Here is a 72,089-nt window from a genome sequence, read left to right as displayed (position 1 = left end):
TGCACAGAAATCAGTGGCATTGCTATACACCAACAACAAGACAGAAGAGAGACAAATCAAGGAGTCGATCTCATTTACAATTGCACCCAAAACCATAAGATACCTAGGAATAAATTTAACCAAAGAGGCAAAGGATCTGTACTCAGAAAACTATAAAATACTCATGAAAGAAATTGAAGAAGACACAAAGAAATGGAAAAACGTTCCATGCTCATGGATTGGAAGAACAAACATTGTGAAGATGTCAATGCTACCTAGAGCAATCTACACATTCAATGCAATCCCCATCAAAATACCATCCACTTTTTTCAAAGAAATGGAACAAATAATCCTAAACTTTGTATGGAACCAGAAGAGACCCCGAATAGCCAGAGGAATCTTGAAAAAGAAAAGCAAAGCTGGTGGCATCACAATTCCGGACTTCCAGCTCTATTACAAAGCTGTCATCATCAAGACAGTATGGTACCAGCACAAAAACAGACACATAGATCAATGGAACAGAATTGAGAGCCCAGAAATGGACTCTCAACTCTATGGTCAACTCATCTTTGACAAAGCAGGAAAGAATGTCCAATGGTATAAAGACAGTCTCTTTATATATATAATGCAACATATTTTAAGAAAAAAGAAAAAGAAGAAGACAGCAGGAGGGGAAGAATGAAGGGGAGTAAGTCAGAGGGAGAGACAAACCATGAGAGACGATGGACTCTGAAAAACAAACTGAGGGTTCTAGAGGGGAGGATGGTGGGGGGATGGGTTAGCCTGGTGATGGGTATTAAAGAGGGCACATTCTGCGTGGAGCACTGGGTGTTATGCACAAACAATGAATCATGGAACACTACATCAAGAACTAATGATGTAATGTATGGTGATTAACATAACAATAAAAAATTAAAAAAAATAAAATACAAACTCCATGATCTTTTAAGCTTTTTAACTTCTGTTTCTCCTTTATTCCAAAGCTGATGGCGGAATTCCCAGGAAGATTAAACATTTAAATCAACACATTTCAAAGTGCCTGGTGCCTTAGTAATGGGCAGAGTAAGCCTGTACTCAACTATGTGCTCCAAGGATAAAACTGCGTCTCTCACGGATCAGAAGCCATCCCACCCGTGTCTGAGGAGCACATTCGCCCTACCCTGGCGCGAAGTGCCCACCCGCGGCTTCCTTGCCTCCAAGATGACAAGGAAGCCGGGAAGGTTTACGCTTTGAGGTTCCACAATATAAAATAAAAAGAGAATCTGATTATTTTATTTTTGCATAGCCATCGAGATACTTCTTTTTCTCCCCCTTGGATATCCAAAAAAGATTTCTGACATTTCAAGTCAGGGAAATAAAGATTGTTCTCTGAAGAATAATAAGCACAGGAGTGATTCTGTTTTCATACCAGGTCCCCGAACACCAGTGTCTGGTCTGGAGATGCCTGCAAGTGAGGAACTGGTGTGCGGGATATGAGACAACAGAGTAGCTGGGCGGTGGAGAAAGAAGCTATAATCAAGCTAAATGCCTCTAGTCTGGAGGAAAAGCATATAAATATTCCACTGAAAACTCCAGTAGAATTCATTTCATGGAACTCTATTTCTTTTGACTTTATTTTAAGTGCTTCAGGATAATCTTTTGTGAATCAATTCTTGTCTTATGGACCCTTCAGGATAATCTTTTGTGAATCAATTCTTGTCTTATGGATGCGTGCCATGGGACACATAAAGCAAGAAAGAAAATGTCATGCAGTTGTTCATATAACTAATTAGTTATAAATCAGATGAGAAAAAAAAAAAAGGCTTGTGAAATATAGGCCATAGCCAGAGCTCACCCACGTATTTGCTGACATGCGGCTTCATTCATAAAAGCAGAAGGGGCAGATTTGTCTATTCCACTCATTCTCTTTCATTCTCTCACCACATCATTCTCAGCCCTGGAAACTCGCTCCAGAGTGGAAGAGAACACAATGCAACATCGGAGCCACACAGAGCAAGGTCTCGGGATTAGGTGAATTGTGTCTGTCTCCTTACTGCATGATCTTCCAATCACTCAACAATCAACAGCTCACATACTGATGCAAGAGCTGGAGGGGACAAAGATATGAAGAGCAACACCTGTCTGTCTCTCTCCCACATTTTTTGACCAAGCCCTGGGTCATGAAGATCAGACTCAGAAGGGACTAGAACTCTGTATCAAGTTTACTGCTGTGAAATGTTCTTCAAGAAGGTTCATTTGCACTGATCATTATTATCTTTTAAGCAAATCTTTGAAATCCTTGATGTAAATGACAATACAATAATATTCCTCAATTCCTGCATTCACAGGACCATTTTTAATGAGATGCTATCTACATTATTCTATGCTGTAATGCTCTTAAAATAAAAGATGCAATTTTTCCCCATTGAGAATGATATTTGCTGTGGGTTCTTCATAGATGGCTTTTATGATACTGAGGTACGTACCCTCTATCCCTATACTCTGAAGAGTTTTGATCAAGAAAGGATGCTGTAAATTGTCAAGTGCTTTTTCTGCATCTATTGAGAGGATCACATGGTTCTTGTTCTTTCTTTTATTAAGGTATTGTATCACGTGGATGTTGAACCAATCTTGCAGTCCAGGGATAAATCCCACTTGGTCGTGGTGAATAATCCTTATAATATACTGTTAGATTCTATTGGCTAGTATTTAGGTGAGAATTTTTGCATCCATGTTCATCAAGGATATTGGTCTGTAATTGCCCTTTCCCCCTAAGGTCAGGAACGCGGCAGGGATGTCCACTCTGACCACTGCTATTCAACATAGTACTAGAAGTCCTAGCCACGGCAATCAGACAACAAAAAGAAATCAAAGGCATCCGAATCGGCAAAGAAGTCAAACTCACACTCTTCGCAGATGATATGATACTTTATGTGAAAACCCAAAAGACTCCACCCCAAAACTGCTAGAACTCATACAGGAATTCAGTCAAGTGGCAGGATATAAAATCAATGCACAGAAATCAGTGGCATTCCTATATACCAACAGCAAGACAGAAGAAAGAGAAATTAAGGAGTCGACCCCATTTACAATTACACCCAAAATCATAAGATACCTAGGAGTAAATCTAACCAAAGAGACAAAGAATCTGTACTCAGAAAACTATAAAATACTCATGAAAGAAATTGAGGAAGACACAAAGAAATGGAAAAACATTCCCTGCTCATGGACTGGAAAAACAAATATTGTGAAGATGTCAATGCTACCTAAAGCAATCTACACATTCAATGCAATCCCCATCAAAATACCAACCACTTTTTTCAAAGAAATGGAACAAATAATCCTAAAATTTGTATGGAACCAGAAAAGACCCCGAATAGCCAAAGGAATGTTGAAAAAGAAAAGCAAAGCTGGTATCATCACAATTCTGGACTTCAAGCTCTATTACAAAGCTGTCATCATCAAGACATCATGTTACTGGGACAAAAACAGACACATAGATCAATGGAGCAGAATAGAGAGCCCAGAAATGGACCCTCAACTCTATGGTGAACTCATCTTCGACAAAGCAGGAAAGAATGTCCAATGGAAAAAAGACAGTCTCTTCAACAAATGGTGTTGGGAAAATTGGACAGCCACATGCAGAAGAATGAAACTGGACCATTTCCTTACACCACACACAAAAATAGACTCCAAATGGTTGAAAGACCTAACTGCGTGACAGGAGTCTATCAAAATCCTAAAGGAGAACACAGGCAGCAACCTCTTCGACCTCAGCCGCAGCAACTTCTTCCTAGAAACCCCACCAAAGACAAGGGAAGCAAGGGCAAAAATGAATTATTGGGACCTCATCAAGATAAAAAGCTTTTGCACAGCAAAGGAAACAGTCCACAAAACCAAAAGACAACTGACAGAATGGGAGAAGGTATTTGCAAATGACATATCAGATAAAGGGCTAGTATCCAAAATCTATAAAGAACTTATCAAACTCAACACCCAAAGAACAAGTGATCCAATCAAGAAATGGGCAGAAGACATGAGCAGACATTTTTCCAAAGAAGACATCCAAATGGCCAAAAGACACATGAAAAAGTGCTCAACATCACTCGGCATCAGGGAATTCCAAATCAAAACCTCAATGAGATGCCACCTTACACCAGTCAGAATGGCTAAAATTAACAAGTCAGGAAATGACAGATGTTGGCAGGGATGTGGAGAAAGGGGAACCCACCTACACTGTTGGTGGGAATGCAAGCTGGTGCAGCCACTCTGGAAAACAGTATGGAGGTTCCTCAAAAAGTTGAAAATAGAGCTACCATATGATCCAGCAATTGCACTACTGGGTATTTACCCCAAAGATACAAAGGTAGGGATCCGAAGGGGTACGTGCACCCCGATGTTTATAGCAGCAATGTCCACAATAGCCAAACTGTGGAAAAATTCGAGATGTCCATCGACAGATGAATGGATAAAGAAGAAGTGGTATATATACACAGTGGAATATTATGTAGCCATCAAAGGAATGAAATCTTGCCATTTGCAACGATGTGGATGGAACAAAAGTGTATTATGCTGAGCAAAAAAAGTCAATCAGAGAAAGACATGTATCATATGATCTCACTGATATGAGGAATTCCTAATCTCAGGAAACAAACTGAGGGTTGCTGGAGTGGTGGGGGGGTGGGAGGGATGGGGTGGCTGGGTGATGGACATTGGGGAGGGTATGTGCTATGGTGAGCGCTGTGAATTTTGTAAGACTGTTGAATCACAGACCTGTACCTCTGAAACAAATAATAGATTATATGTTAAAAAAAATAAAGAAGATAGCAGGAAAGGAAAAATGAAGGGGGTGGAAATCAGAGAGGGAGACAAACCATGAGAGACTATGGACTCTGAGAAACAAACTGAGGGTTCTAGAGGGGAGGGGTTAGGGGGATGGGTTAGCCTGGTGATGGGTATTAAAGAGGGCACGTTCTGCATGGAGCACTGGGTGTTACACGCAAACAATGAATCATGGAACACTACATGAGAAACTAATGATGTAATGTATGGTGATTAACATAACATAATAAAATAAAAAATAAATAAAGGATTTAGACTAGGAATTGTTAGGCAAAAAAAAGAATCTTATTTGTATTTGCATTTCTTCAATTACTACTCATGGTATATTCAACATGCATTATTCCAAATATTTGATGCCTCTGCATTTGTGCAATCTACACTTTTAATGAATCTAACTACGAGATATTTGAGATCCAGAACTATTCCTTATTTGCTTTCAAATGTCCAGGGCTTAGCAAATACAGAGCATATATACATCAGATCCAACATCGTTTGCCAAATATTCTACATTGTCTTTTTAATTAAGTGGTAAAAATAAGAAACAGGACAGAATCCTTAGGAACCCCTAGAGAATATCTTCCGGGTGATGTAATCCATTAATCAGATCTTTATGAATACTGTCTTGCAACCAATTCCAAATTCATCATCTAGCATGTTAAAATTGTTAAAATCCAGGTCTGTCTGATTTCTCTGACCGAGACTTCTGCTTACCATGCCAAGGAAGAAACATATATTAAACCAATGACTTTAGCCTATTTTCTAAATTCTATGTGTTCATTTTAATAAGCTATACCCAGTGAATGCTCAGAACCAATAGCGCGTTACCAGTTTATAGGCTGTAAGTTCTATGGGTTTCCTGCATTTTTGAAATGAGAACTGCCATTTGTTCATAACCACTCATCTTACAATGACATCACGCAACTTGATGGCTAAGGATCACAGACTGGGTGTTGGTGACATCACCTAAAAGCACTCCATCTGTCCTATAAAATAACCAGAAACAGGAAGCATTCATTCATAAAGCCATTCACAGAACCACTCTTAAGCACATTCACCTCCAATAAGCAGTAAATAATAGTAGTAATAATTACAATAATGTTTGCTAAATACAACCTGCTGGGGTACGCTCGTGGCTGCTCAGAGCGCCTTTTTGTCCATGGGATTCATCTGGATTCTTCAGTTACCTGTCCTGTTGCAGTTTCTTCTTCTCTTTCCTTCAGAGACTTTTCTTGCAACCCCATAGCTTCCATCCATGCTGTGTGATGGTGGCCAGACCACCGGCAAGCCCCTGAATTCTGAGGGCTGAGGGCTGGCTTCATTGACCCTTCTCTTCCCTGGCCTTGCCCCTGACACGTCCCCCTTTGCTTGCTCACTTGCTTGGGTTCTGGGTTCCCTTCACAGGAGCTAGGCTCCCTCAGCAGATGTCACTCCCCTCACTTAGAAAATCTTTCTGTATTTCAACAACATCTATTGATGTGTTTGAACAGCACTGTGTGGTTACAGTTACAGAAAGATCGCTTCCAAATGCCTTTTGTCTTCCTTCAGATACAATTGAAGTTGGATTGAACCTGTATTGTGTACCGGGGTGGGGGGTGGGGCTTCCATGTGATTATCTTGTTTCAATCTCATGATGAGCCATTCAGGTAGAGAGGACTAGTGCCTATTTACAAATAAGAAAACTCAACTCAAGGAGACTTAGCCAGGGTAATTCTCTGAATTGCAGAGTCTGGTGTCAAACTGTGGTCTGATTGATCTGATGTTGGATTTTGCTTTTTATCAAATGTGTTATCTTCCTGCTTATTCAAATTTCATGACCAGGAGCAGCTTCATCGGGGCTGAAAGGCAGTATAAGGAAGTCTGAAAAACACTGACAAGAGCTTCGTTTTAAATTCACATTTTCCACCAATCTGCTGTATGACTGGGACAAACCACTCTTCATCACAAGGCCTTATTCTGTTCATCTTAAAGTCGGAGAGGTGATTTTAAAAAGCTTATTTATGTAAAGGGCACAGCTATACAGTCTATAATTCTATTTTTCTAGCCATGCATACAAATAGATGGGAAACACCTGTGTTCAGACTATGATTCACATCAGCAGGCCGCTATGCTAGTGTTTCTTCCCTTCTTTTCCACCTGCTCCTCCCCCGCCCCTCCCATCCTCTCCGTAGCTCAATACACAGACACACAGACACACAGACACACCCTCAAGGGGACAAGTACGTAGGCACACCCCCATCCCCAGGACTTGTTCTAAGTGCGACCCTAGGTCTCAGCAGGCTTGTAATGGACCTGGCTACTGGAGATAAAGGGGCTTTGGGAAGAGAGAGAAAGAGGGAGGGGACAAGGTGGGGGGAACAACAAGCAGAGCCAAGTGAACCTCTGGCTCTTTCTCCTGCAAGTGGCCCATCCTGACTCCTTGGCATCTGCCGCTAATGATTCTGCATCTCTAACACTAGGCTCCGAGGGCTGGCCAGAACTTACCTTGGCCCTGTGAGTGAAGGAATGAAACTTGGCAAACTCATTCATAAATGATGTTTGTACTTTTTAAAGGAACCAACATCAATGTAACAGTGCATGTCAGAGTTTGCAGGATAGCTATCATTAGTCTCTGACTCCACCTTAACTCTCAGGTGCTTAATTTAAAGGATATTCAACAGGGGAGGAAGGGACTGAAGAAAGTTGTCACAAAATCAGAGAATGTGAAGAACTGGAAGGTCCTCAGCAGTTCCACTGCCCTTAGAATGAAGTCACCATCCACATGATCATGTGACATGGCTCCTACCTGCACCCCTGTTCTCAAACTGAACATCTGTCAGCTCCTCGTGATGTGGGAGACAAAGGCAGAAGAAAAATCATTAAATTTCCTCACGACTTACAGCCCACTGACAAGTCCTTGAAACAGGCAGAGTGACATTCCTCTAGGAACTTAGCTGCCTCGATGTGGACACTTTGCTAAGGGCAGGAGACAATCCTAGGCTGACCCCCTGCATCCTATAAGTCTACTTTAACCTATAAAAATTCCTTTTGAAACTTCTTTCGTCTCTAAAGCCCCCACGATGCATGTTGGCAGTCATCCCCCAAGCATATGGCCCACCGATAGACATCTGAAGGATCTCATGACTCAGGTTTTATGAGACGGTAATGACTTTTCCCCAACAAAGCTAGACCCCTCCATGTCCTGGAAACCTTGCTTCCAAAATTCCTTAGAGACTTCCACTACCCCTAACCCCCTCCCAACTTGAAAGTATCTCATGGGCCACTGCTCATGACCCCAGTACAGCTCCTTCTGCCCACGGGTCCTGTCCTGGGGCTTTAATAAAACCATCTTTTTGCACCAAAGATGTCTCAAGAATTCCTCCTTGGCTGTCAGCTTTGAACCCTAAGGTCTTTCCTATATTGCATGGATAGTCACGCTGCTTCCTGCCCCAGGACACTGGTACAGGATGACTTCTCTGCTCAGAAATCTGTTCTTTCGGCTCCTTTCATGACTGTCTCCTTCAATTCTCTGCTGACACGCTGACCTCTCAGGAGCCCCCTCTGACCATCTCAGTACTGTAGCATACTCCACTAGCCTCAGGTCACTGATGTGTGCTTTTCCTGGCTGTTTGTTTGCGCCTTTCTTCTGTCCAAGAGGTCCAAGCTTCCTGGGTGCTGAAAACCATGTTTACCACCAGGGCTGAAACGGACCAGGCACTAAGGATATAATGGTTAAGGTCATGAACCATCCTCTTTTTTCCATCAGGTGACATCGTGAATGACAAGAGATCTGCCTAATCCTGCATGGCTAGAGGGGGGCAAAAGGGAGCCAGGCTTCCCATACAGATCTTCTGACTTTCAAACTGATGTTACTTCTACGATGCGCTGATGCTATGTCACAACATGCATGAGCTCAGAACTTCCCTGGCCCACCTTCTCTATAAATAGTAAGATTTATCTATCTTTGTCTGATTGTAATTAAATTATTTGATTGCCAAGTCTACTTCTGCGATATACTCTGATCCCTAGGCCTTACAAACACTGCTCCTTAAGACATATCAATTGATACTGGTGCCATGAAATTCTCAATTGAAATTTAAATGTGATTCATGCTGCAAATGATTTAAGTGAAGGGCAACAGGAAGGACTATAATAATTGACATGGGAGAGTGTTCGATTTCAAAAGGTATGAGCCTCACCCTCTTATAGACACTCAATGCTAAGGACCTCAGAGTGTGAGCAGACAGGCAGTGGGGATATTAACAAATCCAAAGTAACCCAAAGAGCATGGCATTTACCCCACACTGTTATGATAATGTATGGAAAAACAAAGGTTCTGAGGAATGTAGTCATTTGCTCAATATCATGCTGTTCCTCTATGGCGGAGCTGACACCAAAAACCTGGTCTCCTAACTCCCTGAAAAAATAGCAATTTCCAGAGGAGCAAGATGTAAAAGGAGGCATGAATCTGTGGGCTCCTTTCCTGCCTTAGCAAATGCATGCATTCCAGACTCCCAGCCTTCCACATTGCCCCACCCCCACAAGCGCAAGGACCAGACCATTCCCTCAACTTCCAACAGCCTCCTGCTAACACATCCTTCCAACATTGCATCCCATAACAGTCTTTCAGAATAGGTATCACTGTTATCATGCCCATTAAACAGATGAGGATCTGAATCACAGACAGGCCCAAAACTTGCCCACAGCTAAATAAATGTGTGTTTCAGTCTCAATGAGTCCTTAATCTAGGCTTTTTTAAAATTGCTTTTTATTGTGGGAATGTGAGAAAATCACTCCACATGACAACTATCATTTTAACATATTTTTAAGTGTATAATCCCATGTTGTGAATTTCAGGCACAATGTTGTATGCAGATCTCTGGAACTTACTTATCTGGCATAAATGAAACTTTATGCCCTGTTTCCCCCCTCCCCCTGGGGCCCCCAGTAACCACAATTCTCTCTGTTTCTATGAAGCTGGCTATTTTAGATATCTCATGTAAGTGAGATCATGCAGTACGTGTCCTATTGTGATATTTCACTTAGCTTCATGTCCTCCAGCTCCATCCAGGTCACCACAAATGACAGGATTTCCTTCCAAATGAAGGCTACATAATATTTCGTTATATAGAGATAATGTATTTTCTTTATCCGTTCATCCACAGATGGACATTTAGGTTGTTTTCACATCCTTGCTGGTGTAAATAATGCTGCAGTGAACGCAGGAGTGCGGATAGGTCTTTGAGGTCCTGATTGCTTTTGCTTCAGCTACACACCCAGAAATGGAACTGCTGGATCAGATGTTAATATATTTTTATTTTTTTGAGGAACTTCCATACCATATTCCATAGTGGCTGCCCCAACTTACATTCCTACCAACAGTTGCACAAGCGTTCTGATTTCTCCACATCTTCCCTGGGCACTTGCTGTCTTTCGTGTTTTCTGATAATGGCCCTTCTAACAGATGTGAGCTAGTAGCTCAAGCCTGGAGGAGTGAGGAACACACCTGCCTTTCATGCTTGGTTCTCCTGACTTACCACCCCCTCCTAATTTTGTCTCATCCTTTCGATGCGCACTGCCCTTTGCAGGTCCCAGCGTTGCCAGGGAGCGTTGCCAGGGAGTCTGTCCTGGAGCCTCATTCTGCATGCTCTGGACGCGCACCCCTGCTGCTGAGGCTGAGGTGCTGCAGCGCTAAGCACAGCCCAGTCACCTCCAAAAGTGTTCTCAGTGCCGGCTGGTTTCTTGCCTGGAGTCCACACCCATGCATATACAACTGCTGCCTTGAATCTTAATTCACCTTTCCACAGGAAACTCAAACTCCCATTTTTAAAACCTGAACTCCCACTTCTCAAATGCTCTGCTCCTCACTGTTTTCTCTATCAGCAAAGAGTCCCACTAACCACATAGTTGCTCAAGTCAGAAACCTGGCAATTATTCTTGAGTCCAGCATACCCAATAACCACCAACCCTAATGAATCTATCTCCTAAGTGCAACTCTATTGCATCTACTTTTTTTTTTTTAATTCCAATCGTCTCTCTTCTAGTTCAGACACAATAACTTTCTGCCAAATTGGTGCAATTTCTTCCTCACTGCAGTATCTCCCAGAGTTATAGCCCTGCCTCTATCCAAAAATTCTCCCCATACAACAGATTATTTCTGAAACAGATGTCCACATGTTCCCCTCCCTCCTTGAAAATCCTTCATGGTTTTCAAAAGTTCTCAAGACACAGCATAAAAAGAGCTACATATTTACCAGGCTTTTCATGATCTGTCCCCAATTCGTCTCCTCAAACTTTCTCAATATTTTTCTACTCACTCAACAGATTTTAATGTAAGACCTGCAACTGTAAAACTCTCAGAAGTAAACACAGAGGAAAAGCTTCCTGGCACTGGTCTTGGAGATGATCTTTTGGATAGAACACCAAAAGCTCAGGCAGCAAAAGCAAAAATAAGCAAGTGGGACTGGTGGGGGATGGAAGCAGAAGAAAGTTCACCGTTAGCCCAGAAGGCGGAACTGTAGCCTGCCCAGTTCTGATAGGGATCAAATACCTGCTGACGGTTCATTCTTATGGGGGCTCACGACTGCCCTCACATCTCACTCATAGTCAATATTAAACTGAACGATAAGCGCCAGAGAAATCTTGGGAAAGTAGTTTTGTGAGTGGAAATTCAAAGAAGACATTTATGATGTAATATTCCCTGCACACCCCACCCCTTTGAGCACTAAGCATATAACCACCAGCTTCATACAGCAAAAGTGGAGCTCATTCTGCCCATCGCTCCTGTCTCCATGCTACTTAAATAAACTTACTAAAGGTACACTGAAAATGTCTCAATTCTTTCTTGGCTGTTGTACTCAAGGACCCCACCTTAGGACTACATCAAACCAAACCTTTTCATAGCAAAGGAAACCATCAACAAAATGAAAAAGAAAAAGAAAAGGCAATCTACTGAATGGGAGAAAATATTTGCAAACCATATATCTGATATGGCGTTAATATCCAAAATATATAAGGAACTCCTATAACTCAATAGCAAAAAATACAAATAAACCAATTTTTAAAAAAATTAGCAAAGAAACTGAGTAAACATTTCTCTAAAGAAAACATATAAATGGCCAATGGGTACATGAAAAGGTATTCTATACCACTATCAGGGAAATGCAAATCCAAATGGCAATAGATATAACCTCACACCTGTTAGGATGCCTCTTGAAAAATAATGTTAATAATAACCATTGTGACAATGTGGAGAAAGGAAAACCCTGTACATTGTTGGTAAGAATGTAAAATGGTACAGCTACTATGGAAAACAATATAGAAGTTACTCAAAAAAATTAAAAATTGAACTGCTGTATTATCCAGCAATTCCACTTCTGGGTACATATCCAAAAGAACGGAAATCAAGATCTCAAAGAAATATCTGTACCCCCATGTTCATTGCGGCATTATTCTCAGTAGTCAAGACATAAAAACAACCTAAAATGGATGGATAAATGGATAAGTGGATTTTTTTTTAAATGTGGTATATGCATATAATAGAATATTACTTAGTCTTTAAAGAGAATGAAATTGTACCATTTATAACATATATCGACCTAGAAGGCATTATAATAAGTGAAATAAGTCAATCACAGAAGGAAAAATACTGCCTGAATCCTCTTAGGAGTCAAACTCATTGAAGCAGAAAATAGAATGATGGTCACCAGGGGGTAGAGGGGGGAAGGTATGGCAGTTGCTCAATGGGTAAGCAGGAATAATTATATAAGAAGAGTAAGTTCTAGAAATCTGCTGCACACATAGTGCCAGTACTTAACAATATGACATCATGCATAGTCTTATCCATTCAGGCTGCTGTAACAAATACCACAGATCAGGGAGCTCTAAATGGGGGATGTTATTTCTCACAGCTTGGAGGCTGAAAGCCTGAGATCAGGGTGCAGCGTGGTCAAGTGAGACCCCTTTTCCTGGTTGTAGACTTTTGTCCCCTCACATGGCAGAAGGGACAGAAAAGTTTTCACACCCAGCACAGAACCCCATGCGGGGCTTGATCTCATGACCCTGAGATCCTGACCTGAGCCTAAATCAAGAGTTGGATGTCTAACTGATTGAGCTACCCAGGAGCCCCAAGATTCATTCCCTTTAAAAGAGTCCCCAGAAAACTTTTCTTCTGCCCATGCCCCTTTTCCCAGGCTGTCCCCACCCCCACCATCCCCACCACCCCCTCTACCCCCCCTCCAGTCTTTCAGACTACTGCCCAGGAAATATTTCTTCCACTTTGATTCCTCAAGACTAGGGTGTGTTCCACAAATATACGCCACATGACACCTTGTATGCTCCTCATGCTAATATTTAAACACAGAAACAAGTAGCTACAAACACTGTGATGTTTCCCGTTCCATTTCCCATTCCCTTTCTTGTCTTTTAAGTGATAAAGTGAATACATTTCCATAATTTCCACTATTTTTGTACCTTTAATTTTCAAGGAACTCTGTTCCACAGAGTTCACTCTCTCATCTAATTTGCTTTTTAAAATTATACATCAGATATTTCTTAGCATAGTAATATACTTTTTAAAAAAGAGAGAGATAACATTCTATAGCAGTGAATTTTAGGTTTCAACTTTAACAAAAAACACATGGCTAGAAGAGAAAAATTATATTCAACATGCTATCGTATTCCTGAAGTGAACATATACAGCATGCAATATTGTCGAGTCTTTAACTCATTACCAATTTTTTCTGTTTAGGTTGAAATTTTTTTAATCAGAACTATTCTAGTCATGAAGATTTTTTTTTTCTGGTTAATGAACCAGATTCTGCAAAGATTTAAAGTTCTCTTTGGCTATAAATGATACAGCTTTAGGAACTATTTGGCATTGAAACTATCTGGTTCAATGTGCAATGACTCTTTTATCATGACTCTTCTGGAAGCTGCAAAGTATTATTTGGAACTGCTCTAAGCACAAAGTATCATTCATTTTTGTGTTGTTCTTCAAAGATGTCTGTTTGATGACAGTTTGATTCTTCAGACCCACTCAAGGGTAAGACTCTTATTTTTATTTTTATTTAAAAAGTAATTTTGTTATATTAGGTGGTTGGATTACTTTTTTCTGGCAAAGCTCAATATGTCAACCTTATTTTATTATTTCAATCTCTGACCTTATCATTTGCCTTTATTTCAAAGATATGGGAAACATCTTCTAAAGAAGAAAATGTGCTCAATAAAGTCATATCTCCAAAAAACATACTGACATAGATTTCAAGCTCATTCAAACTTAAAATTTCAAGTTTCCTATAGTGTATTAAATCCTCAATGGAGATGCTTCAATTAAAAAATGTATGTAGGGCCATAACTTTTGTGTTCAGTTAATTTTAATGTTTTTGTAAGAATAAAGGAGAGCAGTCACACTTTCCAATTCTAATGGATAACACTTCATTCTGAAAAAGAGAGGATGCAAGACTTTCACTACTCATGAAATGAATACATGATTCATATCAGCATTCCCACTGAGGAAAAGTTTTTTAAAAATGATAAAAACATCAAAGGGCTATAAAACAAGGTGAAATGATGAACATGAAGAACTAATGATGTAATGTATGGTGATTAACATAACAATAAAAAATTTTAAAAACATTTAAAAAAAAACAAGGTGAAATGATGAAACCAAATCTCAGAAAAACCAAAGCAAAACCAATAGTAGGGGCACCTGGGTGGCTCAGTCGGTTGAACTTCTGACTCTTGATTTTGGCTCAGGTCATGATCTCAGGGTCATGAGATCGAGCCCTGTCTCAGGCTCTGTGGTGGGCATGGAGCCTGCTTGAGATTCTCCCCTTTCCCCTCCCTGTTAGTGCTCTCACATGTGCTGTCTCTCTCAAACCCTCCCCCCAAAAACCAAAAACCCAAGAGTAAAGACCACCTCTCTTTTGCTCTGAAGACAAGCGCCTTCCCCCTCCACTCTGCAAAAAAAAAAAAAAAAAAAAAAAAAAAACAGCAAAAATTAGGAAGAAACTATTGACTTCATAGAGAGAAATTGAATTAATTGAACAAATCAGTGACACTGACCCCAATTAATCAATAACCTGGAAGGATTTACCTTCTGTTTTAAATGTGCTGAAACTGAGTTTGGGTTGCCTTCTGACAATCAGCATTCACTCCCCTTTCTATCTGTGTTCTTCTCTATATTACAGAGTCGGGAATCTGGGAAACTTCATTCCCAAGAATCTCTTTGAAGCAGGGCTCCATTTTGGATTCTGCCAAACCAACAGAAGAAATTACTGTGCCTCCAGAAGGTTCAGGATTTCCCAAAGCTTCAGGATTTCTCCCAGAAAGCACCTACATCTTGGCTGTGGGCATCTTAGGGCACTCACAGAAGCTTCCAGAGAGTCTGCAAACTTCCCAATTTCCACAGGGAACTCCCAGCTTTCCTGACATCACTGCCCTAGCCCTTCTGATGGTTTTATAAGGACTGATTTATCTTTAATAATCAGAATAGAGTTGGCTTCTCTGCCTCTTAACTGATACAGTGAGGAGAGTGAGAAGTAAATTTGCACTTGAGTGAACATGTACATAAATTGTGTCAGTGGAGTGTTCCAGAGAACTTAAAACCCTGCAGTCTCCCACACCTCTGCCCAACACCAGGGGGCAGAATAAAGTTGAAACCCACATCTCCAGCCTGAAATTATTGCCGAAAATTATTTTTCCAAATCAATGCATAGTTAACAAAGACATCAAAGCATGAGAAAACAAGACTTTATGATTTAGAATAATCAGAAACAGCAGACAAAAGAAATGCACAAAAAGATACTGGCTTATCAGTCAAGCATTATTAAAATATACTTGCTGTATTGATATAAGTAAAAGAAAAGCTTAAACTTATCTAAAAGAACAGCAATGACTTAACAGGTTAGAAAAACTAGAATAAAATTATTAGAGTAATTAGAATAAAATGACAGTAAAATAGAAAAAGTGAGAAAGTGAAAATGGACAGTATAGTCCAAAAAAAGACTGAAAACATGAGCTGAAAAGTACTTTAGATGTAGCTCAAGATAAAATTGATGAATTACAAGACATATTATAAAAAAAAATTAGCCAGAGAGCAAAACAAAGAGACAAGTTAAAAATAATATTTGAAGACAAAATGTCCATCTATTTACATAGGTTTTAAGACTGTATGTGTAGGTGTGCGTATCTTTATCTATCTACGTATCTAAAATACCTCACCACAATAAAACAAAAATCATGACAGTGATTAATAAAAATCTCCAGGAAGAAGGGAGATTAATTGATATTATAAGTTAATGAGTCACATTTACATGTTTTATTTAGAGAAAGCAGTAAAGATAAACATGGAGGATACATTTTTCAAAGTAACAGAGAAGAAAAGGTATGATAAAAAAATGATCATTTCAAAAGGGAGTAACAAAGAAGAAGGAGGGAAGATCAGAGAAGATAAAACTAGAATAAAGCACGTACCCCTAGCTCTCTGACTACCGTGACGGCAGCACTAGAGCTAATGGTATATTTAAACCCAAAATATGGGCATCACATTCAACAGAATAAAACTTTTAGCTAAGTAACAAAAAGTCAGACTAGATAAAAATGTTTCTACCTATATGCTGTTTACAAGAGACTCATTTAAGCAAATATATCCAGAATTGGAGAGTAATACAAGGGAAAAAGAAAAACATCTATACGTGAAAGAAACAACACTGTTGTATCTGTGGTAATAGCAGTCAAAATAGATTTTAAAGCAAGAAGAATACCAGTCATCTCTACTGTAAACACGTGTATTCCTAAAAGTAAAGGCACCGTGTAATATCTTGCACTTAAGAAAAGCAAACAAACAAGCAAAACAAAACATGGTGTATGACAAAACGGAGGTAGGAACAAACCTGTCATAAACTTGGTAAGTGAAATATACAATAGCACAAAAGTGGTACAATTTCACACATGTTATAAGGTTGAGAATTACAAATATACTACAGTGAGTATGAATTTGAAAAAGACACAAAGTTTGCTTGTGGAAACGAGAATTGGAAGGATTATAGTTTATGAATTACTAAGAAAAGGTGGAAGGAAGCTCATCTGGAATCAGGAGAAAGGAAGAAACCGGGAGGAAAAATATCAAAACACTGTGTGGTTAAGTAAACATGTGTCTGTGTGTGTGTGTAATGAAGAGAGAGACAGACTGTGTGTTTCACTATGTGGTTTAGCTCAGCTTGTTGCAATTTTACTCACTCAATGATTCTCAGGGACAAAATTACACATAAGTGAAAAGTGAAATTCGTGCATTCTTCACATTGTCCATCAATAGATCTATTATGTTTGAAAAAATTCAAATTTTCAAAACAAGCATTACAGCAGAATTATGCTAGTTATCTGAAGATCATTTCAAAATGGGGGGAAAAATTAGCCAGGAGAATATAAAAACTCTGTGTACATTTTGAGATACAGAAAGGTCTAGAAGGATAAACAGAAAACATCACAGTTATAAAGGAAGACTTTAACACAACCTCTCAAGTTACTTGCTTTTTAAAAAAACAAACAAAAAATAAATCAGTGTACAGAACATTGGATCAATATGATTAACATGCTATAATCAAAAGGTATAAAACACTGAAATAACAAAGATAAACATTTTGTACAAGGACACAGAGTACTTAGAAAGATTAACCATATACTGGGCTATAAAATGCCTCTCAGCAAATTTTTAAGAATAGAGATTATATGGGGTATCTTTTCTTATGACCATGGAATCATGCTATGGAATAGAGAACTACACAACACAATAATTAGAAAATCCTAATCTGCTTGAAAATTTAGAAATAAATTTCTTAGTAAGCCATGAGTTAAAGGAAAGATTTTTTTCTGATTCCTAATGAAAATATTCAGCACTTCTTCCATGCACCAAAAAAGTACTTAAAAGGTATATAAACTTAAATGTATATATTGGCAATGGGAAAACAGCCAAAAAATTAAGACAAAGCATCCATCTCAGAGTAAAAAAAAATAAGTAAATATAAGAATGGAAAACAATGAAACAGAAAACACTATACAAGGAATAAACCAAGGAGAAATATTTTTTAAACTGACAAATTTTAGATGGCACTGACAAAAAGTGGAGAGAGAGAAGGCAAAAATTAAATCAGGAATTGAATAATAGGACATACCTGGAGATCCTGTGGATATTAAAACAATAGTAAGATACTGTAAGCAACATTATTTCAAGAAATTTGAAATGCTAGAAGAACAAATTTCCTACAGATATCCAGTTCTTAGGCGCCTGGGTGGCTCAGATGGTTAAGCATCTGCCCCCAGCTCAGGTCATGATCCCTGGGTTCTGAAATGGAGCCCCATGTCAGGCTCTCTGCTCAGCGGGGAGTCTGCTTCTCCCTCTGCCTGCCACTCCCCCTGCTTGTGGGCTCTCTCTCTCTCTCTGTCAAATAAGTAAAAAAACTATTAAAAAAAAAAGAAATCCAATTCTTAAAAACTTACTAAAGAAGAAATGGAGACCGAATATTTCTAGAAACATTAGCAAAACTGAATCACTAACTCCCCCTCCCAAGCACACACATGCATACACATGCATTCGCGTGCACGCACACAAACATGCACACCCCTCAGACCAACCAAAGAGCTTCAGGCTCAGATACATGTGGTTTTGAGGTATGGAGAAAAGCTCAGAAGTGACTTTTAATGAGAAACCTGAAAAACTGAGTTTTATGCTCATGTTTTAACAAACAGAAAGACATCCCATTCATGGTGGGAAGACAAAATATATGATAACAAATCCCCTGAAATTAATTTATAAGTTTAATGTAACTAAAAATCTAGCTAACAACAAACTGTTTCTAAGCCAGAGTTGGTCAACTTGATTCTAATGCATGTATAGAAAAATAAGTACATAAAAATAGCTAGAAAAATTCCTGAAAAAGGAAATCTATGAAATGAGACTTACCTAGATATTAAAACATAGCACCAAGACTCTATAATTAAAGCAGTGTGGTGCGACCAAATAAACAGACACAGACCAATAGCATAGAAAAGAAAATCCAGAAAGAGATCAAAATTGACGTGAAATTCAGTACATGATAAAAGTGGCATCTCGAATTGAGACGTTTGGTGCAAGATAATGTTGAATTCATGACCCACACCATATACGAAATTAAGTTTCAAACAGATGAGCTTTAAAAATACAAAATATAAATCCAGGATTCCAAGGAGATGGTAATTTCAACAAAATAAGTTTTTTTTAAAGATTTTATTTATTTATTTATTTATTTGACAGAGAGAGACACAGCGAGAGAGGGAACACAAGCAGGGGGAGTGGGAGATGGAGAAGCAGGCTTCCCACAGAGCAGGGATCCCAACGCAGGGCTCGATCCCAGGACCCTGGGATCATGACCTGAGCCGAAGGCAGTCGCTTAACCAACTGAGCCACCCAGGTGCCCCAACAACAAGTTTTTGAAATGTTTTCAAACCCCAACCTAAAAACAGTTGGGCTGACTAGACTGCAAAACCAAATCAAGAACAATTACAAAAAAAAAAAAAAAAAAGCCCCTAACATTTACAATAAAATGAGATGACCTCGTATCTCCAAGAACCCCCAAAAACAAGCAAGTAAGGAGAAGCCACCAAGGGCTGGAAAAATCTGCACCACATAAGGCATTTGCACAGAAGCAGGGAGAGGGAATCAAGGGGTATCTGTTGGCTATGAAAACACGGGAAAGCCAAAAGAGCCAACTGATAGTAATGGAAGGTACATCAGCCCAGACGGTGAGGCAGGGATAAAACTAGGAAAGACTTTATCCACTGCAGAAATGCAAGCAAAGGGATAGCAGCCCAGCCCCGGTGGCTTCTCAAAACCAACCTGCTAGGAATTGTTTGCAGCACTGAAGTAGGAAACTATAAGGAGGAAGAGGAATGGAGAAGGGGAGCAGAGCCAGGAAATATACAAAAGTCAGTCACTACTTATTTTAGCACTACACACACACACACACACACACACACACACACACACACACACGAAGCTCTATGAAGCTAGAAACACAGCTGAAGGAAGAAGCCTTCTAAACTATAGGAAAATAAAATCCACATAAAATGAACAACAGGAAATTATCAAAGCCAGACCTTGTTAACCTTATAAGAGGAAAGAAGAAGAATATCCCTACAGACAAAGAAAGCATGAGAGAAAGACAAGCCAAATGCAAAACCAAGCAATACCATTAATACACTATTTCAAAATGAGACGTTTAACAGATGATGTGGGATGTGAAAACAGAACCACATAAATGAGAATTAGAAAAACTAAGACATGAGGACACAGACTTAAAAGAGAGTTAGACATAAAATAATTATAAAAATTAACATTAAATCAGAAAGAACATGAGCAAATCAACCCAATACTAATGTCTTAAAAATAGAAAGCAAAAGAGGAAAATTATAAAAATTTCAAAAGAAATTAAGAAAGGGATAAAAATAAGAGAAAATGTCAAATATTAAAGGCAGGCAAAGAAGACACAATACAAGAATAATGGGAGTCCCTGAAAAGTAAAAATAAGCAAGAAATTAGAACACATGCTAAAAAGTATGACATACACCCAAAATCCTGGGATATGAGATTTCAAAATACATATTGAAAGAACACATCATGCACTTAAGAAAATCAAATCAGAATGGCTAAAACCAGGACAGATTCAAGTAAAAGTACTGAACTTTAGAGACAGTCTTTGGGCTTCCAGGTAAATTATATGATCTTCAGACTTTTCAACAGCAACACCTGATTCCAGAAAGAAATGGAAGAACAGGTATAAGGTACTCAGGGAAAGAAACTGTGAACCAAGGATTTATAGCCAACAAAACTGATCTGCAGGTATAAAAAAAAAATTCAATTATGAGCTATTATCAACAAGCAAGAGCTCAAAGATTGTTTCTTTGAAATGTTTTCTAAGGAATGTGCTGGAGAACAAGCTTCACATAATCAGAATGATTATGAAAGAGAGAAACAGTGATTTGTGGTGAATATTAATGAACCTTAGCCAATTAGCCTGAAGAGCACCAGTGAATTTTGTGTTTCTTGAGCAGAAGACACATGGGGCTGCAGTGGATCTCATTGATAATTGGCTGATTTCAGACCTTCTCTTTCTAAGCTCAGTTGCTTGCATACCAGAGTCTAATGTCACCAGCTACTTGTGCCTATACTTAATTTTACCTATCCTCCTAATGCAATTTTTATGTTTCTCTTCTTTTCTATAACAGAATGGAGTCTTCTTACATAAGACAGAAAGCACATATGGGAGAGAAATAAACAATGGGGCAAAATCTTAATATTTGATGAAACTAGATGAAGGGTATACGGGGATTCATTCTACATATTTGTACAACTTTTGAGATTTTCCTGAATGAAAAGTTAAGGGATTGAGTCCTTAATTTCTCCTTCTGCTGCTTCATTACCAGTACATAGAACAAATTTCTGTTCATTAATTTTGTATCCTGAGACTTAGTGAATTCATGTGTCAGTTCTAGCAATTCTTTCGTGGGGTCTCCTGGGTTTTCTATGTATAGTACCATGTCACCTGCAAATGGTAAAAGTTTTAATTCTTTATTGCCAATTTGGATACCTTTATTTCTTTTTATTGTCTGATTGTTGTGGCTAGAACTTCCAGTATTATGTTGAATCAAACTTGTAAGAGTGGACATCCCTATCTTATTCTGACTAGAGGAAAAGCACTCAGTTTTCCCCATTGAGTATGATATTAGCTGTGGGTTTTTCATATATGGCCTTTACTATGTGGAGGTATGTTCCCTTTAAATCTACTTTGTTGAGATTTTATCATGAATGGATGTTATACTTTATCAAATGTTTTTTCTGCATCTACTGACATGGTCATATGGTTCTTAAACTTTTATTAATGTGGTGTATCACTTTGATTGATTTGGGAATATTGAGCCACCCTTGCAATCCAGGAATAAATCCCACTTTATTGTGGTAAAGATTTTTTTAAGGTATTGTTGGATTTGGTTTGCTACTATTTTATTGAGAATTTTACAACCATATGGCCTGTAGTTCTCTTTTTTGTGGTCTTTATCTAGTTCCGTTATCAGGATAGTGCTGGCTTCATTGAATGAATTTGCAAGTTTTCCTTCCTTTTCCATTTTTCGGAATAGTTTGAGAACAGGTATTACCTTTTCTTTAAATGTTTGGTAGAATTAACCTGCAAAGCCATCTGGCTCTGGACTTTTGTTCCTTGGGAGAGTTTTAATTATTGATTTAATTTTTTGCTGGTTGTCAGTCTATTCAAGTTTTCTATTTCTTCCTGTTTCAGTTTCGGTAGTTTATCTGTTTCTAGGAAATTTATCCATTTCCTCCAGGTTGTCCAATTTGTTGGCATATAATTTTTCATAAAATCCTCATAATTGTTTGTATTTCTGTGGTGTTGGTTATTTTTCCTCTCTCAATTGTGATTTTATTTGGTTCCTTTCTCTTTTGTTTTCAATAAGTCTGGCTAGAGATTTAATAATTTTATAATTTTTTCAAAGAAGCAGCTCCCTAGTTTCACTGATCTGTTCTACTGTTTTTTATAGTTTCTATATAATTTAGTTCTGCTCTAATCTTTATTATTTCCTTCCTTCTGCTGGCTTTAGGCCTCATTGTTCCTTTTCCATCTCCTTTAGGTGTAATGTGAGGTTATTTACTTGAGATTTTTCTTGCTTTTTGAGGTAGGCCTGTATTGCTATATTTTCCCTCACTCATAGAACCCTCTTTTGTTGCATGCCAAACAATTTGGAACATTGTGTTTACATTTTCACTTGTTTCCATGTATTTTTTTATTTCAACTTTGATTGCCATTCATTGTTTAGTAGCAATGTTGTTTAACCTCCATGTATTTGTGGTCTTTCCATATTTTTTCTTGCAGTTGACTTTGAGTTTCATAGCATTGTGGTCAGAAAAGATGCACGATATGATTTCAATATTTTTATGTTTGTTGGGGCCTGATTTGTGACCCAGTATCTGTTCTAGTCTGGAAAATGTTCCATGTACACTCGAAAAGAATGTGTATTCTGCTGTTTTAGGATGAAATGTTCTGATTATATCTGATAAGTCCATCTGCTCCAGTGTGTCATTAAAAGCCACTGTTTCCTTGTTAATTTTCTGCTTAGACGATCTGTCCATTGCTGTAAGTGGGGTGTTAAAGTCCCCTACTATTACTGTATTATTATCAATGAGTTTCTCTATGTTTATTAATTGTTTTATATATTTGGGTGCTCCCATGATGGTTGCATAAGTATTTACAATTGTTAAATCTTCCTAGATTGCCCTCTTTATTATGATATAATGCCCTTCTTTATCTCTTGTTACAGTCTCTGTTTCAAAGTCCAGTTTGTCTGGTATAAGTATCATTACTCTGGTTTTCTTTTGACATCCATTTGTGTGATAAATGTTTCTCCATCCCCTCACTTTCAATCTGCAGATATCTTTAGGTCTAAAATGAGTCTTCTGTAGGCAGCACATAGACAGATCTTGTTTTTTAATCCATTCTGACATCCTACATCTTCTGATTGAAGCATTCAGTCCATTTACAATCGAAGTAATTATTGATAGATATGCATTTATTCCCTTTTTATTACTAATTCAAAGGAATACATGCACCTTGATGTTTATAGTAGCATTATCTACAATAGCCGAACTATGGAAACAGCCCAAGTGCCAATTGACAGTTGAATGGATAAAGAAAATGTGGTGTGTATATATATATATATATATATATATATATATATATATGTGTGTGTGTGTGTGTGGGTGTGTGCATATATCACCCACATATATATATATAATGGAATATTACTCAGCCATAACAAAGAATGAAATCTTGCCATTTGCAATGACATTGATGGAGCTAGAGAGCATTATGCTAAGTGAAATAAGTCAGTCAGAGAAAGACAAATACCATATGATCTCACTCATATGTAGAATTTAAGAAACAAAACAAAGCAACAAAGGGAAAAGAGAGAGAGAGGCAAACCAAGAAACAGACTCTTAACTATAGAGAACAAGCTGATAGTTACCAGAGGGGAGGTGGGTGGGGGATGGAGGCAACAGGTGATGGGGATTCAGGAGCGCACTTGTCATGATGAGCACCAGGTGTCGTAGGAAGTGTTGAATCACTATACTGTACACCTCAAATTAATATTACACTGTATATTAAGTAACTAAAATGTAAATAAAATATTTTAAAAAAATAAAGAGTATAGAGAGCCCCAAATTCCCTTCTTGTTTCAGCTTGGTAGATGGCTGCAATTTCTATTCTCACTGCAAAAGTCTAGGGTTTTATTCTCTGGAGAGTTCTCTGAAATGCAGTATACCAGGTAAATACCCTAACTCTAACTTTAACCCTAAGCCCTAACCACATTGCTAATCCTAGCCCTCTGGAGAGGTCTCTGAACTGCAGGATCCCAGGCATATACCCTCACCCTAACCATCAACTAAACTCTAACCCTAATCCTAGATCTGAGAAAGGGGGTTCCTGAATACAGGATGAGAAAAGATGAGAAGCAGCCTACTTATTCTGGAGAAGACCCCAAACATTTAAGAATTGGTCATATTTCTGAAAATTGGTGTGAAGGGAGAGATAAAAACAGAAGGAACAATTAAATATCTATTTACAGATATTTAGAGCCCCAAATCCCCTCCTTGCCTCAGCTCCATAGATGGCTGCCACGTCTATTCTCATGTCAGATGTCTGGAGAGGTCTCTGAACTGTAGGACGCCAGGCACATACCCTAATCCTAACCCTTAACCCTGATCCTAAAACTAAGTCTAAAGCCATCCTCTGGAGAGATCTCTGAGCTGCAATATACCAGACACACACACACACACACACACACACACACACACACACACACACACACACAGAAATATTACTCAGCCATAAAAAGGGATGAAATCTTGCCATTTGCAACAACATGGATAGAGGTAGAGAGTATTATGCTAAGCAAAATAAGTCAGAGAAAGACAAATACCATACGATTTCACTCATGTGGAATTTAACAAAGGAGCAAATGGGAAAAAAAGAGAGAGATAGAGGCAAACCAAGAATCAGACTCTTAACTATAGAGAACACACTAATAGTTATCAAAGGGGAGGTGGGTGGGGGGATGGGAGAAACTGGTGATGGGGATCAAGGAGTGCACTTATTGTGATGAGCACCGGGTGATGTATGGAAGTGCTGAATCCCTATACTGTACAACTGAAACTAACTTTATGTTGCATGTTAACTAACTGGAATTTTAAATAAAAACTTAAAAAAAAAAGTTGGGGAAAAATAAAAATTTTAAGCACCTAAGACACAAAAGTGGAGAGAAAAGCATTTTAGACAGAAGAAACTGTACATATGAAAGTCCCCTCCCCACCAGAAAAGGAGAGCTTGGTTCTTTAGAGGAGCTGACGCAGTGACCAGTGTAACTGGACATAGTCACATGGGGGAGAGAGGCAGGAACCACACCAGAGAAGGAGGATCTGTGGCAACTGGTCATTGCAAGAGTCTTGGCAGAAGCTGGCCATAGCTGGGATTCTAGTGGTTGTGCTAGACATGGAAGAAGCCAGAGGACACAAGACATGCCCATACATGTCTTGTAATTCAAACTGACAGCATCAATGGAAGGTTTAGACTTGTATCGAGAGAAAGAGGTGATATTCCAGATGACACAAGCTTTGTAGCATTGGTGCTATCATCCACTGAGACTTGGTAGAAGATTAGATTTTGAGAAGATATCAACTGTTTACTATTTCACAGATATCAGTACTTATGATATGGTAGGTCCCCCTTATCCACGTGGGATATGTTCCAATGGATGGATATGTCCCCAGTGGATGCTTAAAACCACTGATGGTACCCTACACATACTACAGTTTATCCTATCCATACATGCCCATGATAAAGTTTCACTTATAAATCTGGCACAGTAAGACACTAACAATAATAAAATAGAACAGAACAGCACACTGTAATAGAAGCTATGTGAATGTGAGCCCTCTCTCCAAATATCTTATTGTTCTCTACTCACACTTCTTGTGCTGATGTGAGATGATAAAATGCCTACAAGATGAGCTGAAATGCGGTGAATGATGTAGGTGTCGTGACATCGCATGAGGTTACGACTGACCTTCCGAGGTGTGTCAAAAGAATTATCTCCTCTGGGCCGTGGCTGACCAGGGGTACCTGAGACCAAGGAAGGTGAAACCATGGAGAAGAGGGAGTTACTGTACATTTTTTTAATATTTAAGAACATATGACTAGGGGTGCCTGGGTGGCTCAGTCATTGTCTGCCTTTGGCTCAGGTCATGGTCCCAGGGTCCTGGAATCGAGCCCCACATTGGGGTCCCTGCTCGGCGGGGAGCCTGCTTCTCCCTCTCCCATTCCCCCTGCTTGTGTTCCTTCTCTCACTGTGTCTCCCTCTGTCAAATAAATAAATAAAATTAAAAAAAAAGAACATATGACTAGCCGAATGTTACACATGAGGTAAGTAAAATTCAGAATGAATCCAACATTATGAAAAGGTATGCATTTATACATTATATCTGTGTGATTTCTAATACCCTGGCCCTCCATTTTGATGTTATCCTGCCTCCCAACAAAATACTTGGAGCTTATCTGGGACAACAGTGCTTATGTTTTCCCCAACTTTTATGAAACTCAAAATCCCTAAACCCACTGATGTGCAACTAAAGGAATGCAAAAGTTCAGATAAAATGAGACTTCCCTTTACTACTTAGTATTCTCTGGACCCAAAGACGAACGGGAAAGTAGTGGAAGGGAGACCCAGTCCCTGCACTCCGAGGTTCCAAGCATCTTATTCGGATATCTCACAGAGAGAGAGAGAACAAAGAGGGCCAAGTGAGACAGGTGGTCAGGTAATAAAGCCCGCAGATGGAAGTAAACCCTAGCTGGGCACTCTTTACTGCCTCCAGATCCAATCATATCTATTTCAGATAAGCCTGTTTGGCAGCAGGAATTCACCCAGGTCGGTCTTCACAGGGCATTGCCCAGGGGGTACAATCATCCCACTGTGAAGGAATGCATTCTTATTCTCAGAAATGTAAGCCTCAATGTTTCATATGTGTCCTTTATGGTTTGAACAATGGATTCTTACTATCTACTTTAAGGTAACGCAAAACCTGTTGCTCTTCTTTACAAGGGCCATGTCCTGCCTTGGATTCCCTCTGCTGGGCTTACACAGACACCTCTAGCAGGGTCCGCCCACACAAGGAATTATAAAGCATTAGCCGTACTCACATAAACCTATTAGGATCATCCCCTAGCATCCAAACAAAAGTGTTTTACTAAACAATATCTCTGATTACCCTGCACAGTACAGAGATGGAATTACGCCATCTCTAAATGGAGTCTGAAGTTTTGATACTTAAGATCCTGATTATTTTCACACACAAGAAAAGCAACAAAACACATTTCACGTGAAACTGTGGAATATTTAAAACACCAATTTAAGACTGTTTACACCTAATGAGGAAACTGTCCAGCATCATGTACACAGTGCATATTAAAGTGCAAGACTATTGCAAATCCATCACTACAATTTCCAAAGTTGTGAATACACTTCGCAAAGAAAACAGAGGAACTTAAGCACTGATGGAGGGAGGAAAACCACTCAGTCCTGTTTGTTTCTTTAAGTCATATAAGTAAACCTGGGAATGAATACTGGTACCACAGCTATGAGAAAGTGTGGGTCAGAGAGAAACATTGTGTTCATGATACCTTTAGAACCCAGACAAATTAGACTTCACACCAAAGCAACAAATGAGCCCTTGCCAATTCATAAGAGAAACAGAGATTGGAAACCACAGAAGATCACAAAACATGAATTAGCATTTGTATCTGGTTCATTGGGAAGTTGATTAACCAAATCTGCAGTCATTTCTTTTCAGTACCTTAAAACGCAGAGAGAATGAGGTTTTAACACGAATGCCTTCAACTTGAAATAAGGCCACCAAGTTCAGGTGCTGACTCTGCAACATTCTTGCTCTATGACCCTGGAGAAATAATTTAACACTCACTAGTCTGCAGAAGGCAGTTTTAAATGCATTTGAAATCCTGAGATACTGAAGCCAGAAAGGGACCCTAGAGATCATCCAATCCCTACTTTTTTATAGAGCAGCCAAGTGAAGCCCCAAAGGGTTATGAGACCATTTAAATCAGGATTTTCCCCCCTGATCCTTATGTTTTCAACTTACCAGCAAGGATATAAGTGCAGTTAAAGAGGTTAGGAGAAAAGGAAAAATATATACGATTAATGTTATCATTGACTCCCCATAGACACAATAGTGACACTTCATATGCATTCTCACTATATCCATTTTATAGTTTTTCAGATTCAAAAAAAAAAAAAAAAAAGGAAACTGAAGATCAGAGAACTTATGTAACTTGGTTATGTTCATATGGCAGACAGGAAACTCACATTTTTCTGCCTTACTTGGCCGGCTATGCTAATCAAAAAGGCTCTCTGCAGCTTCCTCAGAATCAGGTTCGCAAATCAATGCAAGTCAATTATATAACTAGACTCGTTGATACTTTATAATGCATTTTATGGCTAACTTTAGGAAAGATCTTGATTTATAATTTTATCCCTGTGCAGTTGTGGAGTTTCCTAAAATAAGTTCAGGGGTAGGGAGATTATCATTATCTATTTTCTGAAGACTATGTGAATTTTTTGTCCTTCAGTATTTGCTCCAATGATCCAGTGGAACTTTCTGCAGCAGTGTTTCCCTTTGAGGATTTTGATTATGGATTCAATTGATTTCACAGAGATATGCCTATTCAACTTCTCTATTTCTTCCTGAGTCCATAAAAGTAATTTTTGAAAAAATTGGTCAATTCTATTAAGTTGTCCAAATTAAAATGTAGTATAGCAAGAAACAGAATACATAAAGATCAGGGGGAAAAAGACACAAAACTCTTTGTTCACAGATGACATAAATACATAGAAGAAAGGGAACCTAGAGCTAATGAGTGAATATGTGGGATTTATTTTGATTTATGCTGACAACTAATGATTAACATTACTTGCCATATTCCTTCATTATTTCTGAATGTCATATCTGCTGTGGTACCACTTCTGTAACTGGAATACTGATGTCTGATTTTTTTCTATCTCCCCTTGATCAATCATGCTAGATTTTTATCGATTTCATTAATCTTTTCACAGAATAAACCTTGAGGTGTGTTATTTTCCTCTATGCTTTATCTACTTTCTATTCTTTTCTGTTTGCTTCCTATATTTTCCATTTCTTTGGCTAATTATTTTGGTGTAACATTCTAAGTGCTTGGTTGTTCTTTCTTCCTCACTTCTTAAAGTAGCAATTTAACTACTTCCAAATAATGTGGCTTTTTAGAATATGAAATTTTCCAACTATAAATTTTCTGTCCTTTTAGACACTTCCCACATTTGTACTTCCATTACCCTTTAGTTCAAAGTATTTATAATTTCTTGTCATTTCATTTTGACCTATAGCTAATTTGTAAATGTGGTTTTAAGTGTACAAGCATTTGAAATCTTTTCTACAGATCTTATTTTTGTTCATTTCTAGTTCAGTTTTGTTAAAGAACATACACTATTAGAGGTAGGTGCTGGATCCAGCTTGTTCTGACTTGAGACAGTTTTTACATATCTGGGATTTCAACAAGTTTAAAGTTGGACATGCCATGGAAATCTGCAAACACTCAAATTAGGGCTTCTGTTTTTTATTTTTTTTTTGAAAAGCTGGCTTAATATAACAAAACTGAATATAATATTTCAGACTCTTAAATTTTTAGAGGCATTTTATGCCTCTAAAAAGTCATAGTGGTGATTACGGCACATGCGCCTGAAAAGAATGTGTAGTGTTCAATGTTACACACATGTATGGCATGCCAAATTGGTAAAAACCGTTTTCAGATCTCCCGTATATTTATAATTTCTTATGACCAAATGTTAAGAGTGTTAAAATTCCCAACTACTATCGTGGATTTCTCTGTCTTCCTCCAATTTTCTCATTGTGTCCATTTTTTTCTACTTACTCTTGTTTTGAGACCTAATTGGTCTGTTATTACAAAAGCCACAGTAACACTGTTGGCACAAAATATTTTCAATCCTTTCCCTTTATAACTCTTCATGTTTCTAAAGTATCTACTGTGGAAAGAATATATTGGGGACTTGCTTTTTGTACCTATTTTGAAAATTACAGCCTTCTAATGGGAATGTTACCTCCCTTTATAGTCAGTGTGGTTCCCACAGGGTGTGGTTTCAGTCTACCATCTTGCTATTTGTTTTCTAGCTTCGCCATGTGTCTTCAACCCTCTCTCTTTCCTCACTGTGTTTTGGATTAAGTGAGTTAATTTACTATCAATTTTCATTTCTTTGCAGTTTCTTAACTACTCAGTTTTACGAACTTTTTAAAATTTGTTCCAGTATGTCATACCTTATTAGAATACACTTTAAGTTAGGCATGATACTACTTAGGTAAAATGCAATATCCTCAAAACTCTAAAATCCAACTCTCCTAATATTTCATGCTATTATTATTATAAATTTCACCTCCAAATATTAATAAACTCCCAATACAAGGTTATTTTCTCATATTGGTCAGCTGTCTTTCAAAGAAAAAAAAATCTTCTATACCCAACCACTTATCATTTTTTAGCAGTTACTCCAGCATACATAAGCTCACAGTGAATCGTCTGAAGTTTTCTTTCTAATGTGAATATGTATCTATTTCCCCTAACTTTTGAAGAAAATTTCATTGGATAAAAGAAAAATGGTAAATTTCAGGAGTTTGGGTTTTTTTTTTTCCTTTCAGCACCTTAGATGTGTCTTTTGACATCCATGGTTCTTGATGGGAAGTCATCCATCATCTAAATCATTTTCCTTCATATGACATGTGTCAAGTGTCCCTGGTTGCTTTCATCACTTTATCTTTTATTTCCAACCACATGACTATGATATGTGCAGGTTGATTATTTTTGTATTTTGTATTTATATTGGTTTTTATATTTATATATAAATACAAATTTTATATAAATAAAAATATATGTAGTTATATTTTATATTTATTATGGTGCAGCTTTTTCATTTCATAAACTGACTTTTCAAAATTTAATATAAACCACCCATGATTATTCAAAGTATTTTTTCTGACTCACTCTATTTGTCCTTCTCTTTTGCTCTGGACCTACAATTGCATACGTGCTAAATAAATCTTGTGAGAGTGTCCCACTGGTTTGTAAGTCTCTGTTTTTTTCCCATTATTTTTCTTCTGTTTTCTTTGGGGGGGGTGGGGAGGGGTGAATTATTTACCTGTTTTCATGTTCAGGAACAATTTACTCAGGGATATCCAATCTGATGTTATGTTCACTCATTATAATTTGTATTTCAAATAGTACATGGGTAACTGTGGAACTTCTATTTGCTTGCTTTTACACTTTGCATTTATCTGCTATGATTCCCAATCTCCCTTCTAATTATGGATATCTTCTGCCTTAAGTCTTTGAAATACTTATAAAATATAGTTCAAGTAGAGGTCAGAAATGTGCTTGCTGCCATCATTGGTGTTATCTTTGGATCTCTCTATTCCTTCTTTAAAAATTGATACATTTTAATTTAAATTTAGTTGATAACATTCTCCTGCTTCTTTGTAGGATTAGTACTTTTTAACAATGTGCTCTAGGGACACTGGCTACTTTGGAGAGTTTTTCAGGCAGTCAGATGCATCACTGGTGAGCCCTTCGTTCCTATCTTGTTTGATTTTGCTTTTTACTGCAGTGGACCCATTTGGGACTTGATCTTAGTCCTAGCGTAGGACTGCTATGCAGGGGGTAGTCACGGCCCCCAGGATCTCCCACGAATCTCGGACATAATGAGAGAGCTGTCCCAGTCTGAACGCACTCAAGGCTCTAAGCGCTCTATAGACTTGGCTATATCACACGTCAAATCTGGGGATTTGTACTAAAAGCCAGAGTCTCACTCTGCACATGTAAGCATAATCCTCACCCAAAGACCAGCCATGAGTTGCCATGCCCCACAAATCCCAGCTGGCTTGGTAGCTGGTTCTCATATCTATGCCTGTTTAATGAGACCACCGTGCTGCCTGGCATCAAACAGACTATGCTTACCTATCACAGGAGAGGGTGCGTGAAGTAGAACGCTGGGCGGCCATGACCTTCACCTCTTATGTTTCTCTTCTTTCAAGGCCTAGGCCCTACAGCACCTGCTGATCAGTGTGTGAAAGCTGTTCCATGTGTTTGGTCCAGCTTTAGAGTCATATTGGTGGGAGCACTGCTCATCCCAGTTAACCTATCACGGCTAGAAAGGGAAGTCCCTGGATAGGTTTCTTTTATGTGAATGTTTTGCTCTAAAAGCACCAGATTTTTTAACTTAAGTATAATAGGAAATTCAAATTAGCACACACAGGCCTTTTCGCTTCATAGTCAAAAAAATCTAAAGTCATGTGATGTTAAGCTGCTGGTAGGGCTCCAAAACTACTCATTATTTCTAAATAGGAAATGCACATTTTGTTCATTAGTGATGGGATTATCCTCCCTGAATAAATGTTTTATCTTTAATTGCAACTTTTTTTAAAGATTTTATTTATTTATTTGCGAGAGAGAGAGCACACAAGCAGACGGGAGGGGCAGAGGGAGAAGCAGACCCCCCACTGAACAGGGAGCCTGACTCAGGGTTCAATGCCAGGACTCCGAGATCATGACCTGAGCCAAAGGCAGAGGTTTAACCGACTGAGCCACTCAGGCGCCCCTTCAATTGCAACTTCTCTGGCATGATACATAACAAATTCAGTTTTTCCCACTTATACTCTGTTGTATAATATGACAGATGCTTATTGAACTAATAATCACATTATTATTGAAGTGAAGACATTCTGTAAGGCAGATTTATGGAAAAGGCCCAACAATTTCTGTTGTATTTTTATGCACAGGTACCATGGATTTCCCCAGGGGCACTATCTACAAAATAGTACTTGCAAAAATATCTATTAAAAAATCAGAATTAGTATAATTAAATATTAATATAGTCTCAATCCATTACCACTTTCTATTAGTTTCCTAGAGCCGCCATGACAAAGTTTCATAAGCTGGGTGGCTTAAAACAACATAAATTTACTCTCTCAAACTTCTGGAGGCTAGAAACCCAAAATCAAGGTGTCGGTAGGCTCGGACCACACCCAGAGGCTCTAGAAAGAATCTTTTCTTGATTCTTGGATCCCTTCTGGTGGTGGCTGACATCCCTTGGCATTCCTTGGCTTGTGGATATACCACTCCAATCTCTGTCCTCACCGTCATATGACCTTCTTCCTTGTGTTTCCTCTCTGTGTTTCTGCATCCAAATTTCTCTCTTATAGGGACACTAGACGTTGGAAGTAGAGCCCCACTAATCCAATATGTATGCCCCATCCTGTTTCATGTCCTATCACATTGTCAAAAGCTTCCTGCACAAGGTTAAATGGTAATGGTATATTTTCATTGTCTTTTGATTAATATGGAAAAACCTCTAACTGTTTCATTCATAAGCATGAATTTGTTAGTCTAAGGCAAACTTTTTCACATGTACAGAAAGTATATTTCTATAAATGACAATGGATATTGTAGTGACCACTCAACTTCCAACCCACCACATTTTCCTGCTTTTAAGGGATGCAAAGGCAGAGCCCCATCTCCTGTCATGGAAGATAAATAGCAATACCTCATCACTCCCAGGAGTATAAACCCATGACAAAAAATTAGTTGATCAGATGTTCTTATCCTTGGTATTAAATCTTGGATAAGTATTTGTGCCAGAAGATTCCAGAGTATGGACATGATATTGGAGCATAAAGAAAATAAACCTTTGTACTTCTAGCTATCACTCAAGGCAGTGGGAGACTCATATCACCAACAGACACTGCAGTAGGACAGCTCAGAAGAAATCATCCCTAGTTCCACTGGGAGACTAGATAAAAAACTTCATAGAGGAAGAGTATTGAAGAAAGAGAATTTTGATAAAGAAAAAAATATTTTAGCCTATTTCTTTAACAGATCTTCAATTTTTTTTTTTCCGTTAGGAAAAACTGCTAGGATATTAAAATTATCCCAGCTAGCCACCTATGAAACCTGATGATTTAAGTATATCAACTTTTGATAATGAGTACCATACAGTTTGTCTTTTTTCTTAATACATTTATTGAGGATTTTGCATTATACTCTGCCTGTTATTCAGAGAGAAAACAAATACAGAAAACCAAGAACACAGAATTCTTCAGATAATCGTTTTCTATTAACTTGAGCATCCTCAGTGACATATTAAGCCTGATCCATTAGCTCTGTCCGAGGGCTCCAGGAACGTTTCACCACATTGTCATTTTCAAAGGCATGAATGCCTTAATCATTCCTGTATCTCCTCTGGGATTAGTATCTTGCCTTTCCCAGAGTAAGTACCAATAAACAAGTTCAGGACGAGTGGGTTCTGAAACTCCATGTCTATCACTGGGAAGAATACAGACACAAAGTCCAAAACATCATTGATTCTCTCTTTTCCTAACTGAAACTAAGTTCAGAGCGCCAGATAGAATGGCTGCTCTTGAATTTCAATCAGTCTCCTTCACTTTAGGTATTAGAGGCTTGTTGTTAACAGCAACTGTCAAGTCATAGCATCTGTTTATTTTGTATTGGGGTAGTGATCCCAATTTAAAATGTAATGCTTTCCTGCTGGTTATGCATTGCCATAAGCCATCCATCCAAAAAAATTTATCAAAATCATTATTATTTATCATTTATTGTCAAGTATACCATCACTCACTGCACGGAAGATCTATTCCAGATGAATAATTCAAACTATATAACCCACATTTTGCATAGCTTATAACTGACTACAGTTTTATTTGTTCCTGTACAAATCATAGTGCAGGCACATTCGCCTTAGGAATTTTGTAAAACCAAAGAGGTCTACAAAATCCTATTGTGTATGACAAAAAGCCTATTGGGATAAATAAAGAATCAAAATTAAGGCTTACAGTTTGTTCAAGGACAGCAAATAAGAAAGGGGAAGATAAAGGATACTCCAGCATCTCATGACCATACACCCCAATCCAAATGCGGACACTGTGCTGCTTCATGTTACTTTGCACCCCAATGTAGCAGAGAACTGGAAAGCATGGGGCAGCAGATGATTAATCAGAGGCACCAAAGCAGCGCAAGAGGGCAACAGTGAAGGAAAGCCAAGATAAGAAAGGAACCCCAATGACAGCATTAACTAGAAAATGGCACCAAGACTTCTCAGGAAACACTTCATGTCCTTTTGAACTGACAGAAGCATCAAGATCTTGGGCTTAAATTGTAGGAACCATCCAGGTAAAATGTTTAGGAGAAAGGGAGGGAGGAAGTAGTTAGTATATCAGGACATGGAGTAGCTCAGTAAGTGTGAAAGGTCCTCATTCTCAAGATTATATGCATCTGCTATTTCTTACACCGCATGTCTACCCTCTGTTCAATAGGGAAAGCAATCTCTAGTTTATCCTAATGTCACAAAACAGCTGACAATTTAATAAAAATTCATTAAGTCACAGTCAACTTCCCATTAACTATGTATCTTAACATTACTAATGAACCATCTTTGTGGACTTTCACAGGTAACTGTTGTTGACTCATATTCTGGTTGATGCCTCCACCTGCCACTCATGGTGACTATTTACCTCTTATTTGCCTAGCACTGATATATCCTTGAAAGATGACCTTCCTCTCAGAAGGTGCATCTCCTTCAACCCAACCTCATGGTTTTAGCAAAGGCCATCATAGGTATGGGAGTGAGCGCCTAACCCACACAGGGCCCCTCAGGGGACTTCCCCTGATAGGAATTAGGTTGTCAGTTGACCTCTGGAAGTAAAGATGGAATGAGAGTTTGGGAAGCTTCTAGGATGTTTGCTACAAGTCTTGTGCAGGAAGCTGATTTGTTGTGGGCAAAGAATGATGCTGATGTGCAAAGGGAAGCAGGGATGAGAAATGGCGGTGCAATGATGACAATCAAGTCTCTGGTGGCACTCTACCTAATGTCCACCGGTACACCTGTATCTTCATTTTCTGATGTTTTGTTGCTTCATATCCTTTTCTCCTAGACTATGAGTCAATAAATGCTTCTTTAATCTAAGTTTCTATCTTTTGTAACCAATAGTCCTGCCTAACTGACCTTGTTTTCAGCATCTCTTGCCTTAACCAACACTATTAATTCAAGCCCACATTATTTCTCTTCAGCAACAGCAATGGACCTCTAACTCAGCTCCCTGCCTAAAGCAAACTCTCACTCCCACCCATAATCTATAAGATAACTAGAGAGAATTTTCAAAATGCAAATCCTATCATGTTGCACCTTGCACAGTATTTTTTAGTGATTTCTAGGTGATTTGTCATCATTTTGAGTGCCTATCATCAAACTTCCTTTCTATCTAAGAGAAATCTCCTAACATGCAGAACTTCAAGAGACCAAAGGCACAGCCTAAGGAAGCTACAGGGAGCAGTGTCTGACACTTTTCTCCCCAAACCCCCTGGACTTCAGGACAAGGTTTAGCTGATTGACTACCCCACCTGGGAACATCAAACATGTGACTCAGAGAAGGTGGTTGATTGGAATCCATCTGTATCAGTGTTCAGCAATATTGTGCAAAATGACTGTAACAGTGATACTAGTGGGGGGATTCTAACCAGCTCACTCCTGTGGCTCAACTTTGGCTGTGGTTTTCCCATCTGGCCCCCACTTAGGTCCCTGACCTTGTTCTGTGCCTAGTTCTCTGGCACTTCCCATCAATTACACAAGGTATTTGAGCAAATTGAGCTACTTTATCCCCAAGTATTGACATGTCCTGTAGTCAGTGAATGGGTAAGTAAACTGTGGTCCAGCCAGACAATGGACTATTATTCACGGCTAAGATGAAATGAGCTATCAAGTCAAGAAAAAACATGGAGGAAACTTAAAGGCATATTACTAAGTGACCAAAGCCAATCTGAAAAGGCTAGATACTGGAAGATTCCAACTACATGGCATTCTGGAAAAGGCAACACTGTGGAGACACAAAAAGCAACAGGCAGTGGTTGAAGGTATGGGGGAAGGATGAATAGGGTGAAGCCCAGAGGAAATTTTAGGGCAGTAAACATACTTTGTATGACACCATAATGATGGATACATGTCATCATCCACTTGCTGAAACCCACAGAATGTATAGTACCAAGAGTGATGCCTAATGTGCTGATGCAAACTACGGGCTTTAGGTAATAATGATGTGCCAAAGTAAGTTCATCGATTGTAAGGAATGTGGCACTCTGTAGGGATGTTGATCATGGGAGCCTCTGCATATGAGGGGGAACATGGCAACTTTGGACTTTCCCCTCAGTTTTTGCCTAAAACTGCTTTTTTTTTTAAAGGACTGGCTTATAAATTATGACATAAAATACAATGTTAAACCTCATAGACGAAGATATGTTTTTCAGGTTCCCCTTCCTAAAGTTAAGACTAGACATGATTTTCATGACACCTTCTTCAAAACTCTCCTGCCAGACTTCGCTCGACTGAAAAATAGGTGAATTCAATTCTTACCAGTCAGTATTTAACTCCCTTTGAATTTTAAAGCCCTCTTATATTTCTCTTACCTCCTATCCTGGTACTTTTCCATGCTTTCTGCATCACTAGAAATAAACTGTTTAAGTATCTTCATATGACTTTCGGGTCAAATAAAGCTAAAAGAATCTCTTTATTTCAGAGTCTTACATTTACTTATCTATTTTTTATGCCTCAGGAACCTTTTTTTCCCTCTAAAATTCCCCTAAGAAATCAAGAAAATTCACTCTTGGTTCCTTTCTCCCTATCAGTAGTAATGAACAGTGAGAATGTTTTCTGCCTTCTACCTCTTTGGAGTATTTTATAATAGGGTTAATATAGAAACATATTTATTTTACTGGAGTTCAGCTATTTTTCCAGTTTAAATTAGAAAAGCCTTCTGATACTATCTGCAAAAGAGAAGAAAATAAGATTTTATAATATGTTAAATAAAATAGTTAATATGTATGAAGATCACAATTCTTCAATACCAGAAAGAAAATGATACTGACATTAAGAAATATTTTATCTATTGAGGCATATGAATAAAATATCATATCAGAAGGATACTGCAATACAGAAATATTACTAAGAATCTAGATAGGAGGTAATTTAGGGAGGCCATCTAAATATATGCAGCTCGGTGGGCCAACTCTTTATATACATTTTTAGCAGATGACCTTAACCCTAGGCAGAATGCCCTCTTTTCTGCTTTCCTTTCATTTTGGGTGGTCTTTGCTTCCTTGAAATGTCTACATTTCACTCACATAGTTTTCCCTACTGGATCCTTGATGGTGCTCTTCTCACAAGCCAGCAAGGACCTGTTTTCTAGGGACTTGGTCTTGGCATGCACCGCCCCCCCCCCCAAAGATTTCACCACATATTTCATAGACCTGGACAGAAAGGGAGGCAGACTTCCCAATCCTTGACAGGGAGGAATATTTGTCCTTTCCTGGCTGGCTGTTGTAACATTAACACAAAATTCTGCCTCCCACATTCCTGAGTGTAACCCTTGTCCCCAGGCTTGCTGAGGAGAAACTCCCCTCCTTGAAAATTTTCTTATCTAGTTCTCTCTGTGGTTTCCAAACAGTCACATCTGGAGGAGTTATTTCAACAAAAGCTCTTAATATTTACCTCAAGGAAATCCTTTTTCATGAAAGGAAACTGAAACCAGTTTCTTAACGTTTTCTGTGTAAGCCATAAAGGGCTCCTGAAAACCTAAAACAGAATCTACAACTACTTTCTTCATGTACAGAAAATTTCTTCAAATTCTATTAGAACTCATTTTTACCTTGAAGCCTTTCCCAAATATTCCAGAAACTATTTATATTTCTTTCAATGTACCATTTATTATCTGAACACTTCATTGGTTCTAGTCACAGGCTAAGTTGTATTATGTGGCCATTTTTATATGGATGTCTACTTGTTGTTACTTCCTAGGGTAGTTATCTGTAGAACTATATCCAATATCTAACCAAGTAATAAATGTTGGTTAAGTATCAACTAGTTGATCATTCTTTCTACTAAATGGCATATAGAAAAAGACAGATTTTTCAATTGTGCAGAGACATTGTACATTTAAAAACACATATATATATATGTAAAACATAGAGCAGATAAAACATTGCTCATAAACAAAAGGACAGATTTTCTCAGAAGAAAACTGTAATAGGAAGTTAACAACAATCACAGGCTTAGTTACAAACCTAAGACACATGAATTTATAAACCCAACCTTTGCAGGACGATTTAAGATCTTGATATCTTAGTACTTTTACATATCGAGAGCCTTCTGACACTTTTATTGATAAATTCATCTCCAGAGTTCATCTCTGCTCAAACGCACCCACATTTCTGGTTCTGCTAAGAAAATGCCAGGGTGGACTTTTATGTGGTTGAGTAATAATAAGGGTGATTCCTTCCTACCGGACATCAGAAAAATGAAAATTGCAGTAGTACCGACTCAAGAAGAAACAGAATGTTTGAACAAGTCTATATCCACTGCCAAAACTGAACCAGTAAGTATAAAACTTCCCGCAAAAATCTCTGATAGCTTTGTAGATTAATTCAATGAAGCACCAAAAGAAACGGATAGCTCCAAACTTACACAGAATTAAAAGAATTATCCCCCACCCTTCTAATAAGGAAGTTTAGCTACTGCTTGGAAATACTGAGAGTTTTTTTAAAAAATACACTGAGAGTTTTTTGTGATCAGTTTTGTAAATAAGTAATGGACATTTGAACCCAAGATATACTGGTACATTTTGATGTGTTGTTTCTGTCTCCTGATTCTTGATCTCTCCTGAGATGAAGGGTACAACAATGTCTCTTACAGTTATTGTGTATTTATTTCTATTTGTGTAAACTGTAGCTTGTTCTTTCTGAAGATTTTTTTAAAGACTTTATTTATTTATTTTAGAGAGAGATAGAAGGTGGTGGGGAGAGAAGGGGCAGGAACAGGAGAGGGACAAGTAGACTCGGCGCTGAGCACAGAGCCCGTGGCAGGGCTCTATCCCACAACCCTAAGATCATGAGCTGAGCTGAAATCAAGAGTCCCACACTTAACCCACTGAGCTATGCAGGTGCCCCACTTTTTGAAGATTTTATACTATGAGAGTTTGTGCTTAGGAACCACAATTATTATATTTTGATTGTAAATTGTGTTCTTTAACATTGTAGGTGCTTACTTTTTTTAAACAGTGGTCTTTAGCCTAAATATGACATTGTCTGATTATCAGATAATGATTTCTACTAGGCTACTGTATTACCTCACTAGCTAGCTTCTATCCACCTACCTCGTGCTATTTATTTACTTGCAGTTGCCTGGTTCATGTTCTATACCACTGTTCTCATTATTTTTTAGCTTCTCAAGTACAAAGTATCTCATATGAGTTCACAAACAGGGTTTCTGATCTCCCTTTGTTTGCATTTATATGTTGGTATTACAACTGTTATATGATGATTTTAAGCTTTGTGATTTATAGACTTAAAAAATAGTCATGCAGACTGTTTCCTTGGAGTCTTATGTTTATGTGTCTATGTCTGTTTGCACACAGATAGATATGTAGATCTATCTACATGTTTTTCTTATATGTATAAGAACTTGATCCTACAAGGAAGTCTCCTTTCTGTGTATCTGGTGATATATGCTTTCTCTATCTTTTTTCTAATAATGCCTATATTGCTTTTATTTCTGATTTTTTTCTATTTCTTTTCTGATCTCTGCTGCCTAAAGTTTTATTTCTTTCCACAATCTTGCCATCTCTTCCCTGAAATCTTACATCCTTGTGTTCTTACTTCACACATGCAGAAATTTAATTTATTAGCATTTTTTAAAGTCTCTTCTGACACACTTAGGCACAATTTATAATTTCTGATTTTTGGGGGGAGGTGAGAGTTTTTTCTTGGTCATTTTATAGTTTCCCACACAACCACCAATACCCCACTGGCATATAGACTTGAGTGAATTTTTCATGTGTACACCAGGAAACATCTACAAGATCATGCATGACATCCATGTGTGCTCCAGAAAAACATGAGTATCAATGCCTAGTGTCAGAAGAACAGGAATGAAAGCACTTTTAGGAAGAAAGACTCCTACCCTCCATGGAGAATTACTGAGTCCAGGTCTGAGACCTGGGAGGGCAGAGAACTTACTACTGCAAAAACATAAGGGATTTGAGAATGTGTAGAGCAAGAGGTAGCAGTCCATGGTAGTCACAAACCCTAAGTGACTTGGAACAGGAGGTCATCCTTGGAGACACGGCAAACTTGAAGAAGGTAACAACAGCCAATAGGACCCTTCTGACACAAAAGAGAAAAAAAAACTGAACCAATATTAGAATCCAAAATCTTCACCCACACCTGGTTCATGAGTATATAAAACTAAACAAAAATTGCAAATGACAAAACAATCAAAAAAGACTGGCTTCCATGTAAAGCTATTAAAAGAAGTCACTAGCAGAGGCTGATGCTGATTAAAAAAAAAAAAAAAATCTTTCCAAAAATGTCAAACAGGAAACAAAAGAACACATTTATAAATTACCCCAACCACAATTAGTCATCCTTAAACAACTCTTCATAGATATGAAACACTTTCAATCAGAAATTTAAAACTTTAGGCAGAAATGGACCAAATAGTAAGATATGAACTAAGACTCACGTGAACACAGGAAAGAAACTGAGAGAGAAAAAACATGGCATCTTTAAATAAAGATTAAGTTAGAAAGTCCCTGAAAAAAAAGAAAAGCAAACAGACAATAAAAGAAACAGGACATAAAGAAATATACTTAAAGTTTCAAAGAGGAAGTTAATATGAAAGCGACGATACAACAAAATTATAATTAGAGTCCTCAAAGAGTGAAAAACCAAAACAATGTAGCAGACTGTTTACAACTATTATCTACCAAAACATTTCAAAAAGTGAATACGTGGGTCTTCATTTGGGAGGGCCCACCAGGTATCTAGAAAAGGGACTTAGAATGGTCAATTCCAAGCTATAACCTAAATATGTCTCTTTGACTTTAAAGTCAAGAAACATTTTCCAGGCTTCCAGGCAAAATTGCTAAGTCACTTACAAAGGAAATAAGATCAAGTCGACATCAGAGTTACTGAAAGCAACATAGAAAGGAAGACACAAGTAAAGAACATTTTAAATACATTCAATAAAAGAGTTAGGCAGCTATTCTATTTAGTTGACTAATCCTTGAAGTATGAATCTATGGAAAGGTTTTTAAAAATGTAAGAATGCAAGGAATACTGCAGACAAGATCTCTTCTTGGGGAATACGCTAGAGAATGAGCTTCATCATTCATCATCAATCAAGACAATACACTGAGACCCTCAGCAAAGACCAGTACTGAGCACCGGACATTTTTAATGTAGATCTCAGAGTAACTCAAAGGTGGGGTAAAACTGGAGGCATGATGTGACAAAATCAAAATAAGGAGCTAAAACAAAGGGTTTTAGTGCATAGCAGATTTTTGAGTTAGCAAAAAAGCACTCAGGTCATTATATAAAGTGTTACAAAAATAACCACTAGAACAAAAATGCAGTAAGTAATACAAATAAGAGTTTAGAGAGAAAGAAACACAATAAATACAATAAGTATATTCAGTAAATAACAAAAATATAAAATTTATAAATGTAAATGAGCCTAACTTCACTATTAAAAAATACTCTTAGGGTAGTCTGCATAGAGAAGTCTAACTCTGGGGGTGCCTGGGTGGCTCAGTCATTAAGCATCTGCCTTCAGCTCGGGTCATGATCCCAGCGTCCTGGGATCGAGCCCCGCATCAGACTCTCTGCTCCACGGGAAGCCTGCTTCTCCCTCTCCCACACCCCCTGCTTGTGTTCCCTCTCTCACTGTGTCTCTCTCTGTCAAATAAATAAATAAAATCTTAAAAAAAAAAAAAAGAAAAGTCTCGGGAGCCTGGGTGGCTCAGTTGGTTAAGCAACTGCTTTCGGCCCAGGTCATGATCCTGGAGTCCCGGGATCGAGTCCCACATCAGGCTCCCTGCTCGGCGGGGAGTCTGCTTCTCCCTCTGACCCTCTTCCCTCTCATGCTCTCTATCTCTCATTCTCTCTCTCTCAAATAAATAAATAAAAATCTTTAAAAAAAAAAAAAGAAAAGAAAAGAAAAGTCTAACTCTACACTGCGGAGAAGAGACACACATAAAAGCAAAGTGAACTGGAGAAAACAAAATCAAGGGATGTGCATAGATATCACAGAGCAAATGTAAACATTACGGACGTGTGGTTGCAAGAGATGAGGTAGAATTCAGGCTAGAAAGCTTTAAATGAGTGAAAAAAGAAAGGATACTTAAAGTCCCAATTCACAGTAAAGATACAATACTGATAAAAATCCATGCATCAAATAACACAAAAACCACCACAACCGAGTACAAGGCAAAGTAGATGCACAAAGAAAGAGATGGAAGAACCCATTGGAAGGGGACGGACATACCGTTCTCTGTCCCAGACCCATCAGGACTCAAGTCAGTCAGAACACAGAAGCACGCGTCCTCCAACTGCTGGAGCAGACTTCACACCCAGACACCCTACTTTATCCTCAGCTCATAGAGAATATACCTTCTCAAATACACATGGAACATCTACCCTCCACCCCCAAAAAATACCACCATCAATTAGAACAAAAGAAAGCCTCAGTATCTTCCACACAGTTGAAGAGGAAATGAAATTTCTGTGCTGTCAGGCTCATGTATGGTACATGGTGTGGGTGCCAGAGAACAATGTCCACAGGGGCAGGAGCCGTACAGATCTCATGACCATGTGTGACAGGGAACACAGTCCTGAGGTCTTGGGGACAGTCACAGAAAATGACGTTTCTTCAGTCTTCCAGGTAAACACAACCTTCTATTACACCTTACCCTCATTTTGTGCACTATTTCTGGTGTTTTCCGAAGCTCTGCCATTACTCCCAAATCCCAGGACCAGCCTTCCCACCCTCCCTACTGGGCTGAGGCCAAACCTGGAATCTTACTTCTTTCCATGATGTTCACACACTGTCCTAGAAATTCCCAGGTCTGGTCAGATCTCAGAGGCTTTAATGCCCTGTATCATATCCACCGTCTGTGGTAATTCAGGGTCCCAGAAATGGTTATTTCTGCTCACCCTAGAACTCAGCTCCCACAAGCCAATATGGACATGGTCTCCTTTATGCTTTTCTCCATAATTCAAATTACATTCATATATTTAGTTATTCCTTGAGAGAATCCCTTTCAATAAGACACAGAGTGCTTAGAAGTTTTGCTTGTCATGTAACTACTCTGCTGATTTTTCCAATTTTGTACCAAGTCAGGGCCTGCATAAACAACAATGTCTTCTGGGAGTTCAACTATGGGTCATTGAAGAAGAGACAGTACCCTGTTGTGGTTTTATTGAAAGGCCATTGGCTAAGTAAATCTTTGAATGCTTTTCCATTCCCCCCTGTAATGGCAAGAAGAAACTAGAAAGGTAGGTTCCCATTTGAAATTATCCTTGGACTGAAATATTTCAAAACATACTGGGACTTCGTTCAATTGGCTCAATTATTTCAACCCTATTCTCACCAGAGTAATTCATTTTTCTCTTTTGAAGTCCTGTGGTACCTGCTCTGTCTGCCCCTTTTCCCAACTATTTCTAGCCAAGCACACAAACATTCTGAATCACTTCCTTACACTTTTTAAAAAAAAATTTTTTTTACTGAGTTTTCAGTATTATTACTCAAGCCTTTAATTGGCTGTTTTCCATTCCCTAAGGTGATTCTTTCAAACCTTTGCCCATGTCTTCCAGAAGCCGATTTCTCCCCACTGCCAGCCAGCTTTCATCATTCCCTGGCCTCAGACTTCAGCAGGAACATAGAAGCTGGATGGATGCTCATTCTCTTCTCCCTTCCAGGCCTCTCTCCACTCCTACAGCAGAACACTCCCGTCCATGGTCTTTCCCCCGTCTCTGAAGTTTTCAGAACCTTGTTCTACACAGCAAGGTAGTTAGCAAAGATTTCTGCTCTATAACCAGCCCTGAATAGGTGCTGGGAACATAAAATGAGTAATATATTCTTACCCCCCCTCCTTACCAGAAGACCTGACAGTTTAATGGAGACACAGACTAGAAAACATAATTTCACATTACAATGAACTTCATGCTCTGATGGAGAACTGGATAGTGTGCTTCTCTTGAAACGTCAACAGTATGCATTGTCAAGAAAGGGATGTCAAAGAAGGAGCTACTGGAGAGGAGTCTGGAAGACTCAAATGCAAGGGGTTCAGGTGAGGCCCCTGGGATGTATTCTGCAGGGCAAAGGGGAACATGGAGAGAAGTCCAGATAGTTCCGTTCCTGTCTGTCTTGTTTCCAGACTGCTGGGTGGCCTCTCACTGCAGCTCTGCTAGAATTTTCATTGTCGAGGACACTGTCATGTCTCAGCCAGTGTCCTTTTGGGCTTGCCTGAGACTGAAGAGAGTTCCCTGTAAGAGACAGGGAGACCTTCCTGCCTCTGTCACACAGGATTGCTGCTCCTCTCACCCAAAGCCGCCCCCTTCATTTCTGTATGCCTGTGATACAGTATGCTCCCCACTATCTCAGAGCAGGTAGCTGGGAGTCTAACTGGAGGACTTTGCACAATTCAGGGAAGGAAGAGATCCATGAAAGTTGGTGTTGTGGAAGAGCTGGGATTTACAGCATGAGAAGTAGGAAAAAGAAATCACAAGTATAGAAAAACAAATGTAGGACACTCATCTCTGCATTTATTTATCCATCCAACTATTTTACAAGGGGATGACTTTTTTTCTAAATAAATCATTTTAATTCTAAGATAGTGACACTGGATGCTTGCCTCTTGAGTGATGGGCTTCTGTGGTTCTTATGTTGGACCTGGACATGCTCCAGAGAAAGGTTTTCTCCCCTCATCTTTCCAAGTGTCTGGGCCTGCTCAGCCTTGTAGACAGAAAATCCCATGGGGGGGCGGAGCAAGATGGCGGAGGAGTAGGAGACCTAGATTTCGTCCGGTCTCAGGAATTCAGCTGAATAGGGATCAAACCATTCTGAACACCTACGAACTCAACAGGAGATCGAACAGGAGAGTAGCAACAACTCTCTGAACAGAGAAGCGACCACTTACTGGAAGGTAGGGCGTGCGGAGAAGTGAATCCGAGGCGATATTAGGGAGGATAGACGCCAGGGGAGGGGCCTCCGACGGCCGCTTCTGGCAAGTGCTAGAGCCGCGGAGCACAAAATCGGAACTTTTAGAAATTGGCTCGGCGGAGGGACGTCGCTGCAGTGGCTAAGCGGGGGGTGGAATCCTCCCGGGACAGTGTGGTCTCAGGACCCTTGGGGTCACAGAGAGACCGGGGGTGCCTGAGTGCGGCAGAGCTCCCAGGTATCAGAGCGGGGAAGCCGGCTGCAGAGACGGAGCAGAGTCGCGGGCTCTCAGCTCAGGGTTGCCATAAACTGTGATCTGCGGCCCAGTCGGGCCACTGCTCCTCCAGCAGGGACCCAGCAGGCGGCAGATCCGGGGAGACTCCCCTTCCTTCCCGGGGAGGAGCGGCGCGGGAACGCACTACAGGGATCTGCTGGGTTTGGAGACTCCGCGCGGGGTCGGGTGCCAGAGATAGCAACGCTCGATCACAGGCCGGGTGAGCACGAGTGCGGCCGGAGACCGGGGAGACGGGAGTGATTGCTTTTCTCTGGGGGCGCACTGAGGAGCAGGGACCGGAGTTCTCAGCTCCTCCGGGTGGAGATTGGGAGGCCACCATTTCTGCCCTGGTCCTCCAAAGCTGTACCGAGAGCTTGCAGGGAACAAAAGCTCCTGAAAGCAAACCGGAGCAGCTTCCTTAGCCCGGACCGACAAGGGCGGGGCAATTCCGCCTCCGGCAAAGACATTTGGAAACCACAGCAACAGGCCCCTCCCCCAGAAGATCAGCACAAACAGCCAGCAAGCCAAGACCAAGTTGATCGATCAAGGAGAATGGGAGAACTCCAGCGCTAGGGGAATACTGCACACAGATTCATGGCTTTTTTTTTTTTTTTTTTACCATGATTCATTATTTCATCAAAGTTAATTTTTGTTGACTGTTTTTTTTTTTTATTTTTCTTTTTCCCTTTTTCAACCAACATCTTATCAATCCCTTTTTTTAAAAAAAACATTTTTTTATTTTTCATTTTTAGAGTCATATTTTATCCCTTCATAGTAGTTACCCTTATTTTTGGCATATATATATAAGTTGTTCTCTCTTTAAAATTTTGAGGTACAGTTTCTTCTAACAGATCAAAATATACCCTAAATCACTAGTGTATGGCTCTGTTCTAGTCTCCTGCCTGATCACATTCTCTCCCTTTTTCCTTTTTTTTTTTTTTTAAATCTTCTTTCTTTTTTCAAACAACTTCTCTTACCAAGTCCTTTTATAAAATCTTTTATAATTTTCATCTTTACAGTCATCTTCCATCCCTTCATTGTATCAACCCTTATTTTGTACATATATGTCTTTCTTCCTTTAAAATTTTAGGAGGCACTTTTTTCTAACAGACCAAAATACGCCCAAAATCTAGTGTGTGGCACTGATCTGTGCACTAGTCTGATCATATTTGATCATATTCTGCTTTTTTTGTATTGTTTTGTTTTTGTTTTTATCTTTTTTTTTCTCTCTTTCTTTTTTCTTTCTTTCCCTTTCTTTTCCCCTGGTTTCAGGTCTTTTCTGATTTGTATACAGTATATTTGCTGGGGACGTTGTAAACCTGTTAGCATTTTGTTCTCTCATTCATCTATTCTCCTCTGGACAAAATGACAAGACGAAAGAAATCACCTCAGCAAAAAGAAAAAGAGGTAGTACCGTCAGCCAGGGACCTACTCAATACGGACATTAGTACGATGTCGGACCTAGAGTTCAGAATCATGACTTTAAAGATACTAGCTGGGCTTGAAAAAAGCGTGGAAGTTATTAGAGAAACCTTTCTGGAGAAATAAAAGAACTAAAATCTAACCAAATCGAAATCAAAAAGGCTATTGATGAGGTGCAATCAAAAATGGGGGCACTAAATGCTAGGATAAATGAGGCAGAAGAGAGAATCAGCGATATAGAAGACCAAATGATGGAAAATAAAGAGGCTAAGAAAAAGAGAGAGAAACAACTACAGGATCACGAGGGCAGAATTCGAGAGATAAGTGATACGATAAGACGAAACAACATTAGAATAATTGGGATCCCAGAAGAAGAAGAGAGAGAGAGAGGGGCAGAAGGTATATTGGAGCAAATTATAGCAGAGAACTTCCCTAATGTGGGGAAGGAAACAGGCATTAAAATCCAGGAGGCACAGAGAACCCCTCTCAAAATCAATAATAATAGGCCAACACCCCGACATCTAATAGTAAAACTTACGAGTCTCAGAGACAAAGAGAAAATCCTGAAAGCAGCTCGGGAGAAGAGATATGTAACCTACAATGGTAGAAACATTAGATTGGCAACAGACCTATCCACAGAGACCTGGCAGGCCAGAAAGGACTGGCAAGATATCTTCAGAGCACTAAACGAGAAAAATATGCAGCCAAGAATACTATATCCAGCTAGGCTATCATTGAAAATAGAAGGAGAGATAAAAAGCTTCCAGAACAAACAAAAACTAAAGGAATTTGCAAACACGAAACAAGCCCTCCAAGAAATATTGAAAGGGGTCCTCTAAGCAAAGAGAGAACCTAAAAGCAGCAAAGAGCAGAAACGAACACAGACAACAGACAGTTAACAGTCACCTTACAGGTAATACAATGGCACTAAATTCATACCTTTCAATAGTTACCCTGAATGTAAATGGGCTAAAAGCCCCAATCAAAAGACACAGGCTATCAGATTGGATTAAAAAACAAGACCCATCAATATGCTGTCTGCAAGAGACTCATTTTAGACCCAAAGACACCCCCAGATTGAAAGTGAGAGGGTGGAAAACCATTTACCATACTAATGGACACCAAAAGAAAGCTGGGGTGGCAATCCTTATATCAGACAAACTAAATTTTAAAACAAAGACTGTAATAAGAGATGAGGAAGGACACTATATCCTACTGAAAGGGTCTATCCAACAAGAAGATCTAACAATTGTAAACATCTAGGCCCCGAACATGGGAGCAGCCAATTATATAAGGCAATTAATAACAAAAGCAAAGAAACACATTGACAACAATAAAATAATAGTGGGGGACTTTAACACCCCCCTGACTGAAATGGACAGATCATCTAAGCAAAAGATCAACAAGGAAATAAAGACTTTAAATGACACACTGGACCAAATGGACTTCACAGACATATTCAGAACATTCCATCCCAAAGCAACGGAATATACATTCTTCTCTAGTGCCCATGGAACATTCTCCAGAATTGATCACATCCTAGGTCACCAATCAGGTTTCAACCAGTACCAAAAGATTGGGATCATTCCCTGCATATTTTCAGACCACAATGCTTTGAAACTAGAACTCAACCACAAGCGGAAAGTCGGAAAGAACTCAAATACATGGAGGCTAAAGAGCATCCTACTAAAGAATGAATGGGTCAACCAGGAAATTAAAGAAGAATTAAAAAAATTCATGGAAACCAATGAAAATGAAAACACAACTGTTCAAAATCTTTGGGATACAGCAAAGGCAGTCCTGAGAGGAAAGTATATAGCAATACAAGCCTTTCTCAAGAAACAAGAAAGGTCTCAAATACACAACCTAACCCTACACCTAAAGGAGCTGGAGAAAGAACAGCAAATAAAGCCTAAACCCAGCAGGAGAAGAGAAATCATAAAGATCAGAGCAGAAATCAATGAACTAGAAACCAAAAGAACAGTAGAACAGATCAACGAAACTAGGAGCTGGTTCTTTGAAAGAATTAACAAGATTGATAAACCCCTGGCCAGACTGATCAAAAAGAAAAGAGAAATGACCCAAATCAACAAAATCATGAATGAAAGAGGAGAGATCACAACCAACACCTAAGAAATACAAACAATTCTAAGAACATATTATGAGCAACTCTATGCCAGTAAATTAGATAACCTGGAAGAAATGGGTGCATTCCTAGAGATGTATCAACTACCAAAATTGAACCAGAAAGAAATAGAAAACCTGAACAGACCTATAACCACTAAGGAAATTGAAGCAGTCATCCAAAATCTCCCAAGAAACAAAAGCCCAGGGCCAGATGGCTTCCCAGGGGAATTCTATCAGACATTTCAAGAAGAATGAATACCTATTCTCCTGAAACTGTTCCAAAAAATAGAAATGGAAGGAAAACTTCCAAACTCGTTTTATGAGGCCACCATTACCTTGATCCCAAAACCAGACAAAGACCCCATCAAAAAAGAGGATTACAGACCAATATCCTTGATGAACATGGATGCAAAAATTCTCACCAAAATACTAGCCAATAGGATCCAACAGTACATTAAAAGGATTATTCACCATGAACAAGTGGGAATTATTCCTGGGCAGCAAGGCTGGTTCAACATCCGCAAATCAATCAACGTGATACAATACATTAACAAAAGAAAGAACAAGAATCATATGATCCTCTCAATAGATGCAGAAAAAGCATTTGACAAAGTACAACATCCTTTCTTGATCAAAACTCTTCAGAGTATAAGGATAGAGGGTACATACCTCAATATCATAAAAGCCATCTATGAAAAACCTACAGCGAATATCATTCTCAATGGGGAAAGGCTGAGAGCCTTTCCCCTAAGGTCAGGAACGCGGCAGGGATGTCCACTCTCACCACTGCTATTCAACATAGTATTAGAAGTCCTAGCCACAGCAATCAGACAACAAAAAGAAATCAAAGGCATCCAAATCAGCAAAGAGGAAGTCAAACTCTCACTCTTTGCAGATGATATGATATTGTATGTGGAAAACCCAAAAGTCTCCACCCCAAAACTGCTAGAACTCATACAGGAATTCAGTAAAGTAGCAGGATATAAAATCAATGCACAGAAATCAGTGGCCTTTCTATACACCAACAACAAGACAGAAGAGAGACAAATCAAGGAGTCTATCCCATTTACAATTGCACCCAAAACCATTAGATACCTAGGAATAAATCTAACCAAAGAGGCAAAGGATCTGTACTCAGAAAACTATAAAATACTCATGAAAGAAATTGAAGAAGACACAAAGAAATGGAAAAACGTTCCATGCTCATGGATTGGGAGAATCAACATTGTGAAGATGTCAATGCTACCTAGAGCAATCTACACATTCAATGCAATCCCCATCAAAATACCATCCACTTTTTTCAAAGAAATGGAACAAATAATCCTAAAATTTGTATGGAACCAGAAGAGACCCAGAATAGCCAGAGGAATCTTGAAAAAGAAAAGCAAAGCTGGCGGCATCACAATTCCGGACTTCCAGCTCTATTACAAAGCTGTCATCATCAAGACAGTATGGTACTGGCACAAAAACAGACACATCGATCAATGGAACAGAATCGAGAGCCCAGAAATGGACCCTCAACTCTATGGTCAACTTATCTTTGACAAAGCAGGAAAGAATGTCCAATGGAAAAGAGACAGTCTCTTCAACAAATGGTGTTGGGAAAATTGGACAGCCACATGCAGAAGAATGAAACTGGACCATTTCCTTACACCACACACAAAAATAGACTCCAAATGGTTGAAAGACCTAAACGTGAGACAGGAGTCCATCCAAATCCTAAAGGAGAACACAGGTAGCAACCTTTTCAACCTTAGCCGCAGCAACTTCTTCCTAGAAACATCGCCAAAGGCACGGGAAGCCAGGGCAAAAATGAACTATTGGGATTTCATCAAGATAAAAAGCTTTTGCACAGCAAAAGAAACAGTCCACAAAACCAAAAGACAACCGACAGAATGGGAGAAAATATTTGCAAATGACATATCAGATAAAGGGCTAGTATCCAAAATCTCTAAAGAACTTCTCAAACTCAACACCCAAAGAACAAATAATCCAATCAAGAAATGGGCAGAAGACATGAACAGACATTTCTCCAAAGAAGACATCCAAATGGCCAACAGGCACATGAAAAAGTGCTCAACATCGCTTGGCATCAGGGACATCCAAATCAAAACCTCCATGAGATACCACCTCACACCCGTCAGAATGGCTAAAATTAACAAGTCAGGGAACGACAGATGTTGGCGGGGATGTGGAGAAAGGGGAACCCTCCTACACTGTTCGTGGGAATGCAAGCTGGTGCAACCCCTCTGGAAAACAGTATGGAGGTTCCTCAAACAGTTGAAATTAGAGCTACCATTCGATCCAGCAATTGCACTACTGGGTATTTACCCCAAAGATACAAATGTAGGGATCCGAAGGGGTACGTGTACCCCAATGTTTGTAGCAGCAATGTCCACAATAGCCAAACTGTGGAAAGAGCCAAGATGCCCATCGACAGATGAATGGATAAAGAAGAAGTGGTATATATACACAATGGAATATTATGCAGCCATCAAAAGGAATGAGATCTTGCCATTTGCAACGACGTGGATGGAACTGGAGGGTGTTATGCTGAGTGAAATAAATCAATCAGAGAAAGACATGTATCACATGACCTCACTGATATGAGGAATTCTTAATCTCAGGAAACAAACTGAGTGTTACTGGAGTCGTTGGGGGTGGGAGGGATGGGGTGGCTGGGTGATAGACATTGGGGAGGGTATGTGCTACAGTGAGCGCTGTGAATTGTGGAAGACTGTTGAATCATAGATCTGTACTTCTGAAACAAATAACGCAACATATTTTAAGAAAAAAGAAAAAGAAGATAACAGGAGAGGAAGAAAAGGGGAGTATGTCAGAGGGGGAGACGAACCATGAGAGATGATGGACTCTGAAAAACAAACTGAGGGTTCTAGAGGGGAGGGGCGTGGGGGGATGGGTTAGCCTGGTGATGGGTATTGAGGAGGGCACATTCTGCATGGAGCACTGGGTGTTATGAACAAACAATGAATCATGGAACACTGCATCAAAAACTAATGATGTAATATATGGTGATTAACATAAAAATAAAAAAATTAAAAAAAAAAAAGAGAAAATCCCAAAGACGTCTGAACAGCCCCAGAACTCCAGGGATCTGAATTCTAAAAACCCTGATCTAGTGTCCAGAAACTGAGTTGCTGATGTACTTTAAGTATCTGTTCCATTATTAACTTCCAGGGTTGCAAGGTTTAACAAGATTGGAGCAAAGAGAATTGGTTAGTTAATTCAGTATAATTTGGAGAAGGTTCAGTTTTGATTTTAGGGAACTTTTAAACCATGCTTTTGAGACAGTGCCAAGAATTGTGAGCTATTTTAATAACAGAGGGATGAGATTAGCATGGGTTTCTTTAGGGTCTGTGCTCCCTAGCATTCCTGAAAGGTCTCAGGATGAAAAGTCTGCTTTTGCTGAACCTCACCCATTAGAAGATCTGTCATTTCCATACAGCCTGGAATGACAGGCTGACAATCCACAGCTGGGAAGAAGCACATGGATGCGGTCCAAGAGGCAAGTGGCAGAAACTGCTGGCCAAACTGAGCCGTCTCTACACATGAATGGTTCTTCGGTTGAATATATGTTGCAGTTTGGGGGGAGTAAATATCTAGGGGTGGAATAACTCATCATAAGGTAAGTGTTTAACTTTATTAGCATAACAAATATCAGTTTCCATTATATTTGTAACAAAACTTGCTTAATATGAGACTTCCTGTTGCTCTAAGTCTTTGACAAAATGTAATATTTTTATTTCTCATAGGTATAAGATTGTATTGCTTTGTGCTTTTAGTTTGCTTTTCCCTAATGAAAAATGATGTTGAGCATCTTTTTATCTGCTTATTAAACATTTGTATATTCACATTTTTAAGTGCCCAAGATTTTTGCCAAATTTTGCAGTTCTTTTGTCTTTTTTCATTGATTTGTAGATGTTCTTTATATACTCTGGATATGAATCTTTGTTATAGATACATATTGCATATATTGTCTCCCAGACTGTAGTTTGCCTATTTATTTTCTAAATGTGGACTCTTGAAGAGAATGAATTTTAAATATTTAAGAAATACACTTTAAACAATTCTAAAACTTGTATGGAACCACAAAAGGCCTTGAATAGCCAAAGCAATACTGAGAGAGAAGAATAAATCTGGAGGCATCATGCTTCCTGATTTTAAACATATTAGAAAGCCAGTAATCAAAACAGGATGGTATTAGCATAAAAACAGACATATAGATTAAAACAACAGAACAGAGAGCCCAGGAATAAACTCACACCTATATGGTCAATTAATTCACAACAATGAGCCAAAAGTATACAATTGGGAAAGGATAGTCTCTTCAATTCATAGTGCTGAGAAAACTGGTCACATGTGAAAAAAAAAATGAAACTGGACCACTATCTTACACCACACACAAAAATTAACTCAAAGTTGATTAAAGACTTGAAAATAAGACCTGAAACCTTATAACTCTAGAAGAAACTATAGACAGTAAACTCCTTGACATCAGTCTTGGGGATGATTTTTTAGATTTAACACCAAAAGCAAAGGCAACAAAAGCAAAACTATACAAATGGGACTACATCCAACTACAAAGCTTTTGCACAGCAAAGGAAACCATCAACAAAATGAAATGGCAGCCTAAAGAATGGGAGAAAATATTTGCAAAATATACATCTCATAAGAAGTTAAGATCCAAAATATATGAAGAACTCATTACAACTTAATAAAAATAATTTAAAAAAACACTCGTATTAAATAATGGGCAGAGATTCTGAACTGACATTTTTCTGAAGAGTACAGATGGCCAACAGGTACATGAAAGGGTTCTCAATCACTCATCATTAGGGACATGCACATCAAACCCAAAATGAGAGATCACCTCACACCTGTCATAATGGCTAGTTTCAAAAAAAAAAACAAGAAATAAGAAGTGTCAGCAGGAATGTAGGGAGAAAAGGAACGCCTGTGCACAGCTGATAGGAATATAAATGGATATTCCACTATGGAGAACAGTATAAAGGTTAGGCAGATCATTAAAAATAGAACTACTTGATGACCCAGCGATCCCAATTCTAGGTATTTATGCACAAGAAATGAAAATAGGATCCTGAAGAGATATCTGCACCTCCATGTTCATTGCATCATTATTTACAACAGTTCAGACATAGAAACAACGTTAAGTGTCTGCTGGTGAACAAATGGATAAAGAAAATGTGAGATTTTATAGACATACCCACACACACTCATACACACTGGAATACCATTTAGCCATTAAAAAGAAGGAAATCCTGCCATTTGTGATAGCATGAATGGAATTTAAGTGTATATACTAAGCACAATAAGACAGAGAAAGACAAATACTGTATGATCTCATGTATATGTGGAATTTAAAAAAACACATGGAATAAGAGAACACATGGTTGGTTGCCAGAGGCAGAGGACGTGGGGTGGCCAAAATGGGTGAAGACAGTTAAAATAAGGTAAGTCCTGAGGATGTAATGTACAACATGCTGACTATAGTCAAAAACACTGTTTGGTATATTTGAAAGTTCAGAGACTAGATCTTAAAAGATCTCATCACAATAAAAAAAATTTTAACTATGTGTGGTGATGATAACTAGAATTACCTTGGTGATCATTCTGCAATATATATATATATATATATACATAAATTACATTGTATACATGAATCTAATATGATGTCATATGTCAATTATATCTCAATTTTTTAAAAAAAGAACTGTATTTTTTTTTTGATGCACAATGATTCCTGCATTCTAAACAATTGTTGCTTAATCTAGGGTTGCAAAAATCCTCTAAGCTTATGAGCTTCAAAGTTTACAAGCCTACAATTATATTAAAGGTGAATATGAGATTAATTTTTACCTGTGGTGGGAGTATGAATAGAGTTTATTTTTTCCCATTTGTCTATAGAATTTTCTAGCAACACTTATTGAATACTCTTCTTTCCCCATTAAACTACATTGCTGCAGGGAGAGGCGGAGCAAGATGGCGGAGGAGTAGGAGACCTGGATTTCGTCTGGTCTCAGGAATTCAGCTGAATAAGGATCAAATCATTCTGAACACCTACGAACTCAACAGGAGATCGAAGAAGAGAGTAGCAACAACTCTCTGAACAGAGAAGCGACCACTTCCTGGAAGGTAGGACGTGAGGAGAAGTGAATCCGAGGAAATATTTGGGAGGATAGATGGCGGGGGAGGGGGCTTCCACCGCTCCTGGCAAGTGCTAGAGCCGCAGAGCACAAAATCAGAACTTTTAGAAGTCGGCTCCGCTGAGGGACGTCGCTCCAGTGGCTAAGCGGGGGTGGAATCCTCGCGGGACAGTGTGGTCTCAGGACCCTCGGGGTCACAGAAAGACCGGGGGTGCCTGAGTGCGGCAGAGCTCCCGGGTATCGGAGCGGGGAAGCCGGCTGCGGAGACGGAGCCGAGGCGCGGGCTCTCAACTCGGGGTTGCCATAAACTGTGATCCGCGGCCCAGTCGGGCCACTGCTCCTCCAGCAGGGACCCAACAAGCGGCAGATCCGGGGAGACTCCCCTTCCTCCCCGGGGAGGAGCGGCGCGGGAGCACAAAACAGGGATCTGCTGGGTTTGGAGACTCCACACGGGGTCGGGTGCCAGAGATAGAAACGCTCGGTCACAGGCCGGGTGAGCACGCAGTGCGGCCGGAGACTGGGGACACGGGAGTGACTGCTTTTCTCTGGGGGTGCACTGGGGAGCGGGGCCCCGAGTTCTCGGCTCCTCCAGGTGGAGATTGGGAGGCCACCATTTTCACCCTGGTCCTCCAAAGCTGTACCGAGAGCTTGCAGGGAACAAAAGCTCCTGAGAACAAACCCGAGCACCTTGCGTAGCCCGGACCGACAAGGGCGGGGCAATTCCACCTCCGGCAAAGACATTTGGGAACCACGGCACCAGGCCCCTCCCCCAGAAGATCAGCACGAACAGCCAGCAAGCCAAGACCAAGTTTACCGATCAATGAGAACAGGAGAACTCCAGCGCTAGGGGAATACTGCACATAGAATTCATGGCTTTTTTTTACAATGATTCATTAGTTTTTCAAAGTTAATTTTTTTAACTGTTTTTTTTTTAATTTTTCTTTTTCCCTCCTTCAACCAACATCTTATCAATCCCTTTTTAAAAAAAAACATTTTTTATTTTTCCTTTTTAGAGTCATATTTTATCCCTTCATAGTAGTTACCCTTATTTTTGGCATATATATATAAGCTGTTCTCTCTTTAAAATTTTAAGATACAGTTTCTTCTAACAGATCAAAATATACCCTAAATGCCTAGTGTATGGCTTTGTTCTAGTCTCCTGCCTGATCACATTCCTTCCCTTCTTTTTCTCGTTTTTTTTTTAAATAATCTTCTTTCTTTTTTCAAACAACTTCTTATCAATTCCTTTTATAAAACCTTTTATAATTTTCATCTTTACAGTCATCTTCCATCCCTTGATTGTATCAACCCTTATTTTGTACATATATGTCTTTCTTCCTTTAAAATTTTAGGAGGTACTTTTTTCTAAAAGACCAAAATACGCCCAAAATCTAGTGTGTGGCACTGATCTATGCACTAGCCTGATCATATTTGATCATATTCTGTTTTTTTTGTATTGTTCTGTTTTTGTTTTTATCTTTTTCTTTTTGTTTTTTTTTATTTTCTTTCCCTTTCTTTTTTCTTTCTTTCCCTTTCTTTTCCCCTGGTTTCAGGTCTTTTGTGATTTGTATAGAGCATATTTCCTGGGGACATGGTTAACTTGTTAGCATTTTGTTCTCTCATTCATCTATTATCCTCTGGACAAAATGACAAGACAAAAAAAATCACCTCAGCAAAAAGAACAAGAAGCAGTACCGTCAGCCATGGACCTAATCAATAAGGATATCAGTACGATGTCAGACCTAGAGTTCAGAATCATGATGTTAAAGGTACTAGCTGGGCTTGAAAAAAGCATGGAAATTATTAGAGAAACCCTTTCTGGAGAAATAAAAGAACTAAAATCTAACCAAGTCGAAATCAAAAAGGCTATTAAAGAGGTGCAATCAAAAATGGGGGCACTAACTGCTAGGATAAATGAGGCAGAAGAGAGAATCAGCTATATAGAAGACCAAATGATGGAAAATAAACAGGCTGAGAAAAAGAGAGAGAAACAACTACTGGATCACGAGGGCAGAGTTTGAGAGATAAGCGATACAATAAGACAAAACAGCATTAGAATAATTGGGATCCCAGAAGAAGAAGAATGAGAGAGAGGGGCAGAAGGTATATGGGAGCAAATAATAGCAGAGAACTTCCCTAATGTGGGGAAGGAAACAGGCATTAAAATCCAGGAGGCACAGAGAACCCCTCTCAAAATCAATAAATATTGGTCAACACCCCGACATCTAATAGTAAAACAAATGAGTCTCAGAGACAAAGAGAAAATCCTGAAAGCAGCTCAGGAGAAAAGATATGTAACCTAAATTGGTAGAAATATTAGATTGGCAACAGACCTATCCACAGAGACCTGGCAGGTCTCTTCAGAGCATGAGATCTTCAGAGCACTAAATGAGAAAAATATGCAGCCAAGAATACTATATCCAGCTAGGCTGTCATTGAAAATAGAAGGAGAGATAAAAACTTCTAGAACAAACAAAAACTAAAGGAATTTGCAAACACGAAACCAGCCCCACAAGATATATTGAAAGGGGTCCTCTAAGCAAAGAGAGAGCTTAAAAGCAGCATAGACCAGAAAGGAAAACAGAAAATATACAGTAACGGTCACTTTACAGGCAATACAATGGCACTAAATTCATATCTTTGAATAGTTACCCTGAATGTAAATGGGCTAAATGCCCCAATCCAAAGGCACAGGCTATCAGATTGGATTAAAAAACAAGACCCATCAATATGCTGTCTGCAGGAGACTCATTTTAGACCCAAAGACACCCCCAAATTGAAAGTGAGAGGGTGGAAAACCATTTACCATGCTAATGGACACCAAAAGAAAGCTGGGGTGGCAATCCTTATATCAGACAAATTAGATTTTAAAACAAAGAATGTAATAAGAGATGAAGAAGGACACTATATTCTACTTAAAGGGTCTATGCAACAAGAAGATCTAACAATTGTAAATATATATGCCCCTAACATGGGAGGAGCCAATTTTATAAGGCAACTAATAACAAAAGCGAAGAAACACATTGACAACAATACAATAATAGTGGAGGACTTTAACACCCCCCTGACTGAAATGGATGGATCATCTAAGCAAGGGATCAACAAGGAAATAAAGACTTTAAATGGCACATTGGACCAAATGGACTTCACAGACTTATTGAGAACATTCCATCCCAAAGCAACGGAATACACATTCTTCTCTAGTGCCCATGGAACATTCTCCAGAATTGGTCACATCCTAGGTCACAAATCAGGCCTAAACCGGTACCAACAGATTGGGATTATTCCCTGCATATTTTCAGATGACAATGCTTTGAAACTAGAACTCAATCACAAGAAGAAGGTCGGAAAGAACTCAAATACATGGACGCTAAAGAGCATCCTACTAAAGAATGAATGGGTCAACCAGGAAATCAAAGAAGAATTTTAAAAATTCATGGAAAACAAAGAAAATGAAAACACAACTGTTCAAAATCTTTGGGATAAGGCAAGGCAGTCCTGAGAGGAAAGTATATAGCAGTACAAGCCTTTCTCAAGAAACAAGAAAGGTCTCAAATACACAACCTAACCCTACACCTAAAGGAGCTGGAAAAAGAAGAGCAAATAAAGCCCAAACCCAGCAAGAGAAGAGAAATAATAAAGATCACAGCAGAAATCAATGAACTAGAAACCAAAAGAACAGTAGAACAGATCAACGAAACTAGGAGCTGGTTCTATGAAAGAATTAACAAGATTGATAAGCCCCTGGCCAGACTTATCAAAAAGAAAAGAGAAATGACCCAAATCAACAAAATCTTGAATGAAAGAGGAGAGATCACAACCAACACCAAAGAAATACAAACAATTCTAAGAACACATTATGAGCAACTCTATGCCAGCAAGTTAGATAACCTGGAAGAAATGGGTGCATTCCTAGAGATGTATCAACTACCAAAATTGAACCAGGAAGAAATAGAAAACCTGAACAGACCTATAACCACTAAGGAAATTGAAGCAGTCATCCAAAATCTCCCAAGAAACAAAAGCCCAGGGCCAGATGGCTTCCCAGGGGAATTCTATCAGACATTTCAAGAAGAATGAATACCTATTCTCCTGAAACTGTTCCAAAAAATAGAAATGGAAGGAAAACTTCCAAACTCATTTTATGAGGCCACCATTACCTTGATCCCAAAACCAGACAAAGACCCCATCAAAAAGGACAAATACAGACCAATATCCTTGATGAACATGAATGCAAAAATTCTCATCAAAATACTAGCCAATAGGATCCAACAGTACATTAAAAGGATTATTCACCATGACCAAGTGGGATTTATCCCTGGGCTACAAGGTTGGTTCAACATCCACAAATCCATCAACGGAATACAATACATTAACAAAAGAAAGAATAAGAATCCTATGATCCTCTCAATAGATGCACAAAAAGCATTTGACAAAGTACAGCATCCCTTCTTGAAGAAAACTCTTCAGACTATAGGGATAGAGGGTATATACCTCAATATCATAAAAGGCATCTATGAAAAACATACAGCGAATATCATTCTCAATGGGGAAAAGCTGAGAGCTTTTCCCCTAAGGTCAGGAACACGGCAGGGATGTCCACTCTCACCACTGCTATTCAACATAGTATTAGAAGTCCTAGCCACAGCAATCAGACAACAAAAAGAAATCAAAGGCATCCAAATCGGCAAAGAGGAAGTCAAACTCTCACTCTTTGCAGATGATATGATACTGTATGTAGAAAACCCAAAAGACTCCACCCCAAAACTGCTAGAACTCATACAGGAATTCAGTAAAGTAGCAGGATATCAAATGAATGCACAGAAATCAGTGGCATTGCTATACACCAACAAGACAGAAGAGAGACAAATCAAGGAGTCGATCCCATTTACAACTGCACCCAAAACCATAAGATACCTAGGACTAAATTTAACCAAAGAGGCAAAGGATCTGTACTCAGAAAACTATAAAATACTCATGAAAGAAATTGAAGAAGACACAAAGAAATGGAAAAACGTTCCATGCTCATGGATTGGAAGAACAAACATTGTGAAGATGTCAATGCTACCTAGAGCAATCTACACATTCAATGCAATCCCCATCAAAATACCATCCACTTTTTTCAAAGAAATGGAACAAATAATCCTAAAATTTGTATGGAACCAGAAGAGACCCCGAATAGCCAGAGGAATCTTGAAAAAGAAAAGCAAAGCTGGCGGCATCACAATTCCGGACTTCCAGCTCTATTACAATGCTGCCATCATCAAGACAGTATGGTACTGGCACAAAAATAGACACATCGATCAATGGAACAGAATTGAGAGCCCAGAAATCGACCAACTCTATGGTCAACTCACCTTTGACAAAGCAGGAAAGAATGTCCAATGGAAAAAAGACAGTCTCTTCAACAAATGCTGTTGGGAAAATTGGACAGCCACATGCAGAAGAATGAAACTGGACCATTTCCTTACACCACACACAAAAATAGACTCCAAATGGCTGAAAGACCTAAATGTGAGACAGGAGTCCATCAAAATCCTAAAGGAGAACACAGGCAGCAACCTCTTCAACCTCAGCCACAGCAACTTCTTCCTAGAAACATAGCCAAAGGCAAGGGAAGCAAGAGCAAAAATGAACTATTGGGATTTCATCAAGATAAAAAGCTTTTGCACAGCAAAAGAAACAGTCCACAAAACCAAAAGACAATCGACAGAATGGGAGAAAATATTTGCAAATGACATATCAGATAAAGGGCTAGTATCCAAAATCTCTAAAGAACTTATCAAACTCAACACCCAAAGAACAAATAATCCAATCAAGAAATGGGCAGAAGACATGAACAGACATTTTTCCAAAGAAGACATCCAAATGGCCAACAGACACATGAAAAAGTGCTCAACATTGCTCGGCATCAGGGAAATCCAAATCAAAACCTCAATGAGATACCACCTCACACCAGTCAGAATGGCTAAAATGAACAAGTCAGGAAATGGCAGATGTTGGCGGGGATGCGGAGAAAGGGGAACCCTCCTACACTGTTGGTGGGAATGCAAGCTGGTGCAGCCACTCTGGAAAACAGTATGGAGGTTCCTTAAACAGTTGAAAATAGACCTACCATACGATCCAGCAATTGCACTACTGGGTATTTACCACAAAGATACAAATGTAGTGATCCGAAGGGGTATGTGCACCCCAATGTTTATAGCAGCAATGTCCACAATAGCCAAACTGTGGAAAGAGCCAAGATGTCCATCGACAGATGAATGGATAAAGAAGAAGTGGTATATATACACCATGGAATATTATGCAGCCATCAAAAGGAATGAGATCTTGCCATTTGCAACGACGTGGATGGAACTGGAGGGTGTTATGCTGAGTGAAATAAGTCAATCAGAGAAAGACATGTATCATATGACCTCACTGATATGAGGAATTCTTCATCTTAGGAAACAAACTGAGGGTTGCTGGAGTGGTGGGGTGGTGGGAGGGATGGGGTGGCTGGGTGATAGACATTGGGGAGGGTATGTGCTATGGTTAGCACTGTGAATTGTGCAAGACTGTTGAGTCACAGATCTGTACTTCTGAAACAAATAATGCAACATATGTTAAGAAAAAGAGAAAGAAGAAGATAGCAGAAGGGGAAGAATGAAGGGGAGTAAGTCGGAGGGGGAGACGAACCATGAGAGATGATGGACTGAAAAACAAACTGAGGGTTCTAGAGGGGAGGGGTTGGGGGGATGGGTTAGCCTGGTGATGGGTATTAAAGAGGGCATGTTCTGCATGGAGCACTGGGTGTTATGCACAATGAATCATGGAACACTACATCAAAAGTCATGATGTAATGTATGGTGATTAACATAACAATAAAAAATTAAAAAAAACTATATTGCTGCCTTTTTCCTTTTTTGTCTTTTTCTGACTGTTCTTACTAACCTTTTGTCAATTCTACTGATCTTCTTACATAGCTAGCTTTTGGCCTTTTTAAATTTCTGATATCACTTATCTGTTTTTTCATTTCTTCTCTTATATTGATTATTTCCTTTTATTACTTACCAGGGGTTCATTTTATACTTATTTTAATTTTTTTTCATGTGGAAATTCAGATTTTTTAAATTTTGAACTATTCTTGCTTTCTAGTACAAATATTTAAAGCTATAAATATTCCTTTTAGTGTTGTTTTAGCTGCACCACATCAATTTTGAAATGTTGTTTTGATCTTAGTATTTTGAAGTTCAAAATATCTCAAATTTTGCCTGTTATTTTTTCTTTAACCTAGAAGCTGTTTTCAGATGTGTTGTTGAATGCTCACTTATTTGGGGGCTTTTCTAGTTATCTTACATTACTGGGCTGAATCAAATCCATTCCAGATTCATATTCTGAAGTCCCAAACCCCAGTACCTCAGAATGTGACTATATTTGGAGACAGGATCTTTCAAGGGGAAATTACCTACTCATGAGCTCAATGTGGGTCCTAATCCAATATGACTGGTGTCCTTATAAGAAGAGGAACAGTGAACACAGGGAGGAAAGGAAGACCACATGAGGATAAAGGGAGAAGAAAATGATCTACAAGCCAAGGAGAGAGGTCTCAGCAGCAATCAACCTTGCTGACACCTTTGATCTTGGACTTCCAGTCTTCAGAAGTATAAGGAAATAAATTTCTGTTTTTTAACTCCCCTACCCCCAGTCCATGGTACTTTGTTATGGCAGCCCTAGCAAACTGACACATTTATTTTTTACTGTTCCTCATTTTAGTTCACCGTGGTCAGTGAATGTGTTTTGTATTTGGTGATTTCAAGCCTTTGGAATTTATTGACATTTGTTTTACTGTCTAGCACACGGTCTGTATTGGTATTTTATGTGCATTTAAAAAGAATGTGTATCTAATTAAAAAAATATGTATCTAATAATTGAAGTGATCTTGATTGATAGTTATTTAAATCTATATAATTAGCTTAAATCTTCATGTTTAATCACAGAGAGGAGTATTAAGGTCCTTAACTTTATAGTGGATTTTTCTTTCTGGATCATGCAAAATGACATTTTTGCTTGTATGGCCCATGTATATAGTCATAATTACAGTATTATATTACTTTCTGTTTCCTAACTGGTAGCTTTGGGTCCATAACAATGTAACCTACCCAATGTCTTTTCTATACATCTTGTTGATTCCTCACAGTAATGAGTACGTCTGTACCTGTACATAAATCAATCTCTCTCATGCATATGCTCGCTCTGTATGTATGTATAATGATGTATCTGATATTTTATGTATATATATTTTATGATGTATATATAATGTATATATGTATTATACATTATATATATTATTTTTGGTATATATAATATTTTAAAACTACTATGTGCTTCTTCTTTATAGAATGCCATCTTACTTTTCCCTATCTTGGATTTAAGCTCTCAAAGTTGGATTTAATTATTAGCCAATGCCTAGGCTTTCTCTCCTACCATCTGGAACAAATTATTGAATCCTAAGTCCCTGAGGCTAAGGACAGCCTGAATACCAACTGACCAGTAACTTGAGAACTTCTGAGCAAACAGAGCCAATATATCTCTGAATTCTTAGGGTTTATAAAAGACCATGCTTCTGCCTCTGATACACAGGGACTGCTAATGAAGTCCCTACCACATATAGGGTTCCCCAACGAGGAGAGGGCCAGTGAGGTGCAGATAATAAGAAATAGAAATATTTTTGTCTTCACATGGATAAAACAGCTCAGAATAGGAATGGTTGGTATATGAGTTAATGACTTGTGAGGAATATCTGAAAGAAGAAAATTTATTTTAAAAACAAGGATGAATATATGTCTGTTCTCAAGAGACTGGCAATAGAAGTTTGAATTAAAGTTGAGGTTGTCAAAGTGACCTTTTCACATCAATCCTTAGCTAAATAACTCTGTCATGATCTTTCACTTACTTTATCTTCTTTCCACATACTTTCTATATTTGATGCTAAACTAACAAACTCTGATTATGGATTCTATAGTTCCTGCAAGAGCTCTTGTCAACAGGCAAAGTCTCCTAGTAGAAAATAAATGTTATTTATTTTTGAAAGATCTTTTTAATATATTCTGCTTGTTATAGAACCTAGCACAGTGGACATGAAGTTCCTCTATTCAATATCCAAGAAGCATTCTTCACTTCTTCAAGGCTGAATCCAGACTGTCATACAGTCTCTCTCAAACAGATAAGGCATATTTGTAATTTACATAATAAGAAAGTGATATGCCAGCTGATGATGTCGTTCTAATGCTATGGAAACTGGAGGAAGAAAGTGGTCATCTACCTGCGGAACCAGGAAACTTTTCAAGAAGGGAATATCAGTGGAAATCAGTCTTGAAAGGATACAGATTATAAGTTGTATTCAGGGCAAAATGTAGAAAGAACATTACAAGGAATTCCAAAGAAGGAAATCACAAATTAAGAAAGTACAAAGAAAGAGACTGAGGTGATTATAAAAAGAGTTGAATTTGAGCATAAAGCCATTGGCTGAGATTAATAAATAATTTTTAAATATTGTTGAAGTGAAAACATACAAACAAATCTTGACAGATCAACTAAGAGAACTAAGTTATTCTAAGAAAATGGAGCTTGAGCATGGATTTGTATGATCAGGGCCATGACTATGCACAATTAATCTGGCAACTCCTGCTAAATTGTTTGCAGAACACCTCCACTGTGGCTGTAAAACAGTAGTCATAATTTTAAGTACTGTTCACAGCTGTATGCATCAGCTCTTGCTACACTGTATTGCAGTAACAATTGATCACAAATTTCTGTGGCTTAAAATTCTCAATTACGTTGCAATTTCTTCGCCAGTCAGTAGCAATTGTGTTCCACATCATTCTATTCCAGGCTGAGGGCCATATCCTATCTGAAAAATGCTAGTCTGTGGAAGAGGGAACAGAGCACAGTGGCTCACTGAGATTCTGCTTCAATCAAGCAAACATCCCTCCTCACGGCAAGTTCAAGCAGTAAAGGGTCATCAGTACACCCTTCCCACCATCCAAAGTTAGCCATGGCAAAGAAACTCAGCAGAAGTTAACTGTGTTGTTTCTAAGCTCCAGTATTTATTATTACCAAAACAGTACGGCACTCCCTTTCCCCTTTCATGGACCCCTACCACTCCATATTGGATACGTGATATAAGAAAGAAAGGAAAATCTTGCCATTATAAGCCCTGGGATTTGTGACGAGGCATCAGAAACCGGCCCATCATGATTTACCAAATTTGAGGCTACACTGTGAGATAAAGTAACTCAGCTATATTAGTGAAGAGTAGAGTATGAACTCAAATCCATGCCTATTTGGCTTCAGTGGTGACAGTCATCCATTTATGACACAATCCTTTTATTTACTAATGGATAAAAAATGATTAACCTGGCAGCAGTGTGCAGGAGGTTAGACGTCATAGCCTTGTATAAGTGCTAATTTGATGAGGAATAGAGGGCTGAGTAGGGAGAGGACCAATAACAAGGCAGAAATTATGGAAAAGCCAAGTCAGCACCGAGGCCTCCATGTTGAAGGATGTTAGTAGAATTAACAGAAGCAAAGGAAACCAGGAAGCACAGAGCTGGTTGAGAGAGTTGGTGGGTCCTGTTAACTGGTAAGTAAGAATCAGCAGGGCCACAAATGAAGGACCTGAAAGACAAAGAGAAGGGTAGGACTGAAGCTACAGAAGGAAGCCACAGCCTGATAATGTCATCAGGTTACTCACAGGGATGTAAGAGATAATGGCATGGACGTGGATAAAATTGGTAACACAGTACAGACAGGAGCCAGAAAGGACAAATTAGAAAATGAGGAAAGGTGGCATCATTCAGAGGTAGAAAATACCCAGGCAAGTCAAGGAGCCAAAGGCATCGAAGAAAAGAATGCAGCAGAATTCTGCAGCCGTGGTGGATTCCCGAAGACTGAGCGGGGCCGTTAGAGATGGGCCATGACCAACATGGAGCCCGGCGCTTCATGGGGGAGGTAAAGACACATTGCACGTATGTATTGATGTTCATCCTGGTCTTCAAAATAAATCAGAGAAAAGGGAAGATCGTAAAACGAAGCCAAGAATGGGCCCAGCAAAACACTGGACACCATTTAATGTATTCCCACTTGCTGTGAGTGAGCCCCACACGGAGTTCTCTGCTCTGAAGCTGTGATCAAACGAAGAGAACCATGTTCACAAGATCATTCATAAGAAAGAGAGATCAGTTACTTAGAAGCAACATAACTCATCAATTTAAATATAGTAATTCTTTCCTATGAGTCTTCTTTTCCAAATTACTGTGTATTGTGATAAATATTCTCAACAACATGCTTAGAAAAAAAAAAAAAATCCTTTCCCTAGCTCTGGTTCCCCTATCAACCCTTGGTATAAACTTATAGGATCCCATGAAAGAGAACAATGCAAAACAACTATTTGAATGGGTAGCTGAGAATAATTATGTGCTTTTTTTTTTTTCTTTGCATTTTGTTAGTTTGCTATCTTATTTTAGGATAAGGGAGAGCAGTGCATTTGGAGGGAGAGAAGGAGCAAGAAAGTGAAAGAGAGAAGGAGAGGGGGATTCTGGAGGAAAGGAAGGATTGAAGAGGGACTGCTGGATCCGGAGCCCAGTGAGTCAGAAGACCATGGTATTACTAGCCAGTACGCAGAATGAAGAGGTTGCTCTAGAACAAGAGGGTTACTCATTCTCTTACACCAAAGCAGAAAGGAGCATATGGTCACCTATCCAATGACATGTTTAGAGACAGGGGGATTGGGGGAGGGTAAGTTGTAGTAGAATGAACCCAATGAGTTGAATTTCTCAATAAATTGTTTACCCAGCAAGCGTAGGGACCTATTAGCTGCTTATTGAATTGAATAAAGTTGGTTCTTTTTCCTTACACACAGCAGTCGTATCCTAGCAAATGAAATACAAAGTAAAATTGCAACTAGGGTATTGGAATACCTTTGGAAGGTGGGATTTTATCATGTTCTAGGAGTTGCTAATTTTAGGTAGCCGATAAATGCTTTCCTGGCCCCACAAGCCTGAGCCCATTTCTTTTCTTTTCTTTTTCTGTAATTTGCTTTGTTTCTCCCTCTTGTGTCACTCTATCTCACAACAGACAAATTTAAATGGGTTCCAAAATAGTAAGGAAATAATGCCGTTGATCTCCCAGCACCCGAGAGGTTGGCATTTCTTTCTGCACCATAAACACAGTGAACCGTGTAATTTGGGGGGGAGGGGCAGATTTACCATTGTGATTATTACAGCCACTGAATGCCCAGCTTCCCAAAATAGGCCATGTGCTTTTTCCAGCAGGTGCTACCTTTACCCTAGCAAGCCCCTGTTCCTGCGCAGACAGTGTGACTAAAATTTAATAGTGCCAAGTTGCCTTCAGTGTCTCTTTTTAATGTGTTCTGAAGAAAGAGCAATCTCACACAGAAAAAGACAAGAGGCGGCCCTAGGAAGCTGCTCAAAGCTACTTATTAAAGGAAGCAGCAGAGATAATTAAAAGTAATTTTGCCAGACTCCAAAAGGGCACTGAACAAAACATGAAGGTGTAGGAGCAAATCAAATTCTGCTGTTAGCAGAAACCCAGTCATGCAGCTATTTCCAGAGAATGAGTGAGTTCTCCAGATGGGTCCAGTTAGAGCTACAGTCTTTTTTTTTTTTTTTTTTTTTAACATATAAGTAGCAATTCCAGCAAGTCTCTGCAGAAAGAGGTCATAGCAATGTATGCCAAATACAAAAAGGGAAAGGAGGAAAACTCAGTAAGAAAAATCAGAGTGGCACCCAAATAAACATTTTTCTTAGTTGTCAAGTCCTGTTCCTGGGTATTGACTGTGAGGCATGGGGACACATTGAAAAGAAAGGAAGGAGGGAAAGCATCCACCAATCACCAATGGTAACACATTTGCTCCAGGACGCCTTTCACCTCCTTAAATCCCACACCTCCAGTACATTTGCTCCAGGACGCCTTTCACCTCCTTAAATCCCACACCTCCAGTCCATCTACCCACAACCATCCACCAAGCAGGCGTCTAGAGAAGAGGCAGTTGCCACACAACATAGCCCTGGGCGCTGGTAGGAGGGGCACTGGGTGGGGGAGGGGGAATTAGAGACCAAAGAAAGCAACCAACAGGGTTCATACTTTCGGTCTCAAAAGGTGTTCTATTTTCCTCTTCACTCTACCCAAGCTCAAGCGTCTGAGTGACTCCAAGAGATCGTTCATTGCACACACATGTCTGAACATGCTGGGGATGGTTTTGCTCTTCGGCTCCTTGTAATGTGGCTTCTAGCCTAGTTCCATGAAAACTGCACTTCCTGGACAATCTTTACTCCCCACTGGAAAGCCATGGAACGCTGGTGTGTATTTTTCTGTCTCAATGTCTCCTTCAGTACTGTGTCAGTCAGTTCGGGCTGCCGAACAGAGTAACATACACTGGAGGGCTTACCCACAGCAGAAACCTACTTCTCACAGTTCTGGAGGCTGGGAAGGCTGAGATCATGGCACCTGCAGATTTGGTGTCTGCTGGGAGCTCATTCCCCGGCCCTCGAGGTCTTCACCTGGTGGAAGGGAAGGAAGCCCTTTGGGGTCTCTTTTGTAAGGAAGCCAGTCTCACTCATCAGGGCTCCACCTCAGGACCTAATTACCTCCCAAACCTCCCGCCTCCTAACAGCATCACCTCAGGTGTTAGGATGTCAACCTCCAAATGTCCTGGGGACATGTTCAGTCTTTAACAAGTACCCGGTGCTGGCCATAGGTTTTACATTAGTTCAGGTCCATGCAGAAGACAGAAAACACACCAGTTATTTGAATAGAGGTAAATTCATATAAAAAATAATTGATAACTAGGTATAAAGTGAACTAATTGAGAAGCTAAAAAGAGAACTCTGATGTATCCCCCGAGGGGGATCTCTGGGTGTGGGTGCTTACTGCTCTCTGGCTTTACTCCCCAGGGTGCAGGAGGCTTGAGGGAAGATCATTCAGAGAGAGGTGGGGGCAGGACTGGACTGCCTGCCGCACTACTGAGGTCCCAGGTATATTGTCCCCAAGAGACTTCCGAATTGCTGCTTCTCATTCCCATGGGCCAACATTTACCTTGGTCGCTCTCCCCACAGCAACTGCAACATGGGATGCTGGGGTAGGTAATCTAAGATCAACAAAATCACAGCACATCAGCCCATCAGCACACTGGACACCCTCTGATACCATGCTCACGCTGTCTCATTTTACCGTGGGGCTTAGGGAGGCCCCAAGACGTTAAATTGTGTCCTCAGGTCTCATGCCGAAATACCAGCTCCCTGGTGACCAAAGCTTAGTTCTCCTGAACATCAGTTAAGTGCTCCCCTGCTTCAGGTCGGGCAGGAAACGCAAACCCAAATGCCGCCATCCAGCCAAGTCCATTTCACTCAGAACTGAGCTGCCCCTTCCTAGGTTTGCAGCAGGAGGAGCACAGGAGAAAATGATAACAAAGTATTTCTGCTCCTTGCAAATGTGTGAGCTGTGAAATTCCATAAACACCACCAAATAGGAGGTCTTTATCTCGTTGGACATTTTACTATTCTATTTCAGTCTTAAAAATCATCATGCTGTTCTGAGTGCTTCTTCGTTAGCATTCATTCATTCATACCGTATTCGTTCATTCATACATTTATTCTGAGATTGTACCCTACCTCAAGAGAAGCAAGTCAGGACACAGATGCACATAGGAAATGTGCCCATGCTGCAAATTCAGTTGTGGGAGCTGTCCTCAGAGGAAGAATCAAAAACTTTCCTAAGTGCTTCCAAAGGAGAGTTTTTAATACAAATTTCATAGCAACCAAGCTGTCCTGTCTAATGTATAGAAGTATTAGGGAACTGGAATACTCATGCCTGAGTAACCAGAATATTGTTCCTACAGGCACACTGTGGGGATTATTGTTCAAAATATTCACCTCCCGCTCCCCCAACTTTCATCAGGGGCGTCCACTCCCCTGCCCCATTATTGTTCAGCTCAGGCATGTGACTTCGGCCACCGTCCTTCCATGGGGCAGACAAGAGCCAAACCTACAGCAAGATAGATCCGACCAGACCTTCAAGCAGATGGGACCCATCCGCAGCCAACACTCAGACACATTAGTAACAAGAAATAAATGCTGCTCTAAGCCACGGGTTCCGGTGACGCGTTAGATAGTATCAGAGTGGCAATAATGGCCTGATCCACAGATCTGTTGGGAAGCTAAATCATAACTAGAATTGTATTTGATAAGCACAGAATTAGAACAGGAAAGAGAAAATTATGAAACTCAGCATACAACAACGTAAGAAAGCCTCGCAGATGCATCTGACAGCAGAAATGGTCTCACAGGGGAGAGCAGAGTACTTGAAGGCACAGGACTTGCTTCCATTGTCCCTAACAGTGTTCTGGAGGAATTTCATGTCTTACATCAGCAAGTTTTTTCCCCACTATGATTCTATGGCAGGCCCTCCCCCACTCCATCTTAAACATGTTCGTTCAGAAAAGGTCATGGGTAGGAAAGGTCCACACAGATACAAGGGCCACCCTGTTTCTTTCAGGTAACCATATCTTTATGAAGGTCCGATCTTATTTTCGAATACTTAGGTGATTTTATCAAAGACCCAAAATACCAATGGCATCGTTTATACTCTATTTCCTTGTATCGATGGAGAGACAATAATTTAGAATAATTGACTTGCAATCATAACATTAGTAAAGAGTGGATGTAAGGCTTCTAGATTAGTAGTCATTCCCACTGTCCCTCACAATAAGTGTTTTAAAAGTTCTGGAAATTCTTTTTATAATGTTCAGCCAGTTTGAAATCAGGAAAAAGCAAGTGTATCATTTAAGCCAGTACTCTTCAAGGCAGAGGACATCTTAGAATAAGATAACAGAATGCAGAAGGTCTGCTTTATGTACTGAGCATGCATGTCCATCCAAAACCCTCCCTTGCTCCTACAAACAATAATGCTGCTATCAGCAACAAACCCCAAGTATGCAAATGATTATACTTTCTGAAACAGGAAATCTAGATCCAGCAGTGAGT

Source organism: Zalophus californianus, chromosome 2 (assembly GCF_009762305.2).
Source record: "Zalophus californianus isolate mZalCal1 chromosome 2, mZalCal1.pri.v2, whole genome shotgun sequence".
Taxonomy (NCBI): Eukaryota; Metazoa; Chordata; class Mammalia; order Carnivora; family Otariidae; genus Zalophus; species Zalophus californianus.
Note: the sequence above shows the minus strand (reverse complement) of the source record.